General features: G+C 37.2%; 2 protein-coding genes and 1 pseudogene across 2 annotated transcripts; 1 reads left to right on the top strand and 2 right to left on the bottom strand.

Annotated features, from left to right (window-relative positions):
- Window positions 1-3,853: 3,853 nt before the first annotated feature.
- Window positions 3,854-8,690, bottom strand: LOC133852527 (disease resistance protein RUN1-like). Its single transcript, XM_062289294.1, has 6 exons — window positions 8,665-8,690; window positions 6,069-7,170; window positions 5,050-5,325; window positions 4,550-4,934; window positions 4,013-4,389; window positions 3,854-3,910 (listed from the first exon to the last, which is right to left on the bottom strand). The coding sequence occupies exons 1-6, from the start codon at window positions 8,688-8,690 to the stop codon at window positions 3,854-3,856; spliced, it is 2,223 nt and encodes a 740-aa protein (XP_062145278.1).
- A 9,351-nt stretch (window positions 8,691-18,041) lies between these two features.
- On the top strand, window positions 18,042-19,355 carry LOC133852526 (probable aspartic proteinase GIP1; annotated as a pseudogene).
- Window positions 19,356-28,038: 8,683 nt separating this feature from the next.
- On the bottom strand, window positions 28,039-29,126 carry LOC133852525 (aluminum-activated malate transporter 12-like). The gene is made up of 3 exons (XM_062289293.1): window positions 28,817-29,126; window positions 28,567-28,707; window positions 28,039-28,319 (listed from the first exon to the last, which is right to left on the bottom strand). Exons 1-3 carry the CDS (start codon window positions 29,124-29,126, stop codon window positions 28,039-28,041), a joined length of 732 nt encoding a protein of 243 aa, XP_062145277.1.
- Between the last annotated feature and the right edge of the window lie 23,457 nt (window positions 29,127-52,583).

Genomic DNA, 52,583 nt, shown 5'->3' with positions numbered 1-52,583 from the left:
ATACTGTATACTTAATAATTTTAAGTAAAAGTGTATAACATATACAAAGTAATTATACTTATATGGTATTCATTAAACCATTATACAGTACTTATAATTAACATACTATATAAGCATTAGCATTGGGACGTTGGTGCATTCGCAAAATACATTAATTAAAAGTATTTGTTCAATGTATGAAATAAAATTCATTGACTTAATGCAATTCCAAATTTTAGTATTGACTTATAATGCACCAACACCACGTGTAAATATATAATTAAAATGTTATATATACAATTAGACATATATATTATTTATTAAATCACCATATACATGTAGTGATACTGATACTTGTATAGAGTAATGATATAGAAAAAAAAACAAAAACAAAAACAAAAACAAAAACAAAAAAACAAAAAATAGTGAAATGTGACAAATGATATAGTGATATAGTGGAAGGGGTTGCCAAACGGGGATTTGGTTCTATTGAATTAATACAAACATTTGCAGAGTATTCATCCAACAGAAAAAAAAAAAAAAAAAAAAAAAAAATTGTAAAACGTGTTCTATCAAAACACAAACCCCAAAGTAACTTTGCAAATAGAGTAATGCTTGTTGTACACAATTCCTTTGTATTCATTTTTTTAAAAAAAAAATAAAAATAAAAATAAAATTGCTTGATACACACTTTGTGTACAACAAGCATTACTCTTGCAAATACTTTGACGCGAGAAATATGCTTCTTGCATGCGATCTCCTACAGGTGTGATCTACGGTGATCTCTTTCTAATGCTGGGCGCCGCGTCTATCTCAACCGTTTGGTTGATTTTTCACTTTCATCCAATGGAGCACAGAAAACAAAGGGTTGCCCAAGTATCACATATAACATTGCCCCTCATCTCGAGTGTTGAAAAAGTAAGCAATTCAAGACGTGTTAGGGTTGTCATTTCACACGGCAGTGTACAGCTTGCGGGTGTGATCTCTTGTAGACATGTGCACCATAGACGTGATGACCCCTTCATATCTGCATCTATATCAACCGTTTGATTGAAGAAAACTATCATCTAATGGAAGAAAATAAACAATTCCCATTCCAGTAGAAATATGAAGTTTCAGCTTAGCGAACCCCTCACCTCCAATGGGGAAAAATGGGCCACCTGTAACGGTCCACCCCCAATGACACAATACTGTCCGCTTTTGGCTCCCCATATCAGACTTCCCAGGAGGTCACCCATCCTGGGATTGCTCTCGCAGAAGCACGCTTAACTGCAGAGTTCTGATAGGTTCATAACTATTACGGCTTTAAAACGCGTTGTTATGGTATCAGAGCACGCCGCAGCCATGGTGACCCACCCACAATATTGTCCTCTTTGGTATCTTGGGACTACTCGAACCCTCAACCTCAAGGCTTTGTTCCTTACACCCAACCATCTGGGCTCCAGACGCGTTGTGTCATAAATGGTGCATTTATACGTATAAGCACATCCATTCCCAGGCGATGTGGGACGTCACACCACCTAACCTAGCGTTATTCATGTGATGCTGCAAGATAGCGTTGGATTTTGGCAATAAATCCCTTTAGTTCTCCCAATGGAGCTTCAGACCCCGTTTGGAAATCTCTCACCCTTCCCCTCCCCTTTGGAATTTTTTTTTTCAATGATTAGAAAATAGGATTGATGTGATATAAAGTTGAAATAGTTTATATGGAAAAGTGAAAAAAAATTGTATTGTAGTGAATTTTTTAATTAAAAAGTAATAAAAAAGTGTTGATGTGATATAAAAAGTGAAAAAAATAAAGAATGTTTTTAAGTTAATGTTTTTTGGGAGAAGTCAAAATAAGGGAAAAGGGGGGAGAATAAATTTCAAACGGGGCCTTAATCTCAACATTTCTTTGGAGTATTTCTTGAGAAGACAAGGGTCAGAAGGCATGAATGATGGTAGGTAGGTTTATGGGGAAGCATGAAAGGTAATTAAAAATTAGCTGATTTGAACTAACTTCAATTATTTCCACTCTTCTCATTCTTCTTTTTCTTCTGTGAAACCATCTTCTGCGTGCACCTTCTTGTTTTCACTTCTCTCTATGAGAAACCTTTTATCTTCCCGAATCCTATTCTTCCCTCTTCCTTATTCGCACACAGCTCTCCTTCTCATTTTGACTTTCAATGTCTATTTTATCTTCAAATCTACACGAACATAACTTTATTTTCATCAGGTTTATCCCTCTTTCTACTTACGAAGGAGTAGAAGCAGAAAATCATTCCTTTCTACAAAGAAAACCATGGCATCAATAGAGTTTCCTTGCAGTTTAATTGATTGAAGTCTGACGAGGTGTTCTCCTTTGCACTTCTAAAAGGACTTTGAAAGAAGCTGGTCGTTCGCCATTGAAGCTTTGCAATGTTGAAATCTCAAAAATCTATATCTCTGTCTCTGTCTCTGTCTCTGTCTCTGTCTCTCTCTCTCTCTCTCTCTCTCTCTCTCTCTCTCTCTCTCTCTCATTAGCCGAGATGAGTGCTCGAGAAGGCACTCGGCTCGGATAATGGACGAGCTCGAGCTCGAACAAGGTTTTTCTCTTGGCGAGCCAAGCTGAGCCAGTTTTCCTAAGCTCGTCACGAGCTCGAGCTCTTGTATAGTTCAAATGAGCCGAGCTCAGACAGGCACTAGTTGCCCGAGCTAGGCTCGTTTATGTCCCTAGTGCCATGAGCCATCCACTAAGTGTCTTGGGTTTTTGTACTCAGGATGATGCACACTACTCGGTCGATCAAGCAAGGCTAAGGGATCCACCGAGCTCTTTTGTCCACATTTTCTATCGTCTATTGAGAGCCCATTTTGACACAATAAAAATTGGAATTAAAACCCTTCATAATGTACAAAGTTTTTATCCTTTGAGTTTGATGCCTGCCTTCATCTATTGTAAAGATAAAAAAATATATAACTATTTTACTCTGACTAGGTCTATGTTGGATAACATATACAAACTTGAATTCTTATGTCTTGTATCAACTTTTACACCGACTTAACGTTAGACCAAAAATTTACAACCTAATATGTTTTGACACTGAATTTGTTAATCACTAAAAACCTAACAATACAAGAGAAGATTCAACTGCACACACACAGAGAGAGAGAGAGAGAGAGAGAGAGAGAGAGAGAGAGAGAGAGAGAGAGAGAGAGAGAGAGAGAGAGAGAGAGAGAGAGAGAGAGAGAGTATCACGATACTTTACTAAGGTTTGTGATAGCATATAAAGACTATAAAGGCAGAAGCTTGCATTGTCTTGGGGTCATGTCATATTTCAATAATTATAAACTTCGTGGGAGACAAGATTACATATATCTTATAACTAATCAAAATGAAACTTTTGATATCTCATCAATAAAAGAATTAAAAAAAATAATACTCACTTTCCTCTGTAGTAAGAATTTTCGGCAAAATTTGTGAATCATTTATTTTAATTTTAGATCCCTTTTTTCTGTTAGAGGAGCCTACGATCTCTCTGTTGTTATTGGCATCCTCATTATCACTAACAACAGTGGCATCCTTATGACATACCCCTATCTTCTTAACAATGGTTTTAGGTCCCCAATCTGCAACAACCTCTACTTCGTCACCATCCTCAAAATCATTGGTAAGAACATTGCATATCCATAGATGATCTCCACGGGGGATGGGGCCAAATATTGGTGGTTCCACAAAGGCCTTAATAGTATTCTTAGTATGGTTAATAACTGACGTGCTACTACTATAAAAAGATAATACCAGGGCACGTGATGAATACACAACACATAGAGCAAACCCTTTTAGTATCATATCAACATTACGTACTTCAAAACGTACCGAGGGTCTTTCACCCTTATATGTGAACCAATCAGGAATTTAATTGCCAGGGAGGAAAATGCCATACATACTACCAATTCCACATAAAGCCCATTCCTATTACATAAGATAAGAAATGAGGAGGATATTAGAGGTTCTGAGTTCAAACCCTAATTCTGTCACCGTTTTGATTAAATTAAGAGAAAGAGAAACATGTACCTGTAGCAAGCTTTGCTTAAAAGTATATGTCAGATTTCTACAGCCCCCCATGTCAGCATATACAATGGGATTCGGCCTCTTATCCAGACCTGGAACTTCAACTAATTTGCAACAGTCAGTAAGGTACAAACCAAGCATATTTGAGAGGTTTGATAGATTCGGCATTCTATCGAGCATTGTGCATTTTCTTGCATCTAGAAAAATCAAACTTGCCGTTAAATTTGGAATTGATTTAAGCTTTCTGCAACTATCCAATCTAAGATCTTGAAGCTTTGAAAGACTACCTAGGCTTGACGATAGGCTTTCAAAACTATTGCGTCTTAAATCTAAAATTTGAAGAGAAGATAAACTCCACAAATCTATGGGAATTGCGTCATCTGATAAATTGCATTCCAAGAGACATAAGTGTGTTAGTGAGTTCAAGCCTTGTAGCACATGCAATAGGCAATAGATTGTTTGTCTTGAGACTTTTCCTTGGTGATATCCAGGACCAAAAGAGTGAAGGAAATGACTTAGACGATGATCTTTTAAACCCACATAGAGATAAATATTTGAGGTTCTTTAGTTGCACTATGGTAAAAGGCACTTGTCTTATAGCAGTTTTGTCTGCACGGAGAGTTGTCAATGATTCCATCCCCCCCAAGTCGTCATCCAAACTATTAATTTTAGAACACCCAGAAAGAATGAGAGTTTTCAGAGACTTCAACTTATAGAAACTTTTTGGCAGATTTTCAAGGCATTTACAATCTTTAAAATCTACCAAAACAAGATTTCTAAGATCTCCAATGGAGTAGTGAACCTCAAACAAACTTGTACAATCTTCAAGCATTAATTGCTCAAGATTGGGGAGTCTTGAGAAGTCAGGGGTCTGGCTCAGATAATGTGAGTGACTGAGATTTAGAATTTTCATCTTCTCAAACAACTACTAACAATATGAGAAATTAATGAACAATGAAAAAGGAAGGAATTGAAAGAACAATATTATAGCCTAGAACATCAAAAAATTCATTGATTAAAATGTTAAATTTTCATCATACCTTGGGAACTTCCCAAACTCGTATGAGATTACTATATTGCAAGTCAATCACAACTAGGTTTCTTAGATAAAAGTCATTTGGCAAAAACTTTAGAGGGAATCCATGCCAGCGGAGCCACCTTAATTCTTTGGAAATATGTTTATTATTTCCAGTGAGTTGTATGTGATCAAGTTTGAGTAATCTCAATCTCTGCATCTTTATAAATGCTCTTGAATTTAAATTCACCTTACTTAAACCTAGAAATTTTAAAGTAAGTCCTTCAACTCCTTTTGTTCCCTGGAAAAAAACAAGAACTGCGTGAGAAAAAAAACAAGAACTTCATGAGACAAGTGATTAGTCCAAACTTTTTTGAGCAATAAAAGAAAAATTAAATAAACATGCTTGCAATGTGTGTCGTATTAGATGTACTACGTGACCAATAGTTTGAAACCTCATACCATAACATGAAAAATCTTTTCTTTTTTCTCTCACCAAAATTTGTGTTAAATCACTCATTATCCCAGAAGTTTAGGGCAATTGATGATTTAAATGGTATTAAGATTTTGGGGCAATTGATTATTAAATATGGTATCGGAGCAAAGGGCTTGAGTTTAAACTCTATCTCCGTAATTCACCTCTCATTTCAATTGAATATTACATGTATTGAGTCTCACTTATTGACGTGTTAAAATATTAACTAAATAATTAAATTTAATATTTCTCATAAACTTATGATTTTGGGATAAGGGGTGGTTTTAACAATTTTGACCAACCAAAATGCTTTCTTGTTAATTATTTCATTTATATGGACTTGATTAATATAATGTAATCATGTTTGCAATTACAAAAACAGAAAAATAATGTTAGCAAAGAAAACAAGTGTTCCTATTTTTAGATATGAAACATAGGGATTACAAGTGATCAATGTGAATTAGTATGCATTTTCTTCCTAAATATAAAGCACATGTATTAGAAAACAAAATGCCCTATACGTTTTTCCTTCAATTTTTTCATTAATTGAGAAAGTTCTTATTAAATACCTGGTGCCTTGTCAATATATCAAATGCATCCGCATGTAGCCATAATCTACTCCATTTTCCCGGTTCGTTTGGGTCTTTTTCATGAACAATTTCTCTTCCCGTGTCTCGAAGCAAATTATGCATCGTAAACTTGTTTGTCCCATTAACTTTAAGAAGACATCGCTGAAAAAGGACGCTAATTCCAATCTCTGCAAAAAAACCGCAACCATCTAGTATTTTTACAACATAGTCTTTGTCCATTCCGATGAAGAAACATGATATGTTAAGGAATATATCCCTTTCAGTGTTGTCGCATAGTCCATTGAAGCTTATTCTAAGTTTTTTTTGAATTTGCTCATGAGGAATCCTTTTTAATTTATCTAATGCACTTTTCCATTCTGGCATGCTCCTAGAGAAAAGGAATGAGCCCAAAACTTCAAGAGCTAGTGGCAATCCTCCATAGTAAGCAACAACACTTCTTGACAAGTCAATATAATCTTCAGTAGGAAAACAATTCCTAAAGGCATGCCAACTAAAAAGCTCAAGAGTTTCACTCTCATTCATTGATGTAACTGTATATACGCTATCCACTTCTAGCTCTTTTAGCAAATGCTCATCTCTGGTTGTTATAATAATTATACTTCCTGAATCAAACCAGTTACGCCTTCTAGCTATGGCATTCAATTGGTTTATTTGGTCTACATCATCAAGTATCAAAAGTATTGCTTTATTACAAAGTCTTTCTTTTATCATACTGATTCCTCTATCAACATTACTTATCTTTATCTCACTTGTCTTCAAGATGTCAGAAAGAAGTTGCTCTTGGAGATGAAACTGACCCCTAGGTTCCATGGAAGTTTCCCTAACATTTGCAAGAAAACTTTTTCCTTCAAATCCATTAAAAATTTGGTTATAAATGGCTTTAGCAATGGTTGTTTTCCCAATTCCGCCCATTCCCAAAATTCTTATCATGCGAATATCATCAGCTCCAACATTTAACCAAAAATTTATGTCTTGCACCCGAGAATCTACTCCAATTGGGTAGAGTGCTATAAACAAGTGTGTGATACTCAATTCTCTTGAGATATCTTCAACAATTTTCTTGATAAACTTGGCTTCATGCCTAAAAATAATTTTAAGAGGTTAGGTAGAGTCACATTATACAAGGGAGAATTGAAATATAAGTTTCATATACACGAATGTATAAAAATTTAGAACACCTTAGTTTTGGCCATTATCCTTAACTCATTAGCATTTACAATACTACGAGAGCAAAGTTAGAAGAAAATAATTTTTTATACCATAAAATTATGTTATAATTGCGTGAATCTATAACAAATATGTGAGTATTGATTGGTTAATTAGTTGTAAAGTTTCTATTGTGTGATAGATCATGATCATAAGAGACCTAAAGGGCTAGTGGTAGTGATTAGGGGTACAAAGACACCCTAAAAACAAAGTCAGAGATTGAGTCTTGACTTGGGAGCAGCTGCATAAGCTTAAAGCATGGACAACATTAAAAGCCTCTCTTTACATATGAGCTCCACTAATGGATATAAGAGATGGCAGATTTGAGTTAAAATAGCCACAAAAGTAAAGTTATGATCTAAAATCTATTAGGCAGGCTGCGAAGGATAACCTAAATATTTCAAAAAAAAAAAAAAAAAAAAAAAAAAAGCAAGACAGAAAATAAAGAACAACACTGGCCGGCGGTTCGCCGGTCGCTCGTTGGCACGTGAAGACCACGCGCCGACGGTAGGAGTAAGGTGACCTGCGAAATGTGCTAAAAGCTCCACTGGAGGCCGATGACAGTGGGGGAAGGCGAAAAAGTCGTCACACGCGGTTCTTTGATCTACACGCGTCGGCGTGTGGGTGAAACGCGACCGTGAATAAGATCTACTAGCAGGCGCATGTGGAGCAAGCTTCAGCCCGTGGTTGTCAGATAGAGAATTTTTATTTTTTATTTTTTGGGTAAGTATTTTCTCAACAATTTCAATTCCTTTATGATAAGAAAGTCTTAACTTTATTACCCGTGTTCGGACATTAGAGAAAGCAAGCTTCAATGCCTTTCTTGCATTTTTTTCAAAGCAGACAAAAATCCTTTATGATAAGAAAGTCATAAGTCATTCATGTGATTGGACACTCATATCTAAAAGTCTAAAGGCAATAATGGCTCTCTCTGAAAATGAGTCAAGCATCTCATCTCTTCTTTATTTTTTTTTCATTTTTTTTTTAAAAAAAAAGTTAAATTCAAAACATTCTAACTTTCTTTTTTTTCTTTTTCTTTTTTTTTTTTTAAAAAATTTTTATATCACATCAATACTTTTTTTTATTACTATTCAAAGAAAAAAACTCACTATAAGACAACTTTTTCACTTTTCTATAAAACAATTTAAAACTTTTTTTTACTTTATATCACATCAATCACTTCTTACTACTACTCAAAATAAAAATTTCACAATATAAATGCTTGCCAAACACCCCAAGACAATTCTCTTATATTGTCGGTAATTTTAATTCAAAAATAAAGTCATGGTTTATTTTCTGTTGTTCAAACTAGATCAATAATTTTCACTCATAATTATGGGTGTCAACCAAGACTTGGGAGTTGACTCACCTTGTGGATTTCATTTTCTTTGCCATTTTGCATCGTAGCATGATCCTCTACAATTTTTAAAAGATTGCAGATTTCAAATTAGGTAATTTTAATAGTTTTTAGGCATCGAAACATTTGAAAAATATGTTATCGAAGCAGCTAAAAATAATTTTCCTCCCAAAAGACTTCTTCTTCACTTTGCAGAGATGTTTCTTCTTCATAAAATTAAAAGACAAATTTTAGCTCAACTTTTTTATAACATAGAGAGAAAGAACCTGATGAAAATATACCAAATTATCAACTGTAATACGTCACATTTTTAATAGATGGCATTTTTCAAGCGTTTTGATGTATAGAAACGGCCAAAATTAAGTAATTTGAGTATCTACAATTTATTAGAAATTTTTGAAGATCCTAATTCGCACCTCCATCAATTCTTCTTCCGCCATCATCGTTGAAGCGTAGAAAATTGTAATGAAATACAAAATGAGAGAAAAGTAGCGGAAGTAAGAGAGGAAAATGAGACAGTAGAATTTATAGTGGTTTGGCCTTAAAGGCATTTCTCCACCACTGATATTATCTTAAGGGCTATATTGTGCTCTTATTACTTCATGTGGTTATGATACAAATTGCCTCTATTTATAGAAAAACTGAGGTTGGTAGAGAGAATACAAAAATAATAATCAAATCTCTAGGAATATTTTATTACGATAAAACCTAAATGGTAAATATTTTAATATGGAAAATAAATCAAACCTAATAAGGAAAATCATCATATTTTAACATCCCTCTCAAACTCATGGTAGAAGCTTTAAATTGGAAAGAAAAAGAATTAACCTTTTTTCTTCATAGAGAATTTTTTTTTCTCCCATTTTTCCTTTTTATTTTTTGCTGAAGTCAATCTGTTGTGACAAAGACTAATGCCAAAGCGTGAGCTCGATCTTCAAATCTATCGATGGCAGTAAGATGCGTTGATGAAACAAGTTAGAATCGTGTATAGCAAGAACCAAAAGCTGAACATGAACCCAAATGGGGCAAAAATCTGATGGAACACGAAATGATATTTTTTCTTATGTGAAACAGGGTTAAGTAGATCCAATGCTGGAGACAGATGGTGGAGGGACGCCGTACACAGCGGTCGAAGGTGGCGAATGATATGGTCAGGCTTGGCAATTTGGGTTCACGGGTCGAGTTCGTGTCAACCCGACAGACCCGATTACGCAAACGAGTCCAACACGAACCTGACTCGATTATTAATAAGGTTGGAGCCTGTGACCCGAACACTACCCGATAAACACGATTACCAATTTGTGAAGGGCTGACCGACTGAAGCCTGAAGGGCTTACCGACTGAACGGAACCGCTAAAGCCACCGAATTGTGAACAATCAGAACACTCGCAGTCTCGCAGATTTGTGAGAGTTCGAGAGAATTAAAGGGAGAAAATTAGAGATGGGAGTGACCTACTACAACATACTGAAGGTGAATCGGAACGAGAGCGAGGAGGACTTGAAGAAGGCATACAAGAGGCTGGCGCAAAAGTAGTATCCTGACAAGAACCCGGCGAGCAAGAGGGAGGCAGAGGCCAAGTTTAAGCAGATCTCGGCCTACGACGTGCTCAGCGACCCTCAGAAGCGTCAGATCTACGACATCTACGGCTAGGAGGGGCTTCAGGCGGCAGAGTTCGCGAGCCCTAACTCCACTGGCGGACCCTCGGGGTTCAGGTGGAATCCCAGCTCTAGGCCAAGTGTTTAGGTGGAGTTTTTTATTGGAATCCTAGGGTTCAGGCTTTCAGCCCAACGTTCTTTCTTTCTCGAATTTTCCATTTTTTTTAATAAAAAAAAGGGTTATAATCGTGTTGGCGGGTTGACCCGGCAAACACGATTATAATCGGGTCATAATTGGATCCAAACCCAATAATAACAAACCCAAACCCGGTTTTTTCGTGTCATGTTAGTGTTGGGTTAGCGGGTCGTGTCAAAAATTGCCAAGCCTAGATACAGTGGCCAAAAGATTGTGGAGAATGGAGATGACAATCGGATGTTGCCGTCGGATAGTGGTTGTAGATGACGATCGTAAGGTGGCTAGTGATGACCGTAGGAGTGGCCGGATAAATGGGTTGGGTAGAAAATTGGGGCGACGTGGGTCGAAGAATAGGCCAACAATGGACCAAATAACATGGCCCACTTGGACCAGTTATCGAATCCTGTAACTCGAGGTCCGACAAGCTCGTGTAACGCGTGAAAGATAGTCGGGGTACATCGTCAGTGCGTGAGGGTGCGTATAACACTCCCAAAATTAATTAATTAAAATAATTAACTTGTAGTGTTACTCGTAATACCCCAGACTAATTAACTTGTAACTAGCTAGATTTATTACACTTAACACTAGCTATTAGAGTAAAATATAGTGGAAAGCAAAAAAGAATGATCTGAGACAAAATTAAATAACTCCAAATACAGTATTAACTAGCATTGATACAAACACAAAGCTTACAAAAATTATAACTATAGTATAAACAACTGCCAACCTTTCTACTCAAACTTGACTATATGAGTCATTCACTTGTCATGTTCATCCTAGCGAAAAGTTCAACTCGATAATCCTCCAAATCTGCTAATCGGTAAAGTACCGAGGTGTTTCACGGTGAAAAAGTAACTACGTATGTCCACGGCATTTTAAGTTTTATATATTTATATATTTAATATATTTATATATTTTTTATTAAGAGTGACACGTGTCATCATTTTATTGGTCCTAACGTGACACACTAACGGAATCCGTTAAGCATTTTCACGGAATTTGACTGTAGAGACTAAATTGTTATTTTCGCCTACCCTGAAGGTTATTAAATTATTTTTTATACCGTAATGAGCGATTTGTAATTTAGGCCAACCATGGAGACTGATTTTTCATTTATCCCTAAAAATAATTACTCATGAATAATTTTTTTTTTTTCTCAAATATATGAGAGTTTTGAAAAAATAAAATCACTTAAATATTTTACTTTCTGTATTATCCTTAAATTTGAATCCATCTTTCTACAAAATATATATATATATGAGAAAAATATAATTTAACCCTCTAAACTACCAGTCATTCTCCGGATAGCCCCCCGAACTACCAAGCCTTGGGCTCTGGCCCCCCAAACTACCAAAACCTTTGAAAAATGCCAATTTTTTACGAAATATGCCCATAATACCCCTACCACCTGTCATTTTTCAATTAAATTTAAAATAAAAAATAAAAAAATTTAATGTTTTTTAAAAAAATTTAATTTTTTTTAAAATATTAATGAAAAAAATAGAAAAAAATTAAAACTAAAAAAAACTAAAATTTTATTTTTTTATTTTTTTAAAAAAATATTGCAATCGACTGAAGGACGTATTTCTTCTTTCCAACATCGTCGTTGGGCACGATGCACTAATGTAGTTCGGTGAACTCGTCCCCGCCTCTTCAAACACGGACATGGCTAATTTCCTATCCTTCGATGTCTATGATATTGATCTTTTGAAGATTATGAACGATTCCACTCTGAATTTTATTTTGTTACAAACGATGAGCAAGTCTATCATCGTTGTGGAAGACCTCGATCTGTTTCTAATGGAGAAATCAACGACCGTAAGCTTGTTTGTCGATGTTCATATCCATTTTCCTCTCTGTGATTTTTTGGCATTCAAAATGTTAGCCAATAGCTACCTGGGGCTCAAGGATCACAAGTTTTTTTTCTTAGGTGGAAGATATTTTCAAGAGCAGGGCAAGCTTGAGCCCGGTCAAGATTAGCGAGCTGATGATTGCGAACTGGAACTCGCCGAGTTGGGCTATAAAATTGGTCATCACGGCGTTGCAAACGGACGTGACCAGAAAGGTGTCGGGAAGATCGGGTTGCGGTTGGAAAATAATGGCACCCCAAACACCCATCTTTTTTTTAAAATAAAATACAATAAGACATGGTAATAATCTTCACTGCTCACTAGACTGGTGTTGTTGCAGTGCAAGGAGGGAAAAACAATTAGACAAGTGGGTGTAGAAGTATTGGGGGCCTCCTCACCCAATGCAAACTCGTTATGGTAACTCCTACGCCCTGTCTTCGCCACCTAGTCACACACTGACACACATTATACTTCTCTTGCTCTCTCTCTCTCTCTCTCTCTCTCTCTCTCTCTTACCAAGACAAAACACCAAACAAAAAATGAAACATCATCAGTGAGACCTCAGACCTCCATGTTTTCCTTCAATGCATGGTTCCATCCGAAGCCAGAAGCGAAAGGTCTAGCCAATAAATTAACTTGCTTTTGTTAGTGTAAAATTGCTGTTCTTAAATCTTGACCGTCCAAGTTTTTTTACAGGAGATGATTGTTGTAATGTTACAAACAATCTTGAATTGCTTTAAAAGTTTTTATTGTTTGACATTGACTTGATCAATAGTTTTTATGAAAAAATTTAGTTACAAACATTCTTTATTACGTAACCATTGTTTACTATTGTTTTAAATGCTTTTTACCATTTGAGATTTAAAACAGGATCTTTAGTTTAATGAAAAAAATTCAGTTTACGATTTTAACCACTGGGTCGTTAATTCCTTTTACAAACCATTAAAATGCTTTTAACCTTGGTGATGTTGGGGTGTTTGGTAAATGGTTGTGTTGTGAAATTTTTGTTTGAATAGTAATAAGAAGTGAGATTTTTTTTTTTTTTTTAACATAAAGCTATACTTCTTCATAGATAGAATAAAAAACTGATCCCAACATTACAACAAAATTAGGGTCTAAGGACTTGAAGGTCCCTAGTAATAATCTCCAAAATAAAAGGAGGAATTTCTTCTAACCAAATATCTTCAACAACATTAGTAATCGCAGTCTTAGCCAGAATATGAGCAGCTTCATTTAGACCTCTAGCTACATGGACAAAAGAATATGTTCTGAAAAAACCCACGTCATTTTGAATGCCTTCAACCAAATGACCAACGCTCGAAAGAAAAGGTGGATTAGAATTCACCTTCTTAATAACATTCAGTGCATCTCCTTCAAAAATGATTTCAAAAAAAACCTACATCCTTACTAAAAGTTACTGCATATGTTGCTGCCATCATTTCTGCTGTATGAGGATCAGTGAATATATGAATAGAAAAACGTTTAGCACCCAATAAGAAGCCCATGGAGTCCCTTGCCACCACACCAATCCCCACCATTCCTTTCTTATGATCTACTGCGGCATCAAAATTAATTTTAACAATACCTGAAGGTGGATGAGTTCAAGAGCCCGGAATAGATACTTCACGTCTCACTGGTTCATCCGCAGATTCTTCACCACTATTACTGTTAACAAAATCAGTAGCCGCTATCACCACTTCTCGGTAAATCTGGTTTGGATGTTCACTTTTACCTTCAAACAACATTGCATTTCTTCTAAACCAAATTCTTCTTGCAAGGACAGCAAAGATAGCCATTTCCTCAACTTTAAAACAGCTACAACACTCAATAAAGTCTCCTGGAGGTGAATCGAAGTTGGATGACTTGCCTAGCTCAAACATAACCGTCTCTGGAATCTGCAGCAGATTAGCCGATTTTTAGCTCCCTGTTGAGAAGACTACTCTTCAGGACAAGATGGCTTCTTGTCGCACCCAAAGGGAAGGAAGTTTCCCGTAGTGTAGAGAAGGTCGGTTCTTTGGCCCAAAAAATTTTTAATTTTTAATTTTTTTTAAACTTCTTCTTCTTTTTTTTTCTTTTTCTTTTTTTTTTTTTAAAAAAAATGCTTTGTTTGAAGATTTAGACAATTTTTTGTTTGATATGTGTTTTGAGTTCTTCGTTTCTTGAAGTCATCATCTGGATCGTCCTCGGTGGGTCGTGTTGACATATCCTATTTCTGTTTCTACGATTTACCCGCACCATTGAAGACCTCGTGGACTACGAAAAACCATGGAAAAAGATTTTGGGGTTGCGCCACTTACAACTCAAGAGTAAGCATTTTGTTTGAATTATAGATAATTTGAGTGAGTTTTTGCTGACTAAATGCTATACTTCAACATACAGACAAAAGCTGCATGCAAAGTTTTCAAATGGCTGGACAAGCCAACTTGTGCAAGGGGTGTGGAGGTCTTAAACGAGATTACCAAGAAGCTTAACGAAGTGGATTATGAAAATGGTACCTTGGTAGCAAGGATTAAAGATTTGGAGAATGAAAATGACAGTTGCATGGAAAGGGTTAGGCAATCACAGAAGGGGGATGATTAACAAATGGAAATCATCAGGTGTCTAGAGAAGGAAAATGACAACTATAGGGCAAGAGATAAATTTTTAATGTATGCATTGTTCTTGTCATGGTTTACCATGCTGTTGATTGTTTGCGTTGCACTTATGAAATGAACTATTGTTTGAGATATAGAGTTTGTATATGTACGGGAAGTATGTAAGTTTTATGTATGAAGTTGATGGTTTGAATGGATTCCTGTGTATTACATTTGATACATCACTTTTGTCATATTACAACAATAGGTACTTAAGAGTTTTGAAACGTATCACCACTACAAAAAAAGAAGACATTAGCCACGTGGCTACAGTAGCTGTTACTGTAGCCACGTGGCCAATTCGCCACGTGTTATAATGAACACGTGGCGAGATGTAGTAGAAAATATGAAAAAGTCAATTGGAGACGTGTATTTAGTACACGTGGCTAATTGGAGACGTGTCTATTATACACGTGGCCATGTAGCAACGTGTATTAATTACACGTGTCCAACTAGCCACGTGTAATTAATACACGTTGCTACATGGCCACGTGTATAATAGACACGTCTCCAATTAGCCACGTGTATAATAGACACGTGGCTAAAATATTCAAAAAAATTTAATTTATTAAAAAAATTAGTTTATTTTTTTTTTAATTTTTTTTTAAATTTAAAATTTTAGTCATGTAGTTTATTGGCCACGTCGCAAATTAGCCACGTGGCACATAAACACATGGCTAAAATATTTTCAATTTTTTTTAATTTTTTTTTAAAAAAATATTTTTAAAATTTAACATTTTAGCAACATGCTTTATGACCACGTTGCCATTTGCATGTTTTGGGGGGAAGACTCACGCGCCTATCTGTTTGTTTCAAATTTTTAATTTTTTTTGTCATTTCTTTTTAAAAGCCGGATCTGTCACCAATCTTCCTAATTTTTTTTTTCCTTTTTTTGAGAAATCTCTCCATCTCTCCATCTCTCGTCTCTCCTGATTTTCTTCTTTTTTTTCTCTTATTTTTTTCAACTCTAGCTAGCAGACGACGTCTCCCCAATTTTCATCAAAAAAATTTCTCACTTTCTTTGTATTTTTTTCTCAGCAGACAACGACTTGGCCCCACTCGGACGCACGACTCGATCGCCAACACCAGGAGAAGATCGTTTTCGTCGTCGGTGATGGTACCTAAGTTTTTAATTCGTATCACCAATTGTACCTCAATATGTTTTAGTCTACAAAATGTCCTTAAATGCACTAATTTGTCAACAAATGTACATTTGTGCAATAATTTTGGTTACCTCATACATGTCCCAATTTGGTCCATTGTTTTTTAAATGGTATCATAGATGGTACCTCAGTTTTATATATGTATCACATATAGTACCTTAATATGTTTTTTAATATGATATATTAAAAAATATCACTTCATGTACAAATTTGTCAACCTTTGCCACTTCATGCTAAGAGCCTCCCTCCTTCGGCAACGCCACCACTGAAAGAAGAAGACTGTCCGGAGAAAAGGAGAAGTTTCATGCAATTATTAACCAAAGGTCAAACCCAAGAATGAATTCAACAGCTTTTTTCATTTATTTTTTTTTTAAAAAAAAAAACACGGTGAGCATTACAATATTACTCTTGTTGGGAGGGTGAGAATTCGTTAGCATAATGATTTTTTTATTTATTTTTTATTTTTTATAAACCATTAAAAACTAAACATTATTTCTGTATACCGTAAAGAGATATGATATTTTGTCACCTTAAGACACAATTTTTGACCACCTTACTCAGGTGGTAAGGTGGCCCCCTAGTTAGCTTTAGAGTTTATTTATTTATTTTTTTAATTTTTTAAAATAAATGATAAAAATAAAAATTACCACGTAAACAAAGATAATAAAGAATTGTACCTTGAGATAGCAATGTATGATATCTCTATAGTAAAATCCACCCATTGAAATTTGAGATGTGAGGGTTTGAGAGAGCTTAAAGAAAGAGAGAGGAGGGCGAGATCGGTGTTCGGGGAGGAGGGAGGCGCCATGCTTCCCTCTTCCCATGATGGTATAGGTTTCTTGTTTTGGTTTTCTCCTAGTCCGTTTTGGGCTATGGAGTTTTTGTTTCTCCCTGGATAGATACAATGGAGTTGGATCTTCTCCTAGTCCTTCAAGGGCTACCGTGTTATTGTTTGTGTTTTCTATTCAGTTTTTTCAGACAGGAAGGCATCGGGAAGCGACACCGGCGTGTCACAGGCGATAGCTGGCGGGGCTTTCATTTTTCTCCATCTACTGTTTGAAGCCAGATCTGTGTCTATCCGTCGGAGTCAACACTACACGTGCCCCTCTATGGTGTTTGTTGGCCTCCTCTGGTTTTGCCACGTCAAGCCACGGCCTTGTTGGACTTCAGTGCCTAGGGCGTGGCCAACACGCGCCAGAGATCTTCTCCTTGGGCAGCCGCGCGTGTGGGCCATGCTCCCGTCTTCTAGGTCATGACCGGTGGTGTCCAGTGGTTCCTGGCGGCCGCCTGCTGCAATGGGGTTCCTAGACCACGCACCGTCTCCGGCGATGGCAGTCTCCCCCGACACCGGATCTGTGATTTAGTGTTTTCTATTTTGGTTTTTCGGTGTTTTAGTGATGTTTTTGCAAGTTTGTCTGTTAAATTTTCAGATATTATTCGACTTTTAGTGGCTTGATAGCTAGATCAGCCATCTTTCCTTTGTTGTGGCGTTTTATTGTTAAAGAGGGGCTCATATGTTTGTTCCTTTAATATTTGGTACTTGTAGGCAGCACCCAAATTAGAATTTTTTTTGGCTTAATGTGTAGAGTGTTTTGTACTTCTATTTACTGTATTTGCCTTTGAGCGTTTTATATACCAATGAAGATTGGTTTTCCTGTTAAAATAAGAAAAAAGAAAAAACGAAAAGAAATTTGAGATGTATTATTTTAAGTTAAGGGAAATGCTAGTTTTATTACAACACATGTAAGGGGGTGTTGTGCTGGTATTGTGCTGTTGTAGTACAGCAATCAAAGCCCTTAAGTTAAAAATGGAAGAATGGAAAAAGCCGAAAAGGACCGAAGGGAAAGGAGTCCCTTTCTCTTGAAATCCACCGCTGTCACTCCAATTGAACTCCAAACTCTGTCTCTCTCTCTGTCTCTCTCTCTCTCTCTGTGAATCCAAAAACCTAACAATGTCTCTGCCATTTGTTTCCTCTCTGCCTCTCTCACTCCAAACACTCCTCGTAGCTCCTATTCAGAAAGACCATTCTACCCGCCAATACACCGTCCAAATTTACCTCAAAACCCCTCTCCAACCCTCCAAACTACTCCTCGACCTCGGTGCTTCTTTCTCCTGGCTTGACTGTTACCAAAACTACACTTCCTCCACTTACCTCCACATCCTCTGCAATGCCTCTCTCTGCGCTTCCCTCCACTCACTTTCCTGCTCCAACTGCTACGACGCCCCCGCCCCCGCCTGCGCCAATGACACTTGTGCTCTTTTCCCTGAGAACCCCGTTACCCGCAAGTCCACCATTGCCAACGGCATCATCGACTCCCTCGCATTGCCCACCACCGACGACTCCACTCTGGGCCCACTCCGTCTCGTCCCTGAGTTCCTCTTCTCCTACTCGCGTACCTTCCTCCTCCAAGGCCTCGCCGAAGGGGTCACCGGCCTGGCCGCGCTGGGCCACTCCCACTTTTCACTCTTGGCGCAGGTTAGTGCCGCCCTCTCTTCCCCCCACTATTTTGCGCTGTGCTTGTCTGGTACGAGCTTGGATCTGGGCGTGGTGTTCTTGGGCACCAGTGGGCCCTACTACTTTAATTCTTTAATTTCCAAAATTGACCTCTCTAAATCGCTTATTTACACGCTGTTGATTCTGAACCCGGTCGGGAGCACCGTGAATCCGTGATAACATTCTATCTACAACCGTCCGATGAGTATTTCATAGGTTTGACTTCAATAGAAGTCAACAGGAAGGCCGTGCAGATCAACGGCTCACTCCTGACCGTAGATGAGAATGGGTTCGGTGGGACCAAGATCAGCACCGTCCATCCGTACACTTTATTGGAGATGTCCATATTCAAAGCCTTTACTGAGCTGTTTGTTAGCGAAGCCTCTGCTTTGAACCTCACCGTAACGAACGCGGTTGAGCCATTTGGTGCGTACTTTCCAGCGAAGGACGTTTTTAGTACGCGAGTGGGACCGGCCATCCCGACCGTCGATCTCGTGATGCAAAGCAATGACATGTTCTGGAGGATTTTCGGGTTGAATTCAATGATTAGGATCTCGAGGGATGATGCGGACGTGTGGTGCTTGGGATTTGTGGATGGTGGGCCCAATTCTAGGACGTCGGTGGTGATCGGAGGGCATTAAATGGAGGATAATCTTCTTCGGGTTGATCTCGAATCAAAGAGATTAGGATTTAGCTCCTCAATTTTGGCCCAAGGGACCTCATGTGCCAACTTCAATTTTACTTCCAATCAAATTCTCAAATAATCCTTTTTTCGTTATTTATTTATTTATTTTTTCCCCTGTTTTCTATGTTTTATGTAACGGTTAATTACTTACAATGTGTCTCTTAGAAGAGAAATCTATAAGAGGGATGGGTGTTGCATATAATAATTATTAGAAGTGTCCAAATTAATGTGTATAGAATATTAGAAGGTATTTAGTGGGATAACTATGTTTTGAATAAGAGTTTTATTCTCTTTAGATGTGTCCTTATAGGCGATCTATGAGATGAATGTTAGTCAGGTGTGAGAGGTTATTTCTCACGGCCTGGATAATTTGGTGTGATGGGTTATCTCTCACGGTCGGTTTAAATAAATTTTTTTAGGATATTTGGCTACCATTGTCTTAGATCTAATTTGTTCGGAGCAAATCTGCTCTTTAACTATTTTTATACATGGGTTAGCGGAAGCTGAAAGTCATAGATAACACTTTATTGTAATAATTTTATTTGTATTTATGACTATGTAATCTCATAGCATGTAGCTATGATTTTTCAGAACTTTATGATTTGTTATGTAAGAGCTTTATGCTTGTGATCTTTGATCAATAAAATACTAAGATCTTTCGTTCATAAAAAGAAAAAGAAGAAGAAGAAGAAGCATACCGTTTGTCCGCTTTCCCTGTTAATCTTTCTGCTTCAACATAGAATTTATCTTTTTAACTTTAAATGATTATTATTGGTACTGTTTCTAGTTATTCCTATGGAGTTCACTTGATTAGGAAATTCAACCCCACTGGAGAGATTTAGATCTTCCTAATATATTCTAAGACCATGGATGAGATCAATGAGTAGACTAAATACATGAAACAGATCCCGGAAGCATTGTCAGCTCCAACCCACTTTGATGAGGTTATTGTTCTCTTGATGCTGTTTCATTTTTCACAGGTCCTATTCAGTTGCCAAAAAAAAAAAAACATTTTCTTTTCTATTTGAATTACCAATTAATTGAGCCTTGTGATTCTCTGTTGGAGATACTCCAAATGTTTTTGTCATTGCAGGATGAATTGGAAGCTGCAAGAAGATGCTGCAAATAAACAAGTCACCATCCAAACTTGAAATCTACTCTTTCTAGTGCCAAAGAAGATGTTGCAGTGGAAATTGAATTGAGTGATGAACAAGAGAAGTCCTTTTCACCTGCTGATGTCTATTATTTAATTTACTTGTTGAATTGAGTGATAAATATGACAGTTCTCTTTCAATTCTTTTGGTGACAATACTTTTACCTTTCTAGCAATCCTAATGGATCACCAATAGCCCAATGGTAAGAGAAGAGAGACAAAATTAGACATGAGAACCCAAAGATTTTAATTTGTTTCAAAAACTAAATCTTGAATATAATTAAATTCCAAATAAGAAAGCAGTAAAGGTAGAAATTCAACCATATTCATGTTCGTGACCAAAAAACCATTATTATCTAATAACCACAAAGGTTTGTGACCAAAAACCAATCACAACTTAGCATTGAATCTTCAAAATCAAAGTAGTCAAACAATCAGTGCATTATAGCCAGGTATAATCATATACAGTTACATACAACCATATAGGGGTTTAAATTCGGCCGACTAATAACTAGTAAATCAGGAGACCGGTTTGGTAGAGCCGATTACCGGTTTTAGCATTTACATAAAAGTTACAATCTTTAATATAGAAATATTGAACTACACATAAATAACCCTAATTTTAGTGGGAATACAAAATCCCTTATTAGTAGGAATCCTTCCAATCAAAGGACTCTCTTTTCCTACCAAAAGTCGTGCTTTATGAGCACCTACTTCCCCCTTGAACCTTTCAGCCGCCAATTGGATCCCACTACAAAAAACAGGACATTTAATGGCCTGCGCGGTTCTTCCCTTTCCCTCTCCTTTGTTTCCCTCTCTCACTGTACTCTCTCTCTCTCTCTCTCTCTCTCTCTCTCTCTCTCTCTCCTGTGTCCCTCTCTCTCTCTACTCTCTCTCTCTCTCTGTGTCTCCGTCTCTCTATCGCCGGCCGCCGCTTCAACTCCGACCACCACACGGTATGCATCTCCTTCTCTCTCTCTCTCTCTCTCTCTCTCTCTCTCTATAGCTCTCTCTCTCTCTCTCTCTCTCTCTCTCTCTCTAGCTCTCTCTCAAGCTCTCTCTCACTCTCTCTCTCTCTCATCTTTAGCTCTCCGCCCGGCTCAGACGCCGGACACCAGCAACCCCGGCCGCCCCCGACCTCCAACGCCGTCCATCCGTAAGGTCAGTGCTCCGTTTCTTCTTAGAGAGATCCCATATGACATATTTGTTTCTCATGAACAAATAAGGAGAAAACTTGCTTTAATTTTATGCTATTAATTCTTTTTCTTTTAATTTTGTATTTATTGGGTAAGTATGGCCATTTATATGCTTATGGTATGTGATTACTTGTTTAGCTAGTGTTTATTTAGAGATTCAGTAATTAAACTCGTTTATTTAATAGCTAAATGAAATATAGAATAATTAATAGTAATTGGAGGGAGGGGATAAGAATATTTGGAATCTTATGTTTTCATGGCAAATCTATACCTGTTATAGATTTTTCTAATCGTGGGCTTTTCTTCTTTTGTTATTTCTCCTATATAATTTATATGCTTATGGCAAATCTACCTTCACTTTCGGTTTATTTGGTGTTTGTTTAATTTTTTTATTTTTACTTTAATTATATATACATTATATAGGAGAATATATTTAGTTAAAGCCCTAGATTGATTCTACTACTTTGGCTCATCTAATCTCTAGACACATGATTTTCAATCAACATATATATTAGTATTATACTATTATTAACGAAAAAACAGACATTTCAATTAAATAAAGAGGGATTTCTCATTCACACTAAATAGTTTGAGAATGAGGCACAGAGAGTGTTTTTGGTTTCTTTTGGAGTGGTTGCCCCTCTTTGGAGCCAGTGTTTTCATGCTTTTGGATGGGTTAAAAACTATGTCAAGGATTATGATCACATGAAATTAATCAACTGGTAGGTAGTGACGTAGGGATATTGGGAAACTAAACGGCCGGGCTGGATGAAATTAAAACGGTCATGCTTGTCAAAGCAAAGGAAAAATATATCGATCCTACTATATATATAATTATAATATATGAAAATTAATTAAACATGTTAATTACCAAGTAGTCATAAAATAGAAGCTAAACGTTTACCACCTAATCCTCCTCGCTTTGGTTGGATGATGACCAAAGTTTCCATTATCTTCCATCATAATTTAAAATCTAAAAGCTGCCTGCAGTTGATCATATTTAATATTAATGATGAAAAAAATAATGACCTTCCAAATATGTTGTTTACTTTATTTTGTTACTATTTTGTATTGTACGTAGAGAAGAAGATGGACAAGACTTGGATGACAAAGTCTAGGGGTACGAGGGAATATAGAGATGGGTGTAGATTGTTTGTTGACTTCGCAGTTAGTAACTGTAGAATCCCCAATGAAAATATACACTGCCCTTGTAAGTTGTGTCGAAATAACCAGCGTCACCCGCCCGATGTCGTACTTGCCCACTTGACAGGGGGTAAGGGAATAATGACTACATACACTACATGGTTTTGGCATGGTGAGAAGCATGTTCGGGGTCCTGTTGTAGGTTCTTACTCGAATCGCTCAGCCGCAGATGTGGCTAGTGGAAGCACAGAACAGGGTGGCGACATGCACTCAATTGTTGCATGATGCATTCGGCATGCACGAAGTTAGAGAAGAAAATTGTGAGCCTGAGGTCGTGGCTCAGGGAGGTGAAGAAATTGGGTGGAATGGAGAATCAGCTGAAAGGAACACTCAGAAGTACTATGACATGTTCAAAAAGTCGGAGAAGCCACTTCATGGGAGTACTAAACATAGCAAGCTGAGTGCTACTGTACATTTGTACAACTTGAAATGCGTTGGCGGACTTAGCACCAAGATTTTCTCGGATTTCCTTGAGTTCATCATCCAGTTGCTGCCTGCATGTGATGACACTTTGCCAGCTAATACATATGAGGCGAAAAAATTTCTTAGTGACATAGGGCTAGGTTATGAGAAGATTCCTGCATGTCGTAATGATTGTATGTTATTCTGGAAGAACAATCAAGAATTAGAATCATGCATCGTCTGTGAAGAATCTAAGTGGAAGGATGAAATTCATTTGGACGAGGATGAAATTCAGGGGCGATACTCCTGAGACGGTACGAGCAAGAGTAGGGGCAAGAAGACTCTCCAACTACCGCCCCGAGGACGTGGATGCGTTGTTGAATAAATGGTTTGACGAAGAATATCAGGTAAGTCATGAATTATATTACTATTTTGTGTAGTTTCATTAATTTCATTCAGTTGTGTTAGTGTTTACATAATAAGAATGTTAATTGTGTAGGAGTATGTTGACCATATGAAGCAATTACGAGCATTGCAAACTACTCCTCATTGCACGGGGACCAAAAGCTATGCGAGGTTGTCACACGAATAAGTATGTGCACCAATTTATTCCATACATATAAATGTAAACATTTTATATATATAAACATGTGTTATAATGTTTTATTCTTTTGGTAGATTGTCAAGGATGGCACTCCTCCTACGCGAGCACAAGCGTACATAAAAACTCACACGAAGAAGGATGGAAGCTATCCAAATGATATAGTAAAAGAGAGATGTGTATGTTATTCACCTTTCATATATTGTTTTACTTATATGTGTGATTATTTATTTATGATGCACATTAGTTTGACGCACCAACATTTAATACTACATGCAGGAAAGGATGGTGATGCTAATGCCAACCGACTCTGCCGATTCGTCAAGCGTAACGCAAGGAACGGTATGTTGGAGACATGACGATGCGTATGCCCAGGCTCTTGGCAACAAGCCGGAGTATGCCGGCAGAGTTAGGCAAGTTGGGCCAAATATTTGGCCTGTGCGAGGGTCCATACGCTCTTACCATACACCATCACAGCCGCATTCACAAAATCAAGGGCACGCCGTCTTTCCGCAAGAAATGTTTGCTTCTGAGATGGAGAGAGCACTCGAGGTTGAGCGGGCACGACACGCTTCTAAGATGGAGAGAGCACTCAAGGCTGAGCTGGCAAGACAAGCTTCTGAGATCGAGAGAGTACTTGAGGGTGAGCGGGCACGACACAAGTCACAAATGGATGAGGTGTTGGCAGCACAATCTCAGATTATGTCCCATTTTAGCCAAATGGAGTCATTGTGGCGCCAATCAGTATCCGTGCCTGGAGTCTCTCATGATAACATAGTGTCAGACAAAAATTCTGCACATCATATGAATGTATCATCTGTTGATAGCAGATCAAGTAATAATTAATGAATTTTTTTTTTCGTGGTATGATTACGTCTATTTAAGTTCACACTTTGTTAAATGCTTAGGACTTTATATAATTTGATCATATTGTTTGCTAACATACTATATTTGTTTTATCATTCGCAGATCCTACGGAAAATGCTATGCAGTTACCCGATCATGAAAATCTTGCTGACAATTGATATTGGGTAACATTTAGGTTTATTTTAGTTGGCAAATATGTACTTGCCTTTTTTTATTCCGGTTTTGTTATCAATCTATGACAAAGATTGATTATATATTTTGTTTATTGAAACCTTTGTTTTGATTGTTATGAATTTATGACATATTTTTATTGAAACTTTTGGAATGACTTTTGGTATTAATTTAGGACAAAGATTGATAATACTGTATATTTTGTTTGTTGTAAGTTTTAGTTTGAGTATTATGAATCTATGTCATATATATATGTTTAGTGAAACTTTTGGAATAATTTTTTTTTGTAGTTGTGATTGTTGATAAAAATTCAAATTGTTGTAATTGTGTTGATTATGGATTAATAGAATTGTAGAAAACCAATACAAAATTTCGGATTACAGGTTTTGGATTGCAGGATTTTTATGTTTTTTTTTAAAAAAAATACCATAATTAGTGGCGTGTCTGTCTGACACGCCACAAAGTCAGAAATACTGACTGACTGATTTGTGGCCTTCTAAAAAGGCCACTAATCATATGTCACTAATGTTTAGTGGCCTTTCAGGCACCCTGAAAGGCCACTAAACATTGATCACAAATTACTTCAATTTTTGTAGTGTCTTATTCTTGGATTACAACTAGGTCTTCGGGTTCCTCTATAGTCATGCAACGTCTATCACAACTGCTAGGGGTGGGGGTACGTAACAGAAATTAGCAAGCTTTCCAAGTTCTTCAACCTCCTTTGCCAGTTCCTCCACCTTTTCCACCATCTCCATCAATATGAACACAAAGGTTGCCACTGCAAGTCCACCATTCTCTATGGGTCCTATCTTCGAAGGTGACATAACCGAGTTTAGCTCTACTCTCATTGCCTTCAACTTTGGCACTATCGAAGCCTCTGCATTGCATCTTCTCATTTTCAACATACTCTCTCCAAGCTCCCCTAGAGTCGCTGCAAGTAACGATCCAACTGCTTCACATGTTGCTTTAAATGACTGCTTCAGAGTCGTTGGGGGCTAATGACATAATTCAAAAGAAATAAATTAGCCAATCAATTTTTTTTTTTTATCAACTTTTAAAAGTTTGAAGTAAAACAAAAGTTATTGCATGTAATAGTCAAATGGCCGTAATAAGAGCAAATATATATAGATGATGATTATGTGTACCTGTTTAGGGGATTGAAGAGAACCTTTCAGTGAAAGGATGGTTGCTGCTACCTCTCTAAGTTGCTCTCCAATCTGTAGATATTTTTCCCTAGGGTAGGAAAACCCAAGTTTTCCATGCCATGGTTCCCATTTTGCAAAATTTGCCTGAAATTAACACAGTATAAGTGTATAAGCATGTGTTACCAATTAATGTGACTAGTTTTTTTTTTTTTTTTTACCATGGTTGTGTTTCGTTAAACCTTGGTTTGTAGTAGGTGAAAATGTGTGTGTGCTGTGTATCCACATAGCCTTCTAGAAACATGTTTATAAAATGGCTCTCTTTGTTTTGTATGGAGATGGAGAAGCTGCTGGAGAAGGTGTAAAAAAAGGAAGAAGAAAAAAAGAAAGAACTGAGAAAAGAAATAGAGATGAAGTACAGAAAATTTCTCTTCTTCTCCCCTATTTTTTGCTCTGTTACTCTCCTCTGGTTTGCTCACTTCTCTGCAGAAATTCTGCAGCAACTTTTTCCCTTATTATATTGTGTTTTCATTGTATAATCTATTGCCCTTGAAATGTGTTCTGCTGGAAACAACCGGCCAACATATTTGGTATCAGAGTTTGGTCCAAAGAATAGTTTACAGTAGAAATTTGAAGAAAAAGCAGAAAATATGTTGAAGGAAAAGTCATGGCCAGCACAAGCAATTTGAGTTGGAGCAGTGTTCAAGTTCCAATTTTTTCAGGTGAGAACTATGATTTTTGATGTATAAAGATGAAAACCTTATTTGTCTCTATAAATTTGTGGGACATGGTAGAATTAGGATATCAAACACCTGAATCTATATCAAGTTTGACTGAAGCTCAACAAAAAGGAATTGAAGAAGAACAAAAGCAAAGATGTTGGAGCTCTAGGAATGATTCAAAGGGGAGTCTTAGAAACTATTTTCCCAAGGATTATGGGAGCAACAAGAGCTAAGGAGGCTTAGGATATTCTACAAGAAGAATTTCAAGGAGATAAAAAGATAAGAGCCATTAAACAACAAACTCTAAGATGAGATTTTGAAAATATGAGAATGAAAGAAACTGAAAGTTTGAAAGATTATTCCACTAGATTTTTGGAATTGGTAAATCAAATGAAAGCTTATGGAAAAGATATGACTTATAATAGAATTATTGAGAAAATTTGATCCTATGGCGGCTGCTATTGAAGAAACTAAAGACCTCGGGGTAAAACACTATTTGAAGCTTGGAGTGGAAGAAAGTCATCAATCAAGCATCTTAAAGTATTTGGTTATATTTGTTATGCTCAAATTTCAAAGGAGAAAAAATACAAGCTGAATGAGACAAGTGAGAAGTGCATATTTGTTGGCTATAGCTCAATGTCAAATGGCTATAGGCTATACAATTTGGAGAACAACAAAGTAATTATCAGTCGAGATGTTTAATTTGATGAGAAAGCAAAATAGAATTGGGAACAAGGTCAAGTTGAAGATCACACCCTTATTGTCTTATTTGATGTTAAAAAAATTTGTTTTAATAATATTGTATTTTCAGAGTGTTTTAGCTAGTGCAACGTCCCACTTCGTTTGGGTGCAAGAATGAGAACGTGCTTATCTATATATATATTCATTCTTCGTGACATAACACGTTTTAAAGTTAAAGAGTAATACAAGAATGAGTGATCTTTTGAGAAGTTTAGTTCAAATGAGCCAAAAGCAGATAATATTGTGTTGTTGGGTGAGTCGTTGCATTTACATTTAAATGATTAGATAATTATTTATAGCTTATCATTTCATGCTAATGTTGTCTTATATATAAATGGAGTCAAGATCTAGAAGAGATATTATACCAGTGACTCATCCTTTGCCTTGGAGTTTAGGATGGATTTGCAGCTACTAAAATTTGCAGTGGGCTGGTTTTCCTTTTTGCTCATTAAACCAAAGTATTCCTCCAGGCATCCTATAACAAACAAAAACAACATAAGTCGTTGTTTGATGAATACTCCTAACTCCTTTCTGTTTTATTGAGAATATATTAGAAGATAATTAAAGAAGCTTAATTACCTTCAACAGAGCTTGCGAGGTCTTCGAATTTAGAGGCCATAGAGTCGTGAAGTTCATCGCTTGCCCATATCGGGAAAACAAGCAAGCTTATGAAAATACAGATGGCGAAGCCCATGGCGATTGTTGAGAGACGTTCACGCGCTAATGTAACTACCTCTTCAGCGCGTATACCAGACACCACTACCAGATTGAAGGTGAGGATGAATATGAGGGCCCCGTAGTCATATTTCTTCTTAATCCTCGGAATCAATCGTACATACGTGGCAGCTGCAGCTGAAATTTTCATGATTTATGAGAATTAGTATCTTCTTTAATGAAATATAATTGGCTTGATTAAGAGCTAGCTAGGCTACAGGCTATTGCGTGATATTATATAATATTATATATAATTAAGAGCTAGCTATGCTACAGGCTATTGTTTGATATTAGTTGCATATATATCAGAACCCTCTACTCCCATGCACATTGTTCATTTCATGCAATTTTACTAAAATTCTTTAGCTGCAATGCAAACTCTTACAAAAAATGAAAACAGAAGCACCAACAACAATGGCGTTGCCGATTCCACCGACTTGTTGAGCTAAAGCTGCCGCTAAACACCCGAGTCCGCCTCCTAAAATGGTTCCGATTCCACGGTTCAAGCCCTTGCTTAGTGTAGCACCTGCCCACAAATTAGAAGAGTCAGCAAAATGGAGATTTGGAGAGCTCAAACATTTTCTTGTTCGATCTTTGACAAACCAGCGAGCAGATTAAGAATGTGGTAAACAAACCAGCGAAGAACTCAAAGATGACAGCAACAGTCATGATAGCCCACATGGCATTTTCTCCAACATGGCCGAAAAGAGGATCCAGTAGGTAGAGAAGTGAAACCAAGACGAGGGCAGTTCCAACCTTGACACTGTGAATCAGTTTTCTCAAGTCTTGCTTAGTTTTCTTCTCTCTAAGATAGGCAACAATGGGAGGAAGAGAATCTTTTAGATAAGAAATAATGGGAAGATGAGAAAACTGAAAGTACTTCTTTTTCTCTTGAAGAGCACGTACTCCCTCTCCATCTGGAATAGATATTGCAATTGACGCCATTGCTACTGAATACTTCTCTCTTGGAGAGGAACCATATGTATATATGTACATATATAGTGTATATAGACACGCACAGGCACCCATGACGTCAAAAGTTGAAGAGCAAAAGAAGGACATGCAAAGGAGACGCATGTAGTTTATGCATTAAACGCAATGGGGACACGTTAGTTTGAACTTAGCAATTAGCACGACATAAGCTGATAGAGAGGTGTTGTAGTACTATAATATCCTCCTTTATTTGGCAACAAACAACCAATTCTCCTCTTTTATTTTCAATTTTCTAAAACATTATCAACTTTAAAACGTTAGAATTTTTTTTCACTTTTTATATTATAGAAATAATTTTTTATTATTATTCAAATAAAAAATTCACTACAATATAAATTTTTTTTACTTTTTCATACAAATTATTTTTAGTTTATATCACATCAATCTCTCTTTTTAGTTCTTATTATAACTCAAAAAAAAAAATTCAACTCAACAATCTTTACCAAACACCATGGTTAATTTGAACTTAGTGAAACACGCTTGCACGGCACGACGGTACCTTCGCATACATTAATATTTTGTGGAGAATGGTCGATCTTTTAGCAACACCTCTCTATGCGTCGTGACATTGGCTGATCGAGAGGTGTTGTTGTACTATAATGCCGTTCGAGTAGCTAGCTACTTCATGGAGATGGGGGCTTTCGGATAATCCCACTACTATACTTTTGAGGCTGCTGTCTATATTCCCAGTGGAGAACCCATATTCAGCTCCAACACTACTAGTCTAATTAATTTTCGCAATCTTTTCCATTATTTTTAGTGGTTGCAGAAATAGTACGTTGTTCTGTATATTGTCATGTCCTACGTACTGCACAGTTCATAAGATCGGAATGAATGTTTCGTTAGTATTTTATGTTTTGAATGCTTGATTAATACCTTTTTTTAAAAAAAAAAAGAAAAAAAAAAGATAAGATAAAAACTTAAAACGCATTGCGAAATGAACTCATTATCTCGCGTGTGTTTACTATTTCATATTACATCGGTTTAGTTTCTTATAAGAATATTTTTCATTTAGGATTGATTGTAATCAAATCTAGATTACCACTTTATATTCTTCATTATTCTATTTTCTTGTAGGATTTATTTCCTTCTTAAATAATTGTTGGGAATAATTCTACTCAGACTGGCCGATCAAAAGAATCATGGGCCTTCAGGTCAGTACTGACCCAAGGAGAAGATAGCAGGACTTTCGGAAAGTCCTATCCCAAGAGATAGACATTAAGCAGCCAAGACAGCAGCACCAGAGAGTCCTATCCTGGGAGTGAGACACTAAACAGCTATTCCCGAGAATACGTGACAGGAGGTAAATCCAGATTGGGTCTCGAAAATGTAGACAACCCAGGACCAAGAGTCAGCTCTTTCAGTCAAGGCCTGAGACAAGCTTGTCCTGGGAAATCAGGTATCAATTATCTCAAGAAATCCGGATTTGGACTCCTGACTCTACTCCAAGTTGAATTGAAGTAGAAGTCACAATCTAATCAGCAGTCTCCTATCCCCGGCGGAATCGGGATACGACTCTTAGTCCAAGTCCAGTTTGATATGTAGTCCTATTCTTGGTAAATTCGGGATAGGACTCCTAGTCCAATCCGATCCTGAATTTTTCGGGATCAGATCAGATTATATGTCTACTAAAGGATCAAAGTCCAAGAAGAACTCTGATTATACTCCTGGATCAAGAAGGAGCAGGAAACCTAATTCAAGTTGATTTCCACATCTTTACCTATAAATAGACACATACCCAAAGTATAAACATAGATTGAATTATTGTGCATTGAGCATTATTTTCTCATATAAGCTAATTTATGTATCGGAGCGACACCTTCAATAAGGGTTTGTTGATTTTAAATGTGCATGGTTCAAGAAATGAGTCAAAGGAAGCGATATTAATTAATTATTATATATGTCGATTGTGCTACGTACATATTATTATACACGAAGGTGACATCAACTCCGGCCAATAGTGGGCTATGTCGAATTGTGCTACATGTCTTTAATTTGGTAGTACGTGATCCCTCGGACATCTCTTTCTTGGCTTGAATACATTTTGCTTCCTTTAAAAGAGATCACGATTAATTATAAGAAAATGACAACACCGCCGGCCAATAGTGGGCTATGTCCGATTGTGCTACGTACGTACATATCTTTTGTCTAGTACGTGATCATATATATATATATACTCGAGTCCAATATCATGATTCATGGTAGCTTCCAATATTATATATATATAGATATACGAGTCCAATATCATGGGAGCTTCCAATATTATATATATGTGTATATATATATATATATATATACACGAGTCCAATATCATGGGAGCTTCCAATATTATATATATATATAGGAGTCCAATAACTCCTTAATTAAGATCTAAATTAGTAAACCTAGAATAAAGAAAACATAGTAATAGTTAGTTAGACAACCTAATTTAGTTTGAGAACCGCTAGGTAGCACATTTTGATCCCAAGAAAGTTTGCTTTCTGATGTCCAAATTAATGTTTTGGTGATTAGAAAATACTTATATTTTCTGGTAAATGGATCTATCGCTTAACAAACACGGTTTAGTATCCTCGGACATCTCTTTCTTGGCTTTAATACATTTTGCTTCTTCGATCGCTGCAACTTCAGTAATACCTTAATTAATTAGGCCCTTAATTACCTTTATCAACATTACCAAAAGTTGGAATTCTTTTCTTGTACCAGAAAGGAGAAAAAGAATAAGAAAATGATGTCTTTTATTCTTTTTTTCTGAGCAATATTTAAGAGAATGATTTGCCTTATGAGACTGATGGGTCTAAATTCTCTCGATGCTGACAATTAAAGATCGAAGAGCTTCAACTGCTCAGAAGGCACGTGGAATGCATATTGGTTTGTTTATAAATTTAAGAAAAGCATGCAATAGTTTTTTTTTTTTTTTTTGGATGAATATGCAATAGTTTTTCTCTCAAATGCGTACGAAAATTTTCGTACGCATGCAAACTTAAGGTACATGTACAATTTTCGTACGCATGCAAGCTTAAGGTACATGTACCCTTAAGCTTACGTGCGGCCTTTGGCCTTTAGGGGCACTGGTGATCAGTAAACATCCACGCGTTGTTGATGCCTTGATGGTGTCTACATAATCATTCCCTTTCAAAAAGTCATCAGAAAATTATATATATGATTAACTTTGATCTCGTGGGAACTTTTGTTAGTGCTGTGGACTTTTGAATTCTGTGTGCTTGCAATGTTCCCTACAATACTAGAGCCACGTACAGAGTCAGCTGCTGGGGGCTTTATAATTGACAAAAACCTACCCATTGAAAGGTACATATCTTGGCTTTAAGTAACATATTCACCAATGCACTAAAAGTCCCCATCTCTTTCATGGAAGGGTCATTGGGTTCACATTTTACCATCTTTCTCATTCAAATGATAAGAACCCAAGATAAGATGCTTCGGCCTGATATATAGATGAGGATGCATATTTTCATTATCATGCATTACAGCAATCTGGAAACGTTTTGTTACTTTAAAGATATTAAGCTTGATTTATCTATTATTTCACATCTGGCTAAGAAGTTAAGAACCTAAGATAAGATGCTTCGGCCTGCTAGATGAGTATGCATTTTCATTATCATGATTCATGCATTTGCTTCAATCTGAAAATGTTTTGTTACTTTAAAGATATTAAGCTCGATTCTATTATTTCACATCTGGCTAAGAAAGATCTAGCCAAAGTGAGGTATAAGTTATCTGATTAGAGCTGTAGATGTCCAATTGTAATGTGGTCTGATAAAATTTTTTTGGGTTAAATACTTTTTTAGTCCCTGATTTTGGCAACTTTATTTTTTAGTCCCTGAGTTTTAATTCGCATCACAGATGATACATCAGTTTTGGAAAATGACCAAATTAGTACCTCGGTTAACTTCTCCGTCCAAAAACTAACGGTCCGCTACGTGTCAACCTCAGAAGTTGACACGTGGCACTATATAAAAAAATTAAAAATAAAAATAAAAAATCTTTAAAAATTAATTAAAAAATTAAAAAAAAATTAAAAAATTAAAAAAAAAAGAAAAAAAAAAAAAAAAGGGAGTGGCTCTTGGCCACCATGGGGGTGGCCGGCCACCCCCATTTTGGCCAGGGAGGTGGCCGGCCGGTCTGGGGTGGCCAAACCACCCCATGGGGGTGGTTCGGCCACCCCCTGGACAGAAAAAAAAAAAAAAAAAAAAATTCAGGAAGATCGGTTTTGCCCTTGGGGGTGGCCGAACCACCCCCGTGGCCCTTGGGGGTGGTTCGGCCACCCCCAAGGGCAAAACCGATCTTTCCGAATTTTTTTTTTTTTTTTTTTTTCTATCCAGGGGGTGGCCGACCACCTCCCTGGCCAAAATGGGGGTGACCGGCCACCCCCATGGTGCCCAAGGGGGTGGCTAAGCCACCCCCTTTTTTTTTAATTTTTTCAATTTTTTTTAATTTTTTAATTAATTTTTAAAGATTTTTTATTTTTAATTTTAATTTTTTTATATAGTGCCACGTGTCAACTTCTGAGGTTGACACGTGGCGGACCGTTAGTTTTTGGACGGAGAAGTTAACCGAGGTACTAATTTGGTCATTTCCCAAAACTGATGTATCATCTGTGATGCGAATTAAAACTCAGGGACTAAAAAATAAAGTTGCTAAAACTCAGGGACCATAGAAGTATTTAACCCAAATTTTTTTAGGGAAAACTTTACTTAATTCCTTGAACTTTCATCAATTTCGCCATCACCCCCTAAAGTTCAAAAACTCTTAATTTAATCTATTTAACTTTTAAAAATTTGTAATGTCACCATTCAGATATGATTTTCTGTTAAACTCTAACGGAGGCCTTGAACATTTCGAAATACCCCTAGTGGGTCTTGTGACACATGTTGGGTCTCGTTATACTCACGGTGCATTTTTTTTTTGTTTTTTAAAAAATAAAAAAATAAATAAAGGTAAAAATTTATAATTTTATAAATTTTATAGGGTATAAAGTTCATTTCACCCATTTTCCATATGATTTAGGCCAAGGGTTAAATACCTTATGGTACTTGAGTTTTCAGCTTTTTTAAATTTAATATCTGATTTTTCATTTGTTTCATAGGTAGTATCTGATTGAGTTTAGGGATAAATATTACTTTGATACTTCTGTTACATTTTCCGTCCAAATATTAATGGGCTGCCACGTGTCAACTGCTGACACGTGGCCAAATATTTGGCCACCCCCATGGTGGCCAAGGGGGGTGGCTCAACCACCCCTCTTCTTTTTTTCAAATATTTTTTTTTCTTTTTTTTTTAAATTATTATTTTATTATTTTTAATTAATTTTTTAATTTTTTATATAATGCCACGTATCAACCTCAGTGATTGACAAGTGGCATACCGTTAATATTTGGACGAAAAATGAAACAGAAGCACCAAAGTGGTTTTTACTCCTAAACTTAGGTACCTCCTATGAAACAAATGAAAACTCAGGTACTAAATTTAAAAACGCTGAAAACTCAGGTACCAATAAGGTATTTAACCCTATGATTTAACCCAAACCCTAAAGGGAAGAGTATCATTGCAAATTTGTTAAACTTGAATACACCAAATTGAGAGTATTTTTAACTTGATGGAATGGATGCAAAAGCAATGAAAGTTTAGGTGGGTTAAGTGAAGTTTTTCCTAATTTTTAGGATCCCAAAGAGGTAGAAACAATACAAAATAAAATAACATAATCACAAAGGATGCCAAGATTTAACGTGGTTTGACTTAACGAGCATACATTCAAAGGCGAAGACGACCAGTAGCAAATTCTCTATCAAAAGATAGAGTACAAAGAGTTGTAAAGAGAAAACGACTCAAAACCAAAGCCCCAATACACCCAAATCTCACTTTCACACAAAAGAGAAAACTAACAAAAAAGGAAACTTCTATTTTTCTCTAAATGTCGTATGCACCTTAAAAAATGACAAAAGTGAAGCTTTTCTCTCTCGAAAGCCTCATGCTGTCTATTTTTTTCACACCTAATTCACATTGTGCGGCTTTGATTTTGCAAGACCTTAATTTGGTTGAAATACTCCAATTGCAAGTCAAGTATGAGCAATAGCGGAGCCAGGATTTTAATTCAGAGGGGTCAAGATTAAAAAATAAAGTTAAATAAAAATTAATTAAAAATATTTATAGCGTTAATTTATTCAGTTGTCTTCAATGAATCTTCATATTTTGAAACCGCTGCATAATTTCTTCATTACTGATAATCTTGAATATATCATTATCTATATACATAACCAAACAATCATTCATTAATTGATCTCCTATTAAAAAAAGTGTTAATTTTTTGCTATGTTCTAGGTAGTCTTTTCACTATACACTTCTCAAGCTTTCAGCAAAAATACCTAAACAATTCATCTAAATTGTTGAACAATTTGATGAAGAAAAATTTGACTAACTAAAAAAACTACTGAAAAAGAACGACAATTTCATGGCTCTAGTGGTATAAAAGTTGAATTTGTTTCGCACTTTAAAGGAAGAGTAATGATAGAAGGAAGACTTGTGTCTTCCTTATATTTTCTTAAAATTGATGTGACTTTTAAAATCAACATTGAATTTGTGAAAGATGATTATTAGATTTTGATGCGATAGTAGTTTTAAAAGGCATATTAATTTTGAAAGAACACAAGTCTTTCTTTTAGAATTACTCTTAGAGAAATCCCAATTTACAAATTGTAACTCAATAAATACTTGAGGTTTCTTTTTTGGGTGTCATCTCATTTATCAACGTAGATTTCAAGTTCTCATTGGTTCCTTAGAAAAAAAAAAGAAAAAAAAAAAGCTTTCATTGGTGACTATTGAAAAATATAATTGGACTCCTAATTTAAGTGTGTATGTGATCAATTGTGCAACAAAATATTAAATGCGGAATTTAAAAGAGACAAATATTTTGTTGACGAAATGAAACTCTTATAAAGAGAAAAACCACTCTGGGGCAGCCAAACCCAGGAAATTCACTATTCAGAAGATAAAGCTAGTTACAAAGCACTCGTACTCACATACCTCTGATGCAGTAGTCATACCTTTAACTCTAACACGTACCTATGCGTGAACGCCTCCCAACCAGGTCTCCTACCTAAAGGAATTTTTAATGGACTCCTTTAGCTTAGGGCTCCTCCCTAAACAAGACTTCAATGGGTTGATCAAATAACACAAATAAAACTCTAAGAGAGCTAGCTGATCTCACAATCTTTGCCTAAACACCCTCTCTTAGCACAATGGAATTCAGTATTGAATTCTTAAAGAATACATGCTTAGAGACCTCTATATATAGGCTTTAGAAAACCTAATACAACTTTGATTCAAACTTCTCTGGGCGAAGTTCGGACTAAGACAGTACGCGTCCGGACGACAAGTAGCAACCTACTTCTTTTCACGCGGTCTCACACGTTTCTTCATAAATCTTCAGTCTTCGAGTCCGGATGGCTTCGCCCTAGCGTCCGGATGGTTTCATGTTTTCTTCACTTTTCACAGCTGTGCGACCAAGTGCTGTTTGGGAGATGGTGTCCGCTAGGCTGTCTGGACATCTGTGCGAACATGAGTTCCTTGTGGTTGGTGTCTGCTTAGGTGTTCGGACACTTCTTCGAACACTGGTGGGCATCCAGACTCTCGTTTGGGCCATCCGGACGGTAACAAGGTGTTAGTTTTTGTGTTGGCTGCATTCTGTTGGACAAAATCACTTCTCTGTAATGTTGCTGCTTTCACAGGGATGTTGTTTTATCCAGAGTCTACTCTTCAGCTATGTTCTTCAAGAAGATTCTGTGAAGTTTTCAAGGAAGCATATTTCAGTTCCATGTCAGCCGTCCGGACGACGTGGTATTCCGTCCAGATACTCATCAGTCAGCAACATCCGTCCGGACGACGAGATCTTTCCGTCCGGACGCCCATCAGTGTCTAGAAGCTTCAAACAGTTAAAGATTGCCTCCGTCCGGACGTAATGGCAAATCATCCGGATGCTCTTCAGAGTTCGAGAAGACCCCAGTGTTCCAGCGCATCCGTCTGGACGACGTGGTTATACCGTCCGGACGCCATTCAGTGTTTGACAAGTATTAGGGGTTCTGCCTCAAGACACAGTTATGGGAAGACTACTGCTACTGTCTGGACGATGTGTGATCCCGTGCGGACGATGTTCTCTATAAGGCAAGACGTGCATACAAAGTTCAACCATCCGGACGGCAGTCTTCATGGTCTGGACGATCAAGCTTCATAAATGGAAATTGCGTGCACCAGTTCAACTGTTCGGACGTCAGCCTTTAGGATCCGGACGCTCAAAGCCTTATTATGGTAATTACGTGCAGGCGAAGTGCAACCGTCCGGATGCTAGGGCAACACCGTCCGGACGCGGCCTTGTTATGGAAAGCTTTCAGCGCTATGTTGAAAAGGCGGTTGCAGTTGACCGTCCGGACGCTCGGTCAAGCCGTCCGTACACTCTCTAGTATTTTGGTCATAACGTTTTACTCAAATATCGGATTGGGATGAAATCGGTGTCCTTGGAAAGCTAACAAAATTTTCTGTAGATTAATGGTCCGGATGGCCGTTACTATTGTCCGGACGGACCCCGTCCGGATGAAAACATTTGCCCGTTTGGATGGCCCTGCAGAAAATTCTGGAATTGTTTTCAAAAGTTGCCCGTTCGAACGGTCTTGGCTCCCGTCCGGACGCGCGTGCCTCAGACTCCATTTTTTACCCGATTTAGTGCTTTTTAAAGCCTATAAATAAGGGGTTCTAGGCATGCTTTCAACACAGAATTCAGTGGTGAATAAAGGGTTTAGGGAGATATTGAAGATCTGCTAACTCTCTAGCTTTGCCAGTGTGTGATTTGATCAGTTGTGAAGTCTATCTTAGGGGTTGGCCCTAAGGTAAAGGATTCCATTGAAGACCCCTTCAGGTAGGAGACCTGGTTGGGAGGCGTTCGTGTTGGGTTACACGTTAGAGAGCAAGGTACGACCACTGCATCAGGGGTATGTGAGTGTTGCTGCTTTGTATCTAGCTTTGTCTTCTGAATAGTGGATATCCTGGGTTTGGCTGCCCCGAAGTGGTTTTTCTCTTAATCGAGTTTCCACTTCGTCAACAAAATATCTATCTCCTTTAATTCCGCATTTTTGATATTTTGTTACACACTGTTCACACACACTTGTTAAAATTAGAAGGCCATATTATTTTTCACAAGGGAACCGCCTATGCTGAGCTGTAAGTGCGTCAGAATCTTCCTTGACTTCCAGAAATTTCCTTTCTTGATATTTGTGACACTGAACTTGTCATATTAAGGCTTTCTATGTTGGGGAAATAATCTCTGAATATTCTGAAGACTCTAAATAAATACGGCATCCCTGTTTCAACAGTACACTTATATGGTAGTGATTTTGTCAACAGAATGTAGCCAATAAAACTAACTACTTTGATCTCTAAATTTAAGTTGGTTTCGGTTTCGTCATTGACTTATTGTTGACTTTGGTCTCAAGTTCTCAACCAAGTTGGCCATGAAGCATTTTTAACATTCACATATTTGACGCGTTATTTTTTTTTTTTTTTTAAAAAAAAAAAAACATATTTGATGCGTTAAGGAAAAAAAAAAAAAAAAAAACTTGGCAGGCTTTTTAAAACGGAGCATTTGCAACTTCCAAGTCTCACACTAAAGTTAAAAACGAGTGTTTTAATCAACTAACAAAAAAAATGAATCGGCGCGTTTTGAAGAAATATTAAAAGGTCGTCTTCTACCTTTTATCTAACCTAAAAGCATGAAACTGATCTGGAAAAAAAAAAAAAAAAAAATCAAGACGTTGATTCCTAAATCGTTTTCCTCTCATGTCTGATGACTGATTAGTGGGTGAGTGCAATTTGCCTCTGACGAGTGGTTAAGGGAGGGCAACCAAAGCATTTAGGTGATTTTTACTGAAAGTAGGGGAAAATTTTAGGAGGTGAAGGGGGGCATATGACCCCTCTCAACCCCCTTCCCTCCTCCCTTGAGTATGAGAAAGAGACGACTACAAAATTGAAACCAAATTGAAGTAGGAAACGAATTTGATCGATTAAACTCGTAAAAGATAAAGAAAAACATGTTAGCCGACCATCTGACTTGAGAAAGAAAGGTCAAAATTTTTCACATTGACTTGAATTTCACCCAAGTCCATAACGCAAATCTCCTCTTGACGTCTCCTCCAACACCCCTATGGTCTAGGGATAATCATAAGCTGCAAACAACAATCAAGTCCAGGCAATGCTTGAACGTGAGGAATATAACTAGTTTAGTCAACATATTCACTGGATTTCTACCATGACAATTTTTTTTATTGTGATATCGCCTTGTGTCAAAACCTCTCCAATAAAATGATATCTGACATCAATGAGTTTGGTCCTCTAATGATACATTTTATTTTTGGTCAAACGTATTGCGCTCAGGCTATCAAAAAATACAATAGTATCATCCTACTGCCAACCCAGATGGCCAACTGGCCAAATTGCTTCTCTTACTACCTCTACTGCTGTCATATATGTTGCCTTCCAAATAAAGGCTCACCTTGAGAGAGTAAAAACAAAACTTGTCAGAGATGATCATCTTGTCCAGATCACCAGTATAATCTAAATTGACGTACCCAATGATATTGGAACCGATACCACTACCTCTGCCATAGACTAAATCAACATCTATAGTGCCCCGTAAACGAATTTGATCGATTAAACTCGTAAAAGATAAAGAAAAACATGTTAGCCGACCATCTGACTTGAGAAAGAAAGGTCAAAATTTTTCACATTGACTTGAATTTCACCCAAGTCCATAACGCAAATCTCCTCTTGACGTCTCCTCCAACACCCCTATGGTCTAGGGATAATCATAAGCTGCAAACAACAATCAAGTCCAGGCAATGCTTGAACGTGAGGAATATAACTAGTTTAGTCAACATATTCACTGGATTTCTACCATGACAATTTTTTTTATTGTGATATCGCCTTGTGTCAAAACCTCCCCAATAAAATGATATCTGACATCAATGAGTTTGGTCCTCTAATGATACATTTTATTTTTGGTCAAACGTATTGCGCTCAGGCTATCAAAAAATACAATAGTATCATCCTACTGCCAACCCAGATGGCCAACTGGCCAAATTGCTTCTCTTACTACCTCTACTGCTGTCATATATGTTGCCTTCCAAATAAAGGCTCACCTTGAGAGAGTAAAAACAAAACTTGTCAGAGATGATCATCTTGTCCAGATCACCAGTATAATCTAAATTGACGTACCCAATGATATTGGAACCGATACCACTACCTCTGCCATAGACTAAATCAACATCTATAGTGCCCCGTAAATACCAGAGTATCGAATTCACTAGAGGATTGGCCATGTAATGACCACAACACTGATTGCCAATGAAATATATGGACAAGTGCACACCATAGCATACATGATGCTCCCAATTGTACTAGAGTAAGAAACGCGCGACATGAACTGCTCCACCTCCTCACTCTGTAGTTAACACTACTGAAAGTATGAAATGAGTAGCAAGTGCAGTACTCACTGGTTTAGAATTCTTCATATCAAAGTGTTGAAGTACATGCTCAATGTGCTTTTTCTACAACAAGTACAACTTTCCTACTTTTCTATCCCAGTGAATCTCCATCCCTAGGATTTTCTTCGCAACACATTAATCCTACATTTCAAACTCATCAACCAACTAAGATTCAATTTGTTAATTGCTAATTTGCTTCTAGCAACAAATAGACAAACAAACTGTCTGAAAATTGTTTGTAGTACACACAGTTGTCATAGCTATTTCTAGAGTAACCATGTCCGACCATAAAGCTATCAAAGCGCATGTACCATGGTCTCGGAGATCATTTCTGTAACACCCTGCCTCAACATGTGACAGTTTTAATAATGATAAAAATGGATTTATCCAAACCCGGGAGCTTTTAAATATTTTAATAATATATTTGAAAATTAACTCATTTGAGAAAAAAGTTCCTTGTAATTAAACGTACAAATATTCAAAAGAATTATGTTGCCATCGAACGTTCAAAGTCCAAATTTGACTGATCTAAGTCAGCTGTCATCGAACGTTAAAGATCCAACTTCAAATGATCGAAGCCAGTTGTCCTCAAACATTCGAGATCCAACTTTGAACGATCGATGATGACATATTTGGAATATTTTAAAGCTTTGTTCTAAGCTTGCATGGAGTCCTATTTAAGGACCTAGGACAAACCCTAGGTCCCATTTCACCCCATCTTCTCAAACCAAACCCTAGAGAGTGAGAGAGGGTTTCTTTGGTGGTTTGCTCCTCAAAGCTTGGAAGGGCTCTTTTCGTTGTGGCAAGAGGCTAAATCCAACCTCTTTATTCGTTTTAAATATGATTTCTCCTACTGTTTATCTTATATCCTAATATGCTTAAACAAAGATAGTAATTTTACTTAGAGGAAGGATAAATCCATGCGAGGGAGAGTTAGATTTAAAAATCCAATTTATTTACTATAAATAGTACTTAAATATACGTCGCACTACGTTTTATACATTTATTTCAGTTTGTTAATAAAGGATTAAGGATTTCGAAAAAGGGTTAGAACTTCTATGTTAATTTTGTCAATATTAATGGAACCATGGTCGTGTTTAACATGTTATGGCCTATTGTTAGTGATTATTAGACCCTCTAGGACTGTTAGGGTTGGCGATTGAGTTTGAGAAATAGCTTAGGAAGAATTACTAAGTGGTTTGTTATATCTGGCAATCATAGAACGTTCCACCCCTGAGGCTGAACGATCGACCCTCGAGGACGAATGATCAATGAAGGTAGTAGCCAATTATAAGGATGCTTAATGCATGATTGGGGTTTTACTTGTATGGTTAGGGTTTTAGTGTACCGCATGTCTAATATTAGGGTATGTATTGCAGTGACGTGGAGGTTAAGATGCCTGAGAATAAGGATGATCATCCGAGGTAAGTAAATACTTATGGAACAGTTAAATGCTTTACCATGCGATATGTTGTTAAACTAGACATCCTTTAAATTATCACTTTGATTAAGAGATTATGTTATGAGCTTAATGTTTCTAACAAATGTTTATAACTGTATCAAAACGAATATTTTCTTATTAAATGACTTGTGATAAAAGAACATATAAGTGTGGATCGTCATGTACGGATGGCGGACACATATGTATGAGGGCTTGTCCTTGTGGTCAATAAATTTATGTTTATGTTTAGCCTTTGATCCAATGGTTTATAGTGTGACTGGTGCAACCATGTTGGATTTGTGGTCACTATGGACAAACATCATTAGTAGCGTGGGCCACCTAGGGTCGGACTTACTCGGGCTACTAGTAATGGACGGTACACTACAACATCCGAGGTAACTACAGGTCCCACGGCACAACACCAACCTTATCGAGAAGGGTTAAGGGCTCGAATAGACAATATGGATAAAATTTATAACTACGTATATGTAAGTATAAATTCCTACTTGCATGATGTCTACATTAACTCATATTGTGTATTGTCCCTATAATTATGCTTATCTTATCTCATAATCAACAAATTTTCATTATTGGCATAATAATAGAAACAACACTAATCAATTTTAAAAAATTCATTACTTTCTCAATTATCAAGTTGATAGAATACATTTTGATACACAACGCTCGTCACATGACAAGTTCCATGATAATTTACTTATTAAGTCATGGACTTACTCAGTTAGTTTTTTCACCTGTGAAATGTGGCGACTAGGACTTTGCCCCTTTATAAAAAGGGCCAAATCACTACAATATTGTTCATTACATGACATACATAACATCTCATAAACAAAAAATCATTATATCAACGTTCTATAGCTCGTAGCAAAAACATTTATACAATAAAAATCACACAACACGTAGAGCTGACAATAAACTTCTACATTTTTCAACATTTACATTGTGCCTTTTACATAACTTATAACATCAGCATGACAAAAGTGTCACAAGCGGCACAAAGCCACGTACATCAAAGTTGTCTACGTACATAACAAAAATGATGTACAACCAAAAGATAGACTAAAGCAATAGTCTAACCCAAATATGCCTAGCATCCCATGACCTCAATCACAGTAGTTAATTTATGAGGCTACCAGATCCTCATTAACACCAAACTATGAAATATATGCTTTCAGTCATTCCATTGATTCCTCCTTTTTCCTTTATTCCTTTTACTTAATGACTCATATAGTTCTAATATTGTAGCTTAGGTATTATAGTTCTGACCCCTGTAATTTAGGTATTACAGTTCTTTGACCCCCGTAATTTATGTCCTTTCATCATTGGTAACATGATCTTTCGTTACCCGTTTCTCAACCACTTCTTGTTCTCAATTTCTCATCCATGCACATGTTCAAGATGCTTACTATAAAACTATCTTTACTTTACTTTTATAATCATGCAACATTCAATATCATTTCCTTTTAACAAATTTCTCAATACATTTCTTAACACATGTGAAATCATCGAAAGTATTCACAAACCATATATTATCATAACATTTGGCTCATGTGAAACATATTATTCATGCTTTAAAAACAAGTAAAATATCGTCTTTTCTTTTATCAGCAAGTAATACTCTTATAAAAAATTATAACATTAATACGTTTTATAACATTAATACCATAAAACGTAATATCATCTTTAGTAAGCAATATATGTACATATCATTGAAATTAATTAGGATCCCCAACTCAAGCTTCTGCAATGCCTAATTACAATATCACATTGCATGGTGTTAGTTTTTTATTGGCTGCATTCTGTTGACAAAATCACTATCATGTAATGTTGCTGCTTTAACAGGGATACCGTATTTTCCCGAGTCTTCAGTTTATCAAAGTTTATTTCTCTAAAGATGGAAAGATCCTTATTATGACAAGTTCAATGTCACAAGTATGAAGAAGGCTATTTTAGAAGTTGAAGATTCTGTGCAGATTTCAAGACAGAGAAGTTGAATCCCTTGCATATGTCCGGACGTCCATGTCAACCGTCCGAACGCTCATCAGTAAGCAACATCCGTCCGGATGCGGTGGCAATACCGTCCAGACTTCCATCGGTGTCGAGAAGCTTCGAGCAATTCAAGGTTGCATCCGTCCAAACGTCATGGCAACACGTCCAGACGCTCTTCAGAATTCCAAAAGAATCCAGCGTTCAAGTGCATCCGTCCGGACGACATGGCAATACCGTCCGGACGCCTTTCAATGTTTGACAAGTAAAAGGATTTCTTTCCCAGACACATATATGGGAAGATAACTGCAACTGTCCGGACGACAGGTCTACACCGTCCAGATGCTATCCTTAATAAGGCAAGACATGGAGAAGAATTGCAACCGTCCGGACGTCAAGGCAACACCGTCCGAACGGTAGGGCAACACCGTCCAGACGCGGCCCTATTCAGGAAAGAATATCAGTGAATTTGGAAAGCCTATTGCATAGTTGGCTGTCCTGACGCTCTCAGCTACTGTCCTGACGCTGCCTAGAGAAAATAAATTCAGACTCGATTTAGGTCTTCTATAGCCTATAAATAGAGGTTTCTAGGCATGTATTATGTACAGAATTCGGTATTGAATTCTCTATAGCTTAGAGTGGGTGTTTAGGAAGATATTGAAGATCTGCTAGCTCTTTAGCTGTTGCCGGTTTGTGATTTGATCAGCTGTGAAGTCTATCTTAGGGAGGAGCCCTAAGGTAAAGGATTCCATTGAAGACCCCTTCAGGTAGGAGACCTGGTTGGGAGGCGTTCGTGTTGGGTTACACGTCAGAGTTCAAGGTACGACCACTGCATCAAGGGTATGTCAGTGCTACTGCTTTGTAACTAGCTTTGTCTTCTAACTAGTAGATATCCTGGGTTTAGCTGCCCCGGAGTGGTTTTTCTCTTAATTGAGTTTCCACTTCGTCAACAAAATATTTGTTTCCTTTAAATTCTGCATTTAATATTTTATTGCACACTATTTACACACACACACACACACATATAGAGTTAATTAGAAATCATATTTATTTTTTAATTGGTATCAGAACGGGTACACTCCATTTAAAGGATTTTTTTCCTGAGTGTGATCCTTATCTTCTTGTGACTTCTATTTTTTGTTAACACCTATTAGTATGTAATTGGCTACATTTTGTTGGAAAAAATCACTTCTATGTAATGATGCTTTTATACAGGGAAACTGTTTTATCCAGAGTCCACTCTTCAGTTATGTTATTCAAGAAGACTCTGTGAAGATTTCAAGGCAGTTCATTTCGGTTCCCTTGCAACCGTCTGGACGACGTGATATACCATTTGTATGCTCAACTGTCCAAGCATCATCTGTCTGGACGACGAGAACTTTCCGTCCAGACCTTCCTCTATGTCGAGAAGCTTCGAACTGTTCCAGCTTTCATCCGTCCGGACGTTTCTGCAGCACGTCCGGACGCCACTCAGTGTTCGATCTTCTATGGGATTTCTTTCCAAAACATGGATATGGGAAGATCGCTGCAATAGTCCAGAAGATGTGGATTCCCATCCGGACGCGCTCATCCATAAGGCAAGCCGTGCATTCAAAATCAAGATGTCCGGACGCCAACCTTCATGGTCTGGACGAGCGAGCTACATATATAGAAATTGCGTGCATCAGATCAACCGTCAAGATGATCATTCCTATGGTTTGGACGCGCGAAGCCTTGATATGGAAATTGCGTGTAGTTAAAGTGCGACCGTCTAAAAGACAGGGCAACACCGTCCGGATGCGGCTCAAATCAGGAAAGAATTTGAGCAAAATTTTGGAAAGTCGATCGCACAGTTGTCTGTCCAGAAGCCTTATGTCTACCGTTCGGACGGCGCCTACGTATTTCAAGCCAGACGCTCATTTGAACCTGCAGCCTATAAATAGAGGTCCCTAGGCTTGAGAACTGCAAGAATTTGGTATTGAATTCCTTAGTGCTTAGAGAGTTATATTTTATAGTTGATTGTGCTAAGTTAGTCTCTCTTAAGCCGTTGCTGTTGCAGTGCTGAATTGAAGTCTATCTTAGGGATTGACCCTAACGTAAATGATTCCATTGAAGACCCCTTCAGGTAGGAGACCTGGTTGGGAGGCGATCGTGTTGGGTTACACGTTAGAGTTCAAGGTATGACCATTGCATCAGGGGTATGTGAGTGCTACTGCTTTGTAACTAGTCTTGTCTTCTGAATAGTGGATATCCTGGGTTTGGCTGCCCCGAAGTGGTTTTTCTCTTAACTGAGTTTCCACTTCGTCAACAAAATATCTGTCTTATTTATTTCTGCATTTTGATATTTTGTTGCACACTATCGCACACACTTGTTTAAATTAGAAGTCATTTTAATTTTCAACACCTTTTATCATGAATTTTTCTCAATTATCTGAAGAGAATTCTGATATTGAGCTCTCTAAGGTTTTTGATAAATTGAGTAAAACTTCTAAAAACTCTAATAAAGAGTTCAAAAAGGTGAAGCAAGAAAAGGAGTCTTTGATTGTTCATTTATCTAATTCACGTGTTTTGATTGACTCTTTGAAATCTGAGAATACCATATTACTTAATACTATTGATGCACTTGAGAATAAATTAGAAAACTTCTCTAGTGATAATTTGAAAAGCATGCTTTGTATTCATTCAGATATTTCTAACAAGCCTACTTTAATTGTTGATGATATGAGTACTTCTACTTCACATGCTTCTGATTCTGAATTAGATTCTATTGATATTAAGCCTATGATAGTAGATACATCTTGTTTAGAAAATTCTTGCTTAAATAATCATGTGATGCCAAAGTCCAAGGAATCAGGAATACGAGGTAAGTTTGTTCCTACTTGTCATAATTGTGGGAAGATTGGTCATATTAGACCAAATTGTTATTTGTTGAAATCCCACAAACCTTGGATTAAATAGGATGCTCCGAGGAAAAGTAAAGCTGAAAATTCTTCCTCATCTAAATATGTCCCTCCACATAGGAGACATATAAAAGGTAAGGGCAATATTATTTGTGAGAACGCTAACCTTAAATCTGCAGAGACTGTCAAAAAATACTCCAACAAAAAAAGCCTGCCCACCTGTCATCACTGCGGCATCACCGGTCACATCCAACCCAAATGTCCACAGCTCCAGGTTTAGAAGTTAAAGGTTCAGAGAGAACTGCCAATAAGATCTACATCATGCACTCTACCTTTTACAACACTTCAGGCTCCATAGTATCAGCTGTGACAGCAGAAGTTTGTTCCTGCCAATCAGAGTGGCAAATCAAAGAAGAACTAATTAAGGCGTTACAAGAGAAAGTCGCAAAAGCCCAATGGTAGCCATGGCTATGAAGGATTGTTGAGCCTAATACAAGATATGCTAAGGAGTATGACCAACATGGACATGACCCACAAACCATCTCCATGGGTCAAGCAGGTATGGGTTAAGAATGATGAGACCATTCACCCCTTGAGGGGGAGTGGACTCACCTAGTAAAGGTGAAGTCTCACCATGCCTAGGATTTTGGTTCCTAAATCCTAGTGCATGTCAGATATGCTTGCTTAGCTTGGTCTATCATATTTTATCTTATTCATGCTTTGCATTCTGTTTGAGGAACCATCTATTCTATCCCCATATTTTCTCTTGTTATCTTAAGAAACTTCTGCAGATATTTTTTGGGGATGACAGTTAAAAGCACGTCAGGCGGCTGCTTAAGCACGTCAAGCGGCTGCTTTTCTGTCTTGGTATTTCTAAACCTCTCTCCCTGAGGACAAGTTTGATTTTACCTTACATGCTGGGACTAGATGTTATTTCCTTTTCCATAAGCATGTCCTTGTTGTTTTTCTGTTTTATTGTTTTCAACATAAAAAAAAAAAAATTTGGGGGAAAAGATACATAATTTTATTTTTTTCTTTTGATAGCTTTTCAGATATTGTATGTGTTTTTGCCTGATTAATTGAATATGCTTATATATGATTGAAAGTTTATGCCTGATATCTGCTAAGTTTTTCTGTGCATCTTAATGCTACACAGTTGCTTTTCTCATGCGATGAAAAATTGTGCACTATCCAAAGCTCCCCTAAGGTACATTTTTTTACTCTCTGATTTTTAGCTTTTGAAAATTCTCATAAGAGAGAGATTTTTTCCTAAGATGGTCAAATTGACCAACTCGCTAGTTGAACCTAGAGCCTAAAAATTCTAGCATTCTCTCTAGGTTGTAGCACCAAGTGATAAAAAGCATTAAAAAATGAATAAATATAGATAAATTAAAAGATCCACTGCTTTTGTGCTATAAATTTGTTCTTGCACTTGTCCCTATAGAAACAGTCAGTGACCAAATCATTACGAAAATAGACGGTCACTAAAGGACTAAGTAAAAGAAAAGTGTTGCATCTTAGGAGAGTGTATTAGATGAGGGTGGCTAGGCCCTAGTAAAATAAAGTTTAACTTTTGACTGATCTTCATTAATTTTCTCTCTTGTTTAGAAAATTCAGTTGCTTTAAGTCATATCAGTGAACTTCATACCTTATTGAGAAAGCTTTCACACACACACGCATTACATGAGTTGAGTAATCTATTTAAAATTTCTATTTGCCGAGAAATTTGTGCTTATTGAATACTTAACTCTCATTTATATCTTTGCATATTTTTGCAATGCTATTTGATTGCTTTATCAGCTGATTATATATGCGTGTTCTGAAGCTAACTTTAGGGAAAAATATTTTTCTGCAAAATTTTCTCCAGTTTCATATTTTCAGTGTGAAGCATCCAGACGAACCTATTCTTACGTCCGGACGAGAGCAGTCCTGCCATACGCTGACCTAGCAGTAGCCGTCCGGATTGTTAAGTGACACGTTCGGACGAGATCTCTATAGGTTTAAGACTTATGTCTCTTTCTCTGTCATACACACATCTCTGCATTTTTATTGATTTATCATGTCATGTTGTGTGTTTTTCTCGTAGATTTCTCCCGAGATGTTGGCATTCTTTGCATATATCTTCTCATTCCATGGTATTTGCTGTATCTTCCTTTGTTCTTTTCAGTTTTTATGCTTTTTAGAATATTGAAATATTTGGTGATTGAAATATTTTCTTGAGATATTATGCATGAAAATCCTATTCTGTCTGTGTGCTGGGTTGATTTTGATATAATTATGCCTTATGAATTGCTGCATTACTTATATTTTTCTTTGGCATCCAATTGACTGCCGTCATAAATACTACATTATTTTTGGAACTAACAGGATCTGATTTTTCTTGGTAGTGGTATTTTTGGAGATATTTCCGTTTAATTTTGTTTCAGGAATATGTCATCCAGCGGCTCCCAGCAAAGTGTTCGACAAATGGATCCTTTGGAAAATTAATTTTGTTTGAAGTCATATGTTCAGTATTTCCAAAGGTGAGCTTTTTCCCCCCAGCTCATGCATAGCCTTTCGTAGCATCTTCCTCAGATCTATATCAGCTAGAGGTTCAGTGGTGAATCTTCTCATTTATCTTGCAGACCAGTTGCTTAGAGGATGTCAATCTGTGGATATCCAGTTTCAGGCTTTGTAAAATCAAGTGACTGAATGTTTTTCAGTCCATGGTTCCCGGCTTCCAGAGCTAGAAGCTGAAGTAGTACAAATCCAGCCTTTTGTATGGTTTTTTCTCCGTTACTTGATTTCAGTGGATCAGCAGAATTCGATACTTGGAAGATTTTTGTTCCTCTCTTTTGTGCCACTTGTAAACTCCTCTCTATTTTCCTATTGTTTTGGATTTTAGAACATTTTTGTCTGTGGATTTTATATACTCTATTTACCCCTGTCCTATTGAGACATCAAGGGGGAGTATTTTATTACTGTAGTTTTTCTATACTCTGTTTACCCTTTGTCCATTTGAGACAAAAAATGGGGAGTATGTTAGTTTTTGGACCGGGAATGTATTTTTAAGCCAGTCAAGTGATTTTTGTCCTAGAATGGCCAAAGAGGAAGTTTGTTAGTTTTTGATTGGCTTCATTATGTTGACAAAATCACTATCTTGAAATGTTTCTGCTTTAATAAGGATACCGTATTTTCCAGAGTCTTCAATTTATCAGAGTTTATTTTCTCTAAAGATGGAAAGAGCCTTATAATGACAAGTTCAGTGTCACAAGTATGAAGAAGGCTATTTTAGAAGTTCCAAGAAGATTCTATGCAGATTTCAAGACAGAGAAGTTGAATCCCTTGCATACGTCCGGACATCCATGTTAACTGTCCGAACGCTCATCAGTCAGAAACATCTGTCCGGACGCGGTGGCAATACCATCCGAACTCCCATCAGTGTTGAGAAGCTTTGAACAATTCAAGGTTGCATTCGTCCAGACGTCATGGCAACACGTCCGGACACTCTTTAGAGTTCTAGAAGAATCTAGCGTTCAAGTGTATCCATCTGAACGACGTGGCAATACCGTCCGGACGCTTTTCAGTGTTCGACAAGTAAAAGAATTTCCTTCGCAGACACAGATATGGGAAGACAGCTGCAACCGTCCGGACGCTATGCTCGATAAGGCAAGATGTGGAGAAGAATTACAACTGTCTGGTCGCCAATCCTTGTTATGGAAATTGCATGCAGCTGAAGAGCAACCATCTTGACGCTAGGGCAGCACCGTCCGGACGCGTCCCTATTCAAGAAAGAATATCAGCGAATTTGGAAAGCCAGTTGCACAGTTTGCCGTCCAGACACTATTAGCTACCGTTCGGACGCTGCCTAGAGGAAATGGATTCAGACTCGATTTAGGTCTTCTGTAGCCAATAAATAGAGGCCTCTAGGTATGTATTATGTACAAAATTTGGTATTGAATTCTTTATAACTTAGAGAGGGTGTTTAGGGAGATATTGAAGATTTGCTAGCTCTCTAACTGTTGCTAGTGTGTGATTTGATCAGCTATGAAGTCTATCTTCGGGAGGAGCCCTAAGGTAAAGAATTCCATTGAAGACCCCTTCAGGTAGGAGACTTGGTTGGGAGGCGTTCGTGTTGGGTTACACGTCAGAGTTCAAGGTACGAGCACTGCATTAGGGGTATGTGAGTACTACTACTTTGTAACTAGCTTTGTTTTCTGAATAGTGGATATCCTGGGTTTTGGCTGCCTCGGAATGGTTTTTCTCTTAATTGAGTTTCCACTTCGTCAACAAAATATTTGTCTCCTTTAAATTTTGCATTTAATATTTTGTTGCACACTATTCACACACACACACACACAGTTAATTAAAAGTCATATTTATTTTTCACATGGTACAATTAAATTCAATTATCAACTAAAATTTAACTCTAGAAATACCCATAGTGCTCAATTCCCCTCAATAACTAAATACCCATAAAAAAAAAAACTAAGGACGTTTTAGGGTTTATCATAACTATATGTCCTGTAATGACCCACCTCCAATGACACAATATTGTCCACTTTTGGCTTCCCTAAACCAGACTTCTCAAGAGGTCACCCATCCTGGTACTATTCTCGTAGAAGCATGCTTAACTGCGAAATTCTGATAGGTTCATAGTCATCATGACTTTAAAACGCGTTGTGTCAAAAAGGTTGCGAATATACATATAAGCACATAACCATCCCTATACGCAGGTGATGTGGGACGTCACAATCACCCCTTCTTGAGACCCAACGTCCCCGCTGGCGACCCTCATGGGATCACCCCATTCTTGGCGTCCCAGCGAGTGCCCGCTAGTGACCATCATAGACTTGTGCACGCTTCCCCATTTTAGGCTGGGCAAATGGCTCTGATACCATTTGAAACGGCCCACCCCAAATGACAAAATATTGTTCGCTTTTGGCTAACCCAAACCAAACTTCATAAGAGGTCACTCATCCTGGTACCACTCTCACAAAAGCACGCTTAACTGCGAAGTTCTGATAGGTTCATGGCCATCACGACTTTAAAACGCGTTGTGTCAAGAAGGGTGCGAATATACATATAAGCACATACCCATTCTCATACCCAGGCGATGTGGGACATCACATGTCCAATTAACCCATGCAATAAACTATTTTGGGGTCTTACATAAAAAATCCACAATTAAACTCAAATTAAAAAAAAAAAAAAAAAAGTAATGGTTTGCTCTTACCTTTATCAAACGGTAAATTTGAAGTTCCGCACCACGAAACTCCTACATGATATTCGAGTATAGCTTAGAACCCTCCCAAACATGAAAACCCTTAAATTTATTGGTAGATTTGATGTTTCAACACTGAGAATCACATTTTCAGTATTAGAATTCATGTTGGAAACACCCTTGAATCAAGTCCCCAAGGTTTGGTCTCAAACAATAGGAGAAAGCAAGGGAGGAACATACAAGAAAGAGAGAAATTTGAGAGAAAAATGAGCTGAAATTCTCATTCCTGCTATTTAAAGTTGATTTTTGGCCTTCCCCGTTCGAACGACCCCCTTTTAA

This window comes from Alnus glutinosa, chromosome 12 (assembly GCF_958979055.1).
Source record: "Alnus glutinosa chromosome 12, dhAlnGlut1.1, whole genome shotgun sequence".
NCBI lineage: Eukaryota > Viridiplantae > Streptophyta > Magnoliopsida > Fagales > Betulaceae > Alnus > Alnus glutinosa.
Note: the sequence above shows the minus strand (reverse complement) of the source record. Positions and strands in the feature narration are given on the sequence as shown.

Coding starts and splice junctions, on each gene's coding strand:
- LOC133852527 (XM_062289294.1), bottom strand. CDS start 8,690: ATGGCAAAGAAAATGAAATCCACAAG. Junction 7,171..8,664: donor AAGAAAATGAAATCCACAAG/GTGAGTCAACTC, acceptor AATTATTTTTAG/GCATGAAGCCAAGTTTATCA. Junction 3,911..4,012: donor TTAAGCAAAGCTTGCTACAG/GTACATGTTTCT, acceptor CTTATGTAATAG/GAATGGGCTTTATGTGGAAT.
- LOC133852525 (XM_062289293.1), bottom strand. CDS start 29,126: ATGGCGTCAATTGCAATATCTATTCCAGATGGAGAGGGAGTACGTGCT. Junction 28,708..28,816: donor CATCTTTGAGTTCTTCGCTG/GTTTGTTTACCA, acceptor ATTTGTGGGCAG/GTGCTACACTAAGCAAGGGC. Junction 28,320..28,566: donor TGCTTCTGTTTTCATTTTTT/GTAAGAGTTTGC, acceptor TGAAAATTTCAG/CTGCAGCTGCCACGTATGTA.